Source organism: Haliotis rubra, unplaced genomic scaffold (assembly GCF_003918875.1).
Source record: "Haliotis rubra isolate DU_JTF1 unplaced genomic scaffold, ASM391887v1 Scf1664, whole genome shotgun sequence".
In the NCBI taxonomy this organism is placed as follows: Eukaryota; Metazoa; Mollusca; class Gastropoda; order Lepetellida; family Haliotidae; genus Haliotis; species Haliotis rubra.
This window is the reverse complement of record NW_025765630.1, coordinates 3,086-75,174: the sequence shown is the minus strand read 5'-3', so window position 1 is coordinate 75,174 and position 72,089 is coordinate 3,086. Positions and strand designations below refer to the sequence as shown.

The window sequence follows — 72,089 nt, the reverse complement described above, 5'->3', positions numbered from 1 at the left end:
TGCTTCTCAACAACGCTGCAGGTCACAAGTTTGCGAAATGTGACCAAATACCACGTCTCATATTCAACCGATGGATGCAGGAATAATTCGGACATTCAAGGCATACTACAATCGATGGCTTGTTAGACATTACCTCACCTGTGCTGAGGAAGGACGTGATCAGACACGTCGGATCAACATGCGGATGTCACTCGGTAAAATTATTGATGTGATGAATTCAATGAGGAAGGTTAAATGAACACAAACAACAATGAAAGACTTTTTGCTATGACAATAGGTTATTGTTGTGCTTGCTATTCATTGTTTTATAAGCTTTATATTAAATGCTTATTTGTTTTATCCAGATTCGTGTCGTTTTTGTAATAGTAAGGGAAGCAACTCTTGCTTGAACTCTTGCTGAGAAACGCAACCGTCCGGATTAACGAGGCTTCACTACTTACGTCTGTAGAACATGTCGCTCAAAGACTGACTGACTGAACCTACTTGGTCCAAATGCTGTGAATATCCCGCTCATGTTGGCCTCCGCTGGATCAAACCCGTGTTCGCCAAGCATTGGTCCTGTGTTGTAAGCGTAGTAACCGAAGTTGGGCTGAAGGGTGAAGAAACAAAACCACAAATAGGTTTAGTTTCTAAATTTGTCAACAGATTTTTTGAAAATACAAGACATTAGTCGTACAATTACATCGGTTCAGAGATGTACAAACTGGATTGTACCCGAGTCAGCGTTATAATAGCCAAAACATTCATGTATGTAATTTGACAGTTATGTCGTCAGTGGTATCTGAAGTGATGAATTAACCTTGTCAGCATGGTTAGATACCTGACAAATTTATATTTTGTTATTAGTTCGCTGAATATATAGATTAATATATCAACTGCCGACTTTTTATTGTATTTGTTACTAAATGTTCGTATTTGCGAAATGTGTGAGACACATTGTATAGACTGGGGACCAACCAGCCGTTGTTTTATCCCTGGATGCCCAACTAATACACATTGTATAGACTGTGGAGCCACAAGCCGTTGTTTTATCCCGGATGCACAACTAATACACGTTTTATAGACTGGGCCGACCAGCCGTTGTTTTTTACATGGATGCCGAGCAGAAGGCAGGAAAACAACAAGTACCATGAAACGCCTTTGGGCATGCCGCGGCCTTGGAACTGACCCTCAAACCTTCAGCTCTTTGGGTGGATGTCCACTACGCCACGGGGGCGATCTCACAATAGTAGTTCATGATTACTGCAAACTGCGATAAAATAACTTCGATATTAGCTTCTTTTTGTTGCATACTCTCCAATATGTTATAACAAATCGCCAAAGAAATATTGGCATTGTACTGAACACCACACGATATTTACCTCTTGTAGACGGCCTTGTTTAGGCCATACACAGGCATGGGAGCCGTATCTATTTAGATTGACGTCAACAGACGACGTAGGAATAACGTCACTGACCACTACTATTACTACTAATGCAACCCACTACTACTACGACTACTGTTGATGCCGCTGGTAATTCGTCTCCTACTGCTACTACTACTACTACTACTACTACTACCACTACTATTACTACTAATGCAACAAACTACTACTACGACTACTGTTGCTACTACTACTACAGTGGATGCCGCTGGTAATACTTCTGCTACTGCTACAGCTACTACTACTACTACTACTACTACTACTACTACTACTACTACTACTATTACTACTACTACCAAGACTACCACCACTACTGCAACTACCACCTGCACCACCACCACCACCACTACTACTACTATTACTACTACCACCCTCACCACTGCTGTTACGACTACCACCACCAACACCACTACTACTACTACAATAATATCCACCACCACTACTACTGCTACTACTACTACCACAACTACTACTACTTCCACCACCCCTATTACTACTACTACCACAACTACTACTAATACTACTACCACCTCCACTACTACTACTACTAGTACTACCACTACCACCACCAACACCACTACTACTCCTACTACTACTACTACTACTACTACCACCACCATCACTACTACTACTACTAGTACTAGTACTACTACCTTCACCACTACTACTACTATTACTACTACCACCAGTACTGCTACTGCTACTACTACTACTACAACTACTACCACCACCACCACCACTACCACTTCTACTACTACCACAACTACTACTACTACTACCACCACCACCACCACCAATACTGCTACTACTACAACCACTACTACTACTACTACTACTACTACTACTACTATTACTACTACTACTGTTACTACTACTACTGTTACTACTACTACTACTACCACCACTACTGCTACTACTACTACTACCACCACCACTAATACTACGACGACTGTTGCTACTACTACTACAGTTGATGCCGCTGGTAATACTTCTGCTACTGCTACAGCTACTACTACTACTTCTACTACTACTACTACTACTACTACTACTACTACTATTACTACTACTACTACTACCAAGACTACCACCACTACTGCAACTACCACCACCACCACCACCACCACCACTGCTAGTACCACCACTACTACCACCATCACCACTACTACCACCACCACTACTACTACTATTACTACTACCACCCCCACCACTGCTGCTACGACTACCACCACCAACACCACTACTACTACTACTACTAATATCCACCACCACTACTACTGCTACTACTACTACCACAACTACTACTACTACCACCACCCCTATTACTACTACTACTACTACTACTACTACTACTATTACCACCACCACCACCACCACCACTACTGCTACTACTACTACTACTACTACTACTACTACTACTACTACTACTACTACTACTACCACCACTACTACTACGACTACTGTTCCTACTACTACTACAGTTGATGCCGCTGGTAATACTTCTGCTACTGTTCCACGCTCTCGTCAAGGTCACCTCTAAAATCAGCAATGGTGGGAACGTCTGTGTGCCACCGACAGTATGTGGGTTGTCTCCCTTGTATGTTTACCTCAAAGCCAACCCAGTGGAACATCTACACTCTCTTGTCCTGGAACATAACCATGACACTTCAACAATAGTAATAACATTTAAACAATTGTTATAATAACAATAATACTCCAACAATAGCAGTAATAACATTAATACTCCAACAATAGAAATAATAGTAATACACAATACAATAGTAATGCTAACACGTGCACACTTGAACATTTACCGAACTAGAAAGTTTACAAAGACAATTTCGTTAATCTCTCAAACATGTATAAAGAAGCAACATGTCTATGTACCTGTTTAACTGCAGAGATCCACAGCGGCTTAGCCTCGTCAAACATAAATGACCTGTCTGCGGCTGTCAAGTTGTTGAACCAGGGAGAATACGTTTTTTCTGTTGTGATGTCACACATTTCGTTACCCACAAACCCGTGCGACTCTACATAAAGGCTTGCAAAAAATGAAAAATTGCAACGTTACTTTCAAGGTCACATAAAATACGGAACAGTTATCCCAACTGGAAGTAGTGTGAAGTGACTGCAGTTGACCCACCTGTAAGTAGCGTGTAGTGGTTAGGGTACGATACGGGTTGATATGCAGGTACAAGCTGTTTTGTTCGAACACCACGTCGGAAAATCTCGTTAAAAGCAGGCAGATTAAGCCCTTGGTCGAAGTAGTCCCAGATAGCTTGTAACAGTTGATGACACATAACAGATAACATGTAACAGTTGATGACATGAAACAGATAACATGTAACAATTGATGGCATATAACGGATAACCTGTAACAGTTCATGACATGTAACATATACCCTGTAACAGCTGATGACATATAACAGATAACCTGTAACAGTCCATGACACAGAACAGACAACCTGTACCAGCTCATGACATGTAATAGATAACCTGTAACAGTTGATGACACGTGACATTTCATGACTTATAACGGACAGCCTGTAACAGTTCATAACATATAGCAGATAGCATGTAACAGTTGATGACATGTAACAGATAACATGTAACAGTTCATGACATATGGCAGATAACCTGTAACAGTTCATGGCACATAACAGATAACCTGTAACAGTGCATGACATGTAACAGATAACCTGCAACAGTTCATGACATATAGCAGATAACCTGTAACAGTTCATGGCGCATAACAGATAACATGTAACAGTTCTTGACACGTGACATTTCATGACATATAACAGATAACAGTTCACAACAAATCACAAAACATCTTATATGTCCTCACATTTTTCAGACTCATCTCCAGTCATTCACATGTAACGCAAACATACTATATATTTTACACACGCATTGGCTCTTGACCTGAAACTACTTCTGTATACGGCGGTTTCACTTCTAACACAACATATCTGTACTCATATAATTATACTCACATATGTATACCCACATATGTCACGTCAGGTCAAAGACACAGCGTTCCGATTACACTAAGTCGGTTATGCGGCCAGATCCCGGCCAGTAGCAGCTATGTGTGTCAATCTGTTCTTTCTAACAAGATAAACAAAGACCCCTCTTTTCCCCTGTTGTTATAACACGGTGTATCGAGGGTGACACTCAAAATTATAGATATATGGTGCAAACAGTTGATACATTCTGATATTATTGAAATTCTCTATGTTACCAGGAGCTGCTTCTAGTCCATACTCCATCAACATCCAGTTTGGAATGAACAAGAAAGTAGGCCCCAAAAGAGGTAAGAAACTACACCGCTCATCTGTGCCCAGTGACTATACACATAAGAAATAATAAATAAATAATAAAGTTAATATTTGTGTAGCCCCTGTTCCAACGTATTGCTCAAAGGCGCTTAGGAGAAGTCTATGTTGAACAAGTGGGTTTTCATTTGTCATTTAAAGTGGCCGAGATTGAATTCAAGGAAGACATTCAATATAAACAATGAATCGTGAGATGGCCCAGTGGCCTTAAGAAATGCAACAACCTCAGCTGCCCCGGCCCGCAGGTCATGAGTACTACAGTTGCCGTTATCCTTGGTCTATAGTGGTGTACAGTTCAATGATCTACATCACTGACAGGCCGTGCAACCAGGACTGTGAAATGTTTATCAGTGGTAAGACGTCCTTACGCCACATTAAGCAATATGCCATCTATATCGGGTCTTGATGTGCCAATCCAGAGGTCAACATCTGGAACATCAATCTCATCAATTGGGAAACGATGACATGTGTCAACCACACGAGCCTGACAACCTCATCTTACTACTGAACACCAATTCCATCCCGGATCTATATGCGTACTGTTTTATGAGTAATTGTTGACGGTCATTCTTAGTAGTGGTATAACAGAATCTTCAACACGTCCACATTTGTTTTCTTCTTTTATACAGAAAAAAGCAGAAAGAAATGTGGGACCGCCAAGAGGACAAAAGCACGGTAAGAGGATAATCCTGCTGGAGGTTGTTACTTTAAAAGCAGAACTGGAAGCAAAAGTCATGGTACTCCTTCTCAGTGGCATATTGCCCAGTGGTATAGCTTTACCACGTCCTCATCCGTCTTCGTCAGAAGGGACAAAAAGCAAAGTCAGTACTCGAATGGCTTCATAACCGAAACAAAACACAGCTGCAGGTTCTAACATGTTCATTATTTAAAGTCCATTGTTTCATGTTTTAAATGCCTCGACGTTTCAGATAAACCTCGGGTCTTGTACAAAATAGTATTAAAAATATATATTGATGGGTGGTCGGCAGCTGGGGTTTAATTTGTTAGCACACTGGCGGATTCTGCATCAAATCAGACTTTCTGACTGATTACTGTTTGTTTGACAAGGTGATTCTCATATTAATACTTCACTATTGCTACTAGCTCTCGCCTGTTCTCCCTTGCAGAGCATGTTTATGAAAACACCATCGTCAAGAACTGATCTTTCCCGCCATAGGGGAAGTAACTCTAATCTGTTTATATAGTGGAAGTTGATTTTACTCATCGAGAAGGGAGTTACGGGTAATGTTGTGACTATGTATTATCTCAATGTATGTTCACTTGCAAATTGGTAAAACACACGTAACTGGTATTCTATGGGAATTATTGTCAAGTCATTTTTGTAATTTTGAACAAAGCAACAGTATTGTTTACATGTTTTATGTGACTATGGGTCATGTATAAACATGGTATTTCTATGAATATGTATATTAGAAATAACTGCTCTTCATGCATGACGTAATCAAACATTAGTGATTTTGTAACAAATGAATAAGTATTTCCAATATTTCAAAGTATCATTGGGTGACATAATGTATTATCACCAAATGCCTGGATTTGATATTGTCATCTGTTGGAGTATTATCTTGGTGAAAGGAATATGACTTATTTTACAATTTCCTTGTAATTAATTCCTTTAAAAGTTGACTGTTAATTTTCCTGTTGAATCCTTATGGAAAAGTCAGAAACATTTTATAATGGAAATGGTGTGAGAATCTGATGTACTCAGGATATTGTATCCGTTGCGCAATAGTGGTTGTAGTTTGTATGACACGTGTTTGGATCGACATAAATCTGCTCTGTTGTTTTAGGGCTGGTTGCTGAGGGTCTTACAACTTTCCGAGCGTGCCAGGATCAAGCATATAGTGCTCTGAAGAGACGTCAGCAACATGCCGATGCAAACTGAATGGGAGATCAAGTCACGTCTGTATGGCCGAGATGTCGACGACTTGTCAGATCTGCTCCAGCGCATGGGGATTCCTGTCAAGTCTGGTGCCGACTGATCAACTTTGTTGATGACACTAGAGTCGTACATCACTGACTGCAGAACAGACGAAGCCAAGGGGGAGAAGAAACTCCAACTGTTGTTAGCTGCACTGGTTGAGAATCAAACAGACATCTCATCTGAGTCGAAGTTGGCTCCAGCAGCGCAACCACCAGTAGTCAGATTAACTGACCGCAAGGAGTTCAAGATTCATGGATCCATCATGAAGAAAGGGATAGGATTTATCAGCTTGATCAGGCAGATTGAAGCTGGGGAAGAAAGTGAGTATAGGACTGCTGTAATCATTGATGACGTGATCAGAGCGATTCCAGCTTCAGAACCTCTCAAGGGATATATTGAAGGGAAGACTGACCTCAGCTTACCTGTACTTTGTAAACTCCTTCGTACATACTATGAAGAGAAGACAGCCACAGAGCTATACCAAGATCTGAGTAGTGGAGCTCAGAGTCAGCAGGAAGAGACCTTAGATTTTGTTTGGAGAATGCTTGACTTGAGTCAGAAGATAAATTTCTCCTGCAGAGAAGAAGGATCAGGGATAGTGTATGACCAGAAGTTGGTCAGGAGTATGGCACTCAGAACAATACTCACCAGGTTGAGAGATCCGATAATAGTTGAGAGCAACCCTGACATCGGACCCTGATGACGATGAGATAATTTGTCAAGTTGGCGCTGCTGTGTCTGCAGAAAAGGAAAGAATGAGGAAGAATACTCAAGTTGCAAGCATGAAGTCGGCCGAGAAAGAAATATCTACTGGGGAACTTTTGAAGACACTTCAGGCTGAAGTTGCCTCGTTAAAGCAACAGCAACAACAACAGCGCACACCAAGAGTACCTCGGACACGTTTGTGTCTGCAGTGTCAGCAGAGTGAACAGTCACGTTGTGACCACTGTTTTAGATGTGGCTCATCAAGCACTTCTCGGCTGGATGCAAGCAGAGGCGGGGACGAGGGCCTACATCAGATTCGGGAAACGGGAGCAGGTCAGCGATGTAGGGCAATCACTGACTATTGACAATCTGCCCAATGAATGTGTGCAGTGTGGACAGGGTGCGGATAATGAACATCTCTATCAGTGTTCGAAGTGTCATAGTGCATTATATTGTTCTTACAGTTGTCAAGCAGTGCACTGGGACTTACACAAACCAATATGTGCTGCTATAGAGACACTAGGACAAAGCGATTTTGGGTTAAGGAAGAACACTGATCTCACCCCAAGGCAAAAAGACAAACTAGTGCATCTAGTTGGTAAACAATGTAAAATGATGTGTGTGTTTGATGGATTGAGGACAGAGGCATTGTGGAATACAGGTGCTCAGGTTTCTATTCTACCAATGCAATGGTTAAAAGAAAACAAACCAGAATTAGACATTAGACCAGTTAGTGAGTTACTAGCTAATGGTGTGTTGGTAGTTAAAGCAGCCAGTGGTGAGAACATACCATTTGAAGGATAGGTACAGATATGATTTGAATTGCTTAAGGGATCTGCAGACAGACAGCTGTGTGTCCCATTTCTAGTCACTAGAATGTCTAGTATTGTTATTCCCATTATAGGATTTAATGTGATTGAACATTATCTCTTCAATCAGGTTGAGTCCAGTATGGTACATGTCATCCAGTCAGGACTATCAGCAGTTAATAGAAATAAGCTGGAAGCTGTTGTGAAGCTATTGCAGGAAGACCGGCCAGAGACCCTATGTGAAGTTCTCAGTGGAAGACAGGTGATGTGTGTTAAAGCAGGTCAAGTTCTGCAGGTCAGGTGTATGGTAGCCACCAATGTCAGTGAACCCACGACTGTTTTATTCGAACCAAACATGGAGGAACCATGTCCCGATGGGATTCACGTGCAAGGATCACTTCTTCGGTTGAAGAGGGGAGTCACGAACAACATTCCAGTGACATTAGTGAACTCCACAAAACATGACATCAAGGTACACAGTAGGGCCTGCCTTGGTTCACTGCAGCAAGTATCATCTGTGATCCCCTTACCAGACGATGCTGTACCAGCCCACAGAGTTACTTCACAAGACACACAGATATTGGACGATACATCACAGCCTGTACAGACCGACACCTCAGAGTATTGGCAGCCTCCAGTGGATTTAGAAAGTCCAGACCTATCTGTTGAACAACAGGGAGAGATCCAGCAGATGTTGTTTGAAGAGTCTGGTGTCTTCAGTAAAAATGATGATGATATTGGTACGATCCCCGGATTAGAAATGGACTAACTGATAATGTGCCTGTACAGAAGTCCTACGTATCAATTCCAAGACCATTTTACAAGGAGGTGAAAGATTATCTTGAGGACCTTATCAGGAAGGGTTGGGTTAAACACTTCAAATCAAATTATTCAAGTCCTCTGGTATGTGTAAGGAAGAAGGACTCCACTCTGAGAATTTGCGTAGATTACCGTGCACTGAACAGCAAAACAGTGAGTGACAGGCACCCGCTACCACGCATACAAGACGCTCTTGACAGCCTTGGAGGAAACAGATGGTTCACACAACTCAATCAAGGCAAGGCATATCACCAGGGATTTGTGAAGGAGAGTTGCAGGCCATACACTGCTTTCATCAGTCCTTTGGGATTATATGAATGGACTCGCATTCCTTTTGGCCTGACGGGAGCTCCCAGCGCATTCCAGCGATTCATGAATATCTGTTTGCATGGGCTGAGGGACACCATCTACCTTCCATATCTAGATGATGTGATTGTCTTCAGCAAGGATTTTTCACAACATGTGGAAGATGTGAGAACTGTGTTGCAACGGTTAAAGGGATCTGGCGTCAAGTTGAAACCACGGAAGTGCACCCTTTTCAAGAAAGAAGTGCGTTATCTTGGACACGTAGTATCGGAAAATGGCATTAAGATGGACCCGAGGGACAAGGAAGCAGGAGCGAACTTGAAGTAAGTTCAACCAAGCACCGTAGGAGACGTAAGGAAACTTTTAGGTTTCATCGGATACTACCGTCGATACATTCCAGATTACTCTCGAAGAGCACAGTGTCTATTTGAACTGCTATGTATGCCCAAACCAGCCACAGTAATGGAGGATAAAGCACACAGACCTAAAGCAAGATGGAAAAAGAAAAATGGACAGTTAACATCAAGCCATACAATCACATGGACTGAGAAACACACTGCAACATTGAATAGTCGGGGCAGTGGGGTAGCCTAGTGGTTAAAGCGTTGGCTCGTCACGCCGAAGGCCCGGGTTCGATTCCCCACATGGGCACAATGTGTTAAGCCCATTTCTGGTGTCCCCCGCCGTGATATTGCTGGAAAATTGCTAAAAGCGGCGTAAAACTAAACTCAGTCAGTCAGTCAGTTGAATAGTCTTATAGAAGATCTGATGACAGACAAGGTGATGTCTTACCCGGATTGTAAGAAAGACTTCATCTTACATGTTGATGCCTCTCAGCAAGGACTCGGTGCCATCCTCTATCAGAATCAAGGAAATGGAATGCTTGGGGTTGTTGCGTATGGATCAAGATCATTGTCGCCCCCCGAAAAGAATTATCATGCACACTCAGGAAAACTTGAATTTCTTGCTCTCAAGTGGGCAATAACAGAAAGATTTAGGGACTATCTCTATTATGCACCGAACTTTACAGTGTACAGCGACAACAACCCACTAACCTACATCCTGACATCAGCCGAGTTAGATGGTACAAGGCACAGATGGGTAGCAGAGCTGGCCGACTATAACTTCACAATCAAGTATAAGCCTGCAAAGAAGAATTCAGATGCTGATGGACTTAGCAGAATGCCTTTGGACTTTGACAATTTTATGTCAGAATGCACTTGCGAGATCGACCAAGAAGCGATTCAGATGTCAATTGAAGTTTCTAAGGCTAATGGAGAAGGGGATATTGTTTGGATTTCATCACTAACAGATGAGCACTCATGCCTATCATATGTAGGTTTGACACAGAGCAACTCCTCACACTTCCGTTGCTTCACTGCTGAAGATATCAGGAGAGCTCAAGAGGATGATGAACATGTTGGGTTGGTGATTCGTAGCCACAGGAAGGGAAAAGGTAGTGTGAAGATCAATGACAAGAACAAAACAGAAACGACTGATCTTCTGAGAGAAAGGAAGAAACTGTTTCTCAACAGTGATGGTGTCCTCTTGGGTTCAGACAGAGTCATCGCCTTGGTCCGGGAAACGTTTTACTGGCCTCACATGCAACTGGATGTGGAAAGATATGTTACCAAGGAGTGTACATGTTTGAAAGACCGGAAGACGACTATCCCGACGAAAGCACCGCTGAAGCCAATATCAACATCTGCACCATTCCAGTCAGTCTCTATTGACTTCCTTCATCTAGAAAGAAGCACAGGGGGTTATGAGTACATCTTAATGGTTTGTGATCACTTCACAGGTTTGTTCAGGCATATGCAACACGAAACAAATCGGCAAAGACTGCTGCAGAGAAGATTTTTAATGACTTTGTGCTCAAGTTTGGATTTCCAACTAAGCTCCATCATGATCAAGGTGCAGAATTCGAAAACCAGTTGTTTCATCATCTTCAGAAATATTGTCGCATGGCCAGATCGAGGACTACCCCCTATCACCCTGAGGGTAATGGACAAGTCGAGCGCTTTAACAGGACCCTGCTCAGCATGCTTCATACCTTACCGAGCAAAATGAAAAGTAACTGGAAGGATCACTTGAATAAGGTAGTTCACTCCTACAACTGCACAAGAAACGACGTTACAGGTTACTCACTATTCTATCTTCTGTATGGTCGATCACCATGACTACCAGTTAACTTGATGTTTGGTTTAGATGACAACCAGTCCAAGGGAAATCACTCTGTGTATGTTCAGAAGTGGAAACAGTGCATGCAGCAAGCATATGAGCAAGCGAACAAGATCACCCAGAAGAATTCAGCTAAAGGAAAAAAACAGTATGACAAGAAGGTGCGAAGTACCACCCTTCTACCTGGAGATAGAGTGCTCGTCAGAAATATGACGGAGAGGGGAGGGCCTGGGAAGCTGAGATCCTACTGGGAACAGAAGATTCACATAATCAACAAACAACTGATGGAGGACAGCCCGGTATATGAAGTGAAGCCTGAGGATGGAATCGGTAGGACTAGAGTGTTGCACAGAAATATGTTGCTCCCCTGTGATTGACTGCCAGTTGAAAAAACGGAGGTTAAAATGGAAGTGAAAAAAATCAAAGCTCCGGTGAAGAAAAAGCTTGTCGACTATCAACAGTCAGAAAATGAAAGTGATTCTTCTGTTAGCAGTGATCTTGAGGACTTTGAAGTGATTATCCCCAGTCACCCACAAGAGACTGAAAGAAGACCGAATCAAGTGTCAAGTCAGTTCATGGATTGCGGTAATGGTAACTACACTGATCAGGATGGAGAAGCTAGTAAAGCGTCACTGGCAGGTGAAGATTCCTTAAGTGGTACAGAGTCCGCTGATACGCCGCAAGAAGTGGTTGAAAGTGATGACGACTCAATGCAGGACGCTGATGATCAGGGACCCCCGACCGCAGCGTCGACGAAGAAGGTACCCAACCAGACTGACATATGACACCCTTGGGAACCCGACGAGGTGTGAACTACGACCGACAATGAATGTGTTGAGTAACCCCCATCCGGTGTTATCAGCCCCACTACAGCGCCTCTATCAGATTGTAGTATCGCCAGTGATATCGAACCCATGGACCTATCAGGTAGTGTGGAGACCTTTGCAAATGGTCAACTGCCACTTAACCAACATATTAGAGACACTGAATGATCGTATGAAGCAAGCACTGCAGGAATTAATTATTTTAGACATATGTTATTGTAGGAAAACCTGTAATAGTAAATAGCCGCCAACTTTGATTGAAGTTTGGGTGTCTCCTAGTTTCGTGGGTCACGTGACTGGTGTATTCCCGCCATAGGGGAAGTAACTCTAATCTGTTTATATAGTGGAAGTTGATTTTACTCATCGAGAAGGGAGTTACGGGTAATGTTGTGACTATGTATTATCTCAATGTATGTTCACTTGCCAATTGGTAAAACACATGTAACTGGTATTCTATAGGAATTGTTGTCAAGTCATTTTTGTAATTTTGAACAAAGCAACAGTATTGTTTACATGTTTTATGTGACTATGGGTCATGTATAAACATGGTATTTCTATGAATATGTATATTAGAAATAACTGCTCTTCATGCATGACGTAATCAAATATTAGTGATTTTGTAACAAATGAATAAGTATTTCCAATATTTCAAAGTATCATTGGGTGACATAATGTATTATCACCAAATGCCTGGATTTGATATTGTCATCTGTTGGAGTATTATCTTGGTGAAAAGAATATGAGTTATTTTACAATTTCCTTGTGATAAATTCCTTTTAAAAGTTGACAGTTAATTTTCCTGTTGAATCCTTATGGAAAAATCAGAAACATTTTACAATAGAAATGGTGTGAGAATCTGATGTACTCTGGATATTGTATCCGTTGCACAATAGTGGTTGTAGTTTGTATGACACGTGTCTGGAGCCCGCCACAATAAAATTTGGATCGACATAAATCTGCTCTGTTGTTGTAGGGCTGGTTGCTGAGGATCTTACATCTGCAATTAGTGTTTGCCATATGTGTACATTAGAGTGTAAATGTTTTACTGTTATTTTTACCCATGAGCTAATACAACCAGCCCCAGCACCGCATCTTGACTGTACTTGGATTCTCTCTCAATCGCATTGGCTTTTCATTATGTTGTTACCTTTGACCAATAATCCAAAATTATATTGATCTGCTGGATGTACTCTACATACTCAAGTGTTCATGGGGCAAGATTGTGCTAAGGTAACACTCAAATAGGATGTTATTCATGTTTATTCTCGTGAATGTCCATCAGTTACCTTTATACGTAGCAATGCGTGTCAGGTTTCGTCATCTTTTGTACAAACAAATATATAAAACAGTTTTCAATAGCATACATGTAATGATGGTCATTATCTAGTAGTCCTACAGCGCCTTTATCATTTGAGAGAAACCTTTTATCATTTCTAACATATAATACATTTGGGATTACATTTTTCAGTTACGGATAGATTATTGTACTCGTTTGAGCGCCATACCGGATTCGTCCCAAACCTCTGAGAGTCGATCTGACCCACCCAAGCCATCGCTGCTTCCACAAAAATTATCACGTATTTTGTGTACTCTTCCTTCCGAGAAGGGTAAAATGGCATGGCGCCCATGACCAGTTGTTCGTGGAAACCGCTATGGCTGAGTGTGTCAGATAAGTACGCTTGTTGGTTCAACCAACATCCAACAGGACGTCTCACAGTGATGTATTAGTTTGTCAGATGGTGTCTTAAGTGACTACCTCTCTTTACTTGTAGCTGCTCATGTCCTCATGTCAATGAATGCACTGACCTCAGCACAATACGATACGTGTTTTGAGGTCGTTTTTATGCATTTTCTACAACAGTTTCTAGTGCAATAACATACATTACATTGTTATCATTGTTCGCCATTTGTCGTTTTTTTCTTGTACTTTTTTGGATGAGATATATAACGTCTTGAGGGGCGCCTAGAAGTTAGAGCATTAAGGAGGGATAACAATAAAATATATGAACAGCCTCCTTATTACCTACATCGATACGTCGCACTCACTGCAATAAAGTTGTTCATCCATATAGTGTTGTCCCTCCTTATGATATACTTTTTTCTTTACAATATTGATAAAAGTGTCATCATTATAACAGAACCCTTAACTTCAGTATATAGTCATACCATGTTCCTATTCATTCATTTTCTACAACAGTTCCCAATGTAATGATGTGCATTATGTAGTTTCCATTGAACACTGGTTTTGTCGCTTCCAGGAAACTAGTTATCATTTTCTGTGTGATAGATTTACCGCATTATTTTATCTTTTTTTGACAAGAGTATAATCATTAATTCAAATGTTCGTAGAACCATGAGCGGGGAAGTAAAATCCTATAACAATACAAAGCAAATTGACTGGGAATGTGAATTACTTCCTGCGTGCATTAAAGCAAGACAAGTGTACAAAGATACTTCTAGGAAAACCTCAAAAATTGTTTTGATTAAAACAAAGAGATGCTGGAAATATTTGTGGGATACACTTAAAGCCTAAAGTTGGAACGTCTGAGGTAACAATATAGAAATACAAGAATGGTATTGAATATTTCAAGCATTTTTCCCTGATAAGGACATTCCTGTTGACACAAAGTGGAATACGTAATTTGATAGTGATGATGATTTAGTCACTGACATTGTAGATCTTCTAATAACGGAGATGAAGTCTGTTATTATAAAGTTGAGAAAGAATTAGCGTCGTGATATCGACTGGTCTGTTATATAATTTGTAAAATGTTTTCTTTAAAAAAAAAATTACTATACCAGTAATACCTATTTACAGTATACTACTATAGTTTGTTACACGCATTTGACTAAAATTTGACCGGGGACAATAAAATAGTTCGTTATTATCCCTTAGTTCGTTATCACCGTGTCATTTACGAAAGTAGTTTACTTTACGATTTCAGATTCTTCCCAAAACTGGTGCCTGGGAATTTGTAAATCCACTTCATTAAAAGGGATCTACAAATGATGTATACAATCACACAGGCATTAAAGTTTCTAGCATATTAAGCAAAGAGCGTATTTCAATCATCAGTGTATTTAGTGTACTGGTATGAGTCTCGAGATAAAACTGCAGAGGCAAGTTGGGTTTATCCGTTCGGCAAATGATGACATGTTTGTGTTACATAGTATTATAGACCGGCATAGAAATCGGAAGGAGGAAAGTTATTTGAAGTTCCTTTTCAGATTCTGTGGCTTTTATTTTGTTCACATTGTGTTGCCAGCAAAATGAGGAAACTGATGTGCAGTATTTATGAATGGATGCAATCATGCGTTAAGATAAATGATAACTATACTGATCCTTGTACCTTTCATACCAGTGTTGTTCCACGCTCCTTTGTATTGTTTTTTCATAAAGCCATCAAGAAAAGAAAGGGAAGGGAAGATAGTGGATACTGTTACATGTTACAAATGCATTGAATTTGTCATTTACAAAGACATTACCATTGAATGAACATGCACAGGAGGCTATATTTGTTGGCATTTCACACAAAAACGTATCTTTCACACATCAGATTTTTCAAAATATTTGATACTAAAAGTTGTCCTCTTCTATTAAATGACTTAGCAACTTGTTTCTGCATGAACTGAAAGCTGGAAGCAGTACATACATTTGCTTATAAACGATTCCCTGATGTCAAACAATGTACATACAATGTTACAATTCACGGTGAATGTTGTGGAGTCCCTATATATTGTTCATCATGCAATAAGTATAAAATATTCAATGGGCATATAAAAGATGGCATGCAATACCTTGCCTAGAAATTGTTGTTATATGTTACTAGATATTATGTTATATGAAAGCCATGGCGCGCACAAAATGAGATTACAATTACACATCTTTATCAAAGTAATGTGTAGATATGCAAAGCATCGCCACTGTGTTCCTGATCATCCAACTCTAGACGACATGTATTTCCAAAAAGAATCGTTCTGTCTTAGGCTCTCCTGGTAAGCGCAGTTACTATAAAGTATAAAATCCATATATGTGCAGAACAATACCTTTTGACGTAATTCGTTGAAAATATAAACATAATTTCATTAGAGTTCACATAGATTGTTGATGGAATTAGGAAACCAACAAACTGTGAAAAGAAAACATATACACAAAGTAGCTCAAATATAATTGAAGATGAGTATAATTTGTTTGTCTGCTGAAATGATTTCAGGAGAAAATATCAGAAAATTTAAGTTTATCCACATGTTCCAAGCATTTGTATCCGTAAGATGTTAATGTCCTTTGAAACTTTTCAATGTTTCTCATGCAGTGCTCACTAGACAGTACATTACACTGTTTCCATATATTGCTTTGTATCCTGGGCATGTGGCCCCACAGTACATATGTGAATATACAATTAAATATACATGTGTAAGATATTGTGCCACACCCACATCTTGAAAGTCGCTCTGAAACGTCATGCTAATTGATCTGTCTCGCTGACAAGTAACATTGGCAAGATGTCGGTAACACTAAGGTTCATTGGAGGTTAAAGCATCCACCTAACCACCGGTTGATATTATGATTTCTTTAGTCAAAACTGTTCCATCTGGCATTGCTAAAAGTGGGTTACCTTTCCCTCTAAATGTTTGTGCTAATATATTCTATTCCTGTCACTTATTGCTGGTTTAATAAACATATGTCTTTATAACTTCCGAATATTCCTAAACATAGCATATTTAATGCTCATGTAACCCATACTGTCATCTTCTTTTGGTACTGTCAACATATACTTAACATAAGTTTTCAAATCACAGGGACGTGCAGTTGGATGAAGAGAAAACCATGGTGCACGTGCAATGTGCACACTCAGCTCGCATAAAAGCACAGGTTGACCAACGCCCAAAGGGGACCAAGCAGTTGGAATGCTGCATGCTGGCCAAACATAGAGAGATGTTGCTAATCACTTCCACGTCCACCAGACGACCATTTCGAGGCTACAGCAACGTCATAGGGCAACAGGAAGTGTCCAAGACCATCCACGTCCGGGAGCGCCTCGTGTGACGTCACAAAGGCAAGAGATCGGTACATCGTCGTTAGTCATCTTCGGAACCACTTCAGGTCTGCACGAGACTGTAAATGCCACGATAGGAAGGAGATGACGTGCCATCAGTGTCCAGACGGTACGCCGTCGCATTGATGCACGTCACATGCGATGTCGTCGATCCTATCGTGGACAGATCCTCACCCATGCACATCGCCTAAATGGTCAACGTTGGGCAGCTGCTGGAGGCTATCTTGGTGCTAGACAGTGGCGAGATGTCATTTTCACAGATGAATCACGTTTCAACGTCGGTTTCCCTGATGGTCGGCTACGTGTCTATCGCCGTAATCATAAACGTTTTGCTCAGCGTTGTGTCATTGAGCGTGATCGCTTTGGTGGTGGTGTTGGAGTTATGGTGGGGGGGGAGGGAGGGGGGGCAATTAACGTCAACTTCTGCTCTGACTTGGTTGTTCTTCAAGGGAACCTCAACGCCCGACGTTACATTGACAACGTGTTGCAACAAATGCTTCTGCCATTGATGGGTCGACACGGACGACATCGTCTCGTGTTCCAACACGACAATACCAGGCCACATACGGCTAGGATAACACGGGACTTTTTTGCATCAGAACAATGTGGGTGTCTTGAACTGGCCCTCGCGATCACCTGATTTTAATCCGATCGCACATTTGTGGGATGAACTTGGGCGCAGTGTGAGACGTCAGTTGAATCCTCCCCAAGCTGTAGCTGAGTTGACACAAGCATTGCAGTTCCACTGGAGAGCCGTTCCACAAGCTTTGATTCGGAGATTGTGCTTGTCAATGCCTGGCAGTCTCCGGGCTTGCATGGCTGCCCAAGGAGGACACACACGGTATTGAAATGTGTCATCTGCCAGTTGTGTGTTCTCATACCACTTGTTTTGCAGATGCTCACAAAGACATTGATGCATCCGTAATCCTCTGTAAACACTGCAGTATTGTTTACAAGTCATCACAATGCCTTTTCCTGTACCGCCATATGTCATTTTTGGACATATGAGAAATATATCTGACATTTCTTCCTCATATGCGTTTTTATTGCCTCTCAGTATATTATGTTGGACTGTCCATCTCATATAAGAACTGTCAACATATACGGTGTACCATCAATCTTCTACACATGCTGTCGACATGAACATATACACATGCGGTCGACAACTTATACGATGCAGCTATCGCTCAGAGAGCCTGCTCTGAGAAATATGGGCTTCTGCCAATCTGATACAATACTTCAACAGACAATTAGCAATACAAAATGCGTATTTGCATCACGATGAAGGATATATTTAAAACAAAAGCAAAACAAGAGAAGAGACAAAATAAACAAGACAAAACGAACGATAATCACCAATACAATAACAAAATGATAATAAATAATATAGTAACCTCTGCCATTTGAAAATGTTAATGCTGTGTGAAAAATTCAAGGTAAACTCATTGCAATGAGCAAGAATACAGAGGCATCAAATAATGGTCCGATAAATTTCTACAAAGTTAATTATGTCCGACACCATCCGAGCAGAAGTAAGTTATCAGGTTGTGAAGTGCACTGTGCACGTTTACAGCGCATAATGTTGGACAAAGTTAATGTAAAACTCCTGATTAAAGCGTACACTTCGTGAAAAACAGGTTACCACTTCATGCATGGTTTACGCGATCGACCAGGACGTCCTGGGAGGGACATATCAGGATATTACAATCCATATTGAAAGCTGGCGTGCGAACAAAAATTAAATTGTATTACACCTAACACTGACAAGTGAACAGAGACACATTTGATGTTTCAAGCTTGACGATTGTCTGTGGCAGTCGTCTATTTTGTTCCCTTCATAATGATGGTAGTGAGAGTCCCGCTGTGTCCATTGTTCAGTCCACAGTGGTATTGTACTCTCTTTAGTTCATGTTCTGAAATGTATTGGAAGTATTCAATGCAGCACATATAATACTCCATTGATAATACTGTTATACACGCCTAACCACGTTCAACTGTGAAACGCCTTTACACAAATAGTAGTGTTGTCTGCGTTGAAATGAAAGCTACTACATGGTGTATATGCATCATTCTAATACCAACGATACAGTTCCAAAATCATTGTCCGGGGTTAGTGAGTGAGTTGAGTTTAGTGCCGATTTCAAGTTTATCTTGGCCACGTAATGTAGAGGAACGTCACGGCAATTGTTTCTGTGATCACACAAACAGAAAAAGTATGCTGTAATATGAATATATCTTTCACTAATATGTGAACATTGTATACACTGTTGCTTTTTTGAAAACTTTTATAAATATTCTGTCTTTGTTCTTGAAATAAGGAAACTATATTTTAACAACATGAATGATTAGGCAAAGTTCAAAGACAAAGTTCATGATCGTTTAGATATGGTTCAGTGCGGCTCACTAAGAACTACAACCCCATAATTAAAACCCAAACAAACAAAACCAAACAAAAGTGAAAGGTGATAGAAAGATTTTAAAAATATCTAGAATCAAAATATATAAAACATGTTGTCAGTGTGATACATTTTTACACAGTAAATCATATCGCAAAACATCCGTGCGGGTGAAAACATGTAGATGAGGAAGAAATATCACCTCATCATGTGTACTGTGCACGTGTTGAAAGCAAAACGTTTCACAAAGCTGTATTATGTCAAAGCTCCAGGTGTAAGCGCCCTCTCCATGAATACATATCATACAATTTGCATGTTGTCGATCCGGAAGTTAAATACTTAAATAGACACTGACTGCGAAGTCACGTCCTGTCGAACAGTGGTTCGGAGATACTCGGCAGTTCTAGGAAGGACAAGTCAGGATATTATGATCCACTTGTACAACTTGATGATCTGATGATTCTTAGTGGCATCATGGACAAGAGGCTGGAGATTCATTTGATGTTTCTAGCTGCGCTGACTGTCAGTGGTAGGTGTCTGTTCTATTCATTTCACTATTCACTTGTGTGTGTGCATAGTTTAGTCTACCTGTGATTTACCCGCTAAGATCCGGGTTAGAGTGAGTGAGTTAATGAAAATTTAACATCACTTCGGCAATATTTCAGCAATGGAGTGACGAGAAAGGTTTTGCATACACAATAAATATAAGTTGTTAAATAATCAGTCATCGAAGGATTGTAAAATAACTAGAGTATCGCAGATGGTGTCTAAACTAGCATGGAAATCTAAAACTATTTTATTAACGAAGACAATACAACATAAAAACAGGCTATAGGTCACCAACAACTGAAGGTAGATCACCATACTAGGGACCATGGGGACTTACAGTGCTTTTGCTAAATACATAGACCCTAGTTGGATTTACAACATCCCTTCAGCCGCTGGCGATTGTCGGAAAAGTTTTGCCGAAGTTTAGAATAACAAAATACTACGTTTAAAAGTCTGGGAAGTTCAAATTTAACTTTGAAAGTTTTGGGACTGACGTATCATCCAGGTTAGAATTGATCTTCAGGGACCCATGCTTGTCTAACGGTATTGGGTGGTTAGGCTCGCTGATTTGGTCGACACATGTCAGCGTGTCCCAATAGCGTAGATTGATGCTCTTGCTGTTGGTCACTGGATTGTCTGTTCCAAACTCGATTAGCTACAGACCGCCGCCATATAGCTGGAACATTGCTGAGCGCGGCGTAAAACTAAATTCACTTTCTTCCTGTGTTGTGCCAAAGTTGAAGGGAGCAATGTAAATACTGCGAGTAAACCGATGTTCGACACAAACACATAGAAATGATTTGTCTGAAATTCAAAGGTTATACTGAGGAAGATACTCGCAATCTGTGCTGTCATGTTTATTATTCTATGTGCCAGAGAGTCTTGTCGTTAGGTCATGTGTACCCGGTCAACACGATCTGCCCTACCGGTAGCACCCGACATTAAGCGGCATAGAAATTGTAGCTGTTAGTTCGTTGCTAGACAACACACACCAGTGTCCCTGTTATGCAACGCCCGCTCGTAAACAAACCACACAGTTAGGTGATAGTGACAAGAACACGAAGACCCGATAGTGCATTCAGTTTGTTCAAAAGTCTGTTGCGCAACGCAGTGGGGTCCAGTTACAATGTAGCCCAAAATATGCTGAACAGCACAAGAAACGCAACTAGGGCATTTCGTTATTTCATTGAATAGAAGATATAAACATGAACGCTTACTTTTATGAAATTGCGTTTATTTTGCTGTTCAGTATATTTCATTGTAGGTGATACAGTGTAGACCAAAGACTTTTGCTGTTCAGTATATTTCATTGTAGGTGATGCAGTGTAGCCCAAAGACTTTTGCTGTTCAGTATATTTCATTGTAGGTGATACAGTGTAGCCCAAATGCTACAGAGCTTATAAACATTTCTGAAATTCAGCGTTTACACAATGAACATGCTGCTTACATTTAAACACGACCACGTTTATACAATGAACATGCCGCTTACATTTAGACACGACCACGTTTTATACAATGAACATACTGCTTACATTTAGACACGACCACGTTTATACAATGAACATGCCGCTTACATTTAAACACGACCACGTTTATACAATGAACATGCCGCTTACATTTAGACACGACCACGTTTATACAATGAACATACTGCTTACATTTAGACACGACCACCTTGGATATCTTTTATGCCTTTTTATATGTCTTTTTTAATTGGAAATTTCTAACTATACTCTGCCCAAAAAGAAATGCATTGGTGTAATTTGACGAGTTTAATCAGCTAATTCAGTGCGAAAACGCATGTAATTCTGGATCAGTTGTTAGTCAACAGGTATAGCTTAGAAAATGTTTCACTTTCACGCACGTTAGTGGAGATCATCTAATAAATTCTCGATGGGGCAGAGGACGGGCGATTTGGAAAGCCATGGAAGCACTGTAACGTTCTCATTCTGAAGATGCTGAATGGTGACACGTGCTGGCTTAGGCCTTGTATTATCTTGCTCGAACAACTTCTTCCCGCGGTCAGTAATCGGAACCATTTGAATCCTAAAGATATTGTCTCTGTTCTCGAATAGCAGTTAAATTGTCCCGAAGGCGCATAAAGTGAGATTTCTGCGTGGAGTATACGACTCCCAGCATCATTGCACTCCCACCAACATATTGGTCAACCTTGGCGATACAATTCGGGGCAAAACGTTCATTTCGAGGTCGATGGACACGTACTCTTCCGTGATGGGACCGGAGCAGAAAGCATCAACCATCACCCATACACAGTTTTGTAGATTCCTGAATCCATGTCGAAGTAGTCGTCGCCTTAGTGGGCTACAATAGGGTCCTCTGGCTAGAAGTCCAGCTTCTCGTAAACGATTACAAATGGTTTGCGCCGACAACCAGACACTGCACTTGTAGTTGTTGTAACAGTTCGATACTGCAAAGGATGTACCCGTGTGTACCTATTCTGGGTTGCAGTGGTAATCGGAGGTCTACCACCTTGGGGCCAATCTGGCGTAGAACTGGTTTGATATCGGTCCCATAAACGACTCGCTGTACCCTGGTGAACACTGAGGTAACGCGTAACGGCAGATTGAGATTCCCCAGCCTCCAGACGTTCAATGGCAATGTTTCGATTTACATCAGTGAGCCGATAACGATCTTTTTTAACTAAAAATGCCACTGTCTAAAAGCAAAACAACCTGAAATAGTGAGTGAGTGAGTTTAGGTCTTACGCCGCACTCAGCAATATTCCAGCTATATGGCGGCGGCCGCTCACGATTCCTCACGTGCATATTGCGAACCACTTGCAAGTTGAAACTTTGGAACTTAAACGAGCGTTAATATATCCGAAGTTGCGTTGTTGCACAGTGCATTTGTACACAAACCATCATTATAATGGCGAAATTATAACAATCAAACACTAACTGTGAAAAAAATATATCTGAAAATACATATCACCTACAGTGTGCGTTTCTTTTTTGGGAGAGTATAAATTGTTCAGTCAACATTGTTTGATACTGACAACCCTTCTTAATATTCAGTGTTTGGGCAGCCAATCCGACTGGTGTCACCGCTAAACAATGGTGTTGGGAGACTTGAGGTTTACTATAACGACTCATGGGGCACGGTGTGTGACGATTGCTTTGGTGCCGATGAAGCTAAAGTGGTCTGCAGACAACTAGGACGATAGTAAGACACCATGTGTAAAATACATCTAAACTCATTTTCAGAATAACAGTGTTAAAAAACTACACACCAAAACCGACCAAGCTGATAGGGAGGTATTTCTCAGTTGGTGGAGTAATTTATCTTCAGAATTATAACCATAGAATATTGTCAGGTTACTAGTGTCAGCTTGCAGTGATGGTAGCTGTGTGATGTACCGAGGTAGTTGGGGCATGTATGAACACAGTTGGACACCTTGCAGTGATGGTAGCTGTGTGATGTACCGAGGTAGTTAGGGTATGTATGAACACAGTTGGACACCTTGCAGTTATGGTAGCTGTGTGATGTACCGAGGTAGTTGGGGTATGTATGAACACAGTTGGACACCTTGCAGTTATGGTAGCTGTGTGATGTACTGAGGTAGTAGGTGTGGATGTACGGATGTTGGGTCAAGGTATGTATGAATATAGAGGGACACAGCAATTATGGTAGCTGTGTGATGTACTGAGGTAGCACCTTGAAAATAATTTGACACCTTGCAGTTATGGTAGCTGTAATGATGTACTGAGGTAGCTGCGGTATGTATGAAAATAATTGGACACCTTGCAGTGATGGTAGCTGTGTGACGTACTGAGGTAGTGAAGGTAAATGTGAAAATAATTGGACACCTTGCAGTGATGGTAGTTGTGTGACGTACTGAGGTAGTGAAGGTAAATGTGAAAATAATTGGACACCTTGCAGTGATGGTAGCTGTGTGACGTACTGGGGTAGTCAAGGTGATGGTAATTGGACACCTTGCAGTGATGGTAGCTATGTGACGTACTGAGGTAGTGAAGGTAAATGTGAAAATAATTGGACACCTTGCGGTGATGGTAGCTGTGTGACGTACTGAGGTAGTCAAGGTAAAAGTGAAAATAGTTGGACACCTTGCAGTGATGGTGAGCTGACGGTAGTCAAGGTAAAAAAATAGTTGAAACCTTGCAGTAGGTAGTTGTGACACTGAGGTAGTAAATGTGAAAATAGTTGGTATTGCAGATAATATGCAGTGATGGTAGCTGTGTGACGTACTGAGGTAGTGAAGGTATATGAAGGTATTGCAGTGATGGTAGCTGTGTGAAGTACTGAGGTGGTCAAGGTATGTATTGGACACCTTGCAGTGATGGTAGCTGTAGCTGTACCGAGGTATGAGACAAGTGACACCTTGCAGTGGTGGTAGCTGTGTGATGTACTGAGGTAGTCGAGGTATGTATGAACATAGATGGACACATTGCACTTATGGTATTTATGTGATGTACTGAGGTAGTTGATTTGTGCATGAAAATAATTTGACACCTTACATTTATGGCAGCTGTGTGATGTACTCAGGTAGCTGGGGTAGGTATGAACATACGTGGGTAGATGAAAAAGTACGTAGACTAACTGTATTCTAGATGTCCAATGTTTGAAAAGCTTCCATTTTATTTTGCAGGAATATTTAGCAAAGACATATTCAAAATTTCACATATGTGGGTAATGTGGTTAACGAGATATTAGTCATTACAACACATTGAGGTATAATATTTCCAACAAAACTGCAGAAAACGAAAAACGATCTGTCATTTGGTACATCTTGGATAACGGTATGCCCTCAGAGTATATCATATAAATTATGTTCAGTATGGTATTGGTCAAACAGTCAAAGATTTGGATTGTTTAATCTATATTTAGTCGAGGGCAGTTTTTTTATTAGACACCCCCAGTTCAATCTTCCTAAAACATCGTGTCCAGATATTCAAGCTTGTACTGTTCAGAATATATTCTGAGCTGACACGTTTAATTTGAACCCTTGGCATCATGTATGAATAGTGAAAATATTAGAATAAGTTATGCCCTTATGATTACGTCATCTCGAAGGGGATGAGTAGTGTCTCTAAATCAAGTTCTTGCAGTCAACATAAAGGGGAGAGTCACTTTAACAAGCGATTGTAATTTCAAACTGCTTTTTTTTATGAACTGAAATATCTAAGTGTGACTCTAGGGGACTTCTTTCAATCTCAAACACTCAAAATATTTCTTGCATATTTTTTTTGATGAAGTTTTTGATGCATGTGTTGTAGATTTTGCGTTTTTTGAGGGTACCAAGATAAAAGGTCAAGCAACATGTGGATCATGAGACTGGAACATAGCAAAACCAAATTGCATGAGTTGGACAGATAATATGTAGAAAAAGATAACATAAAATTAACTGCATTGTTATCGTTTTCTTGGTGGCTCTACATACTTTTTGATCGCCTTCGTAATTGGACACCTTACAGTGATGGTAGCTGTGTGAGTACTGAGGTAGTTGATGTATGTATGAACATAGTAGACACCTTGCAGTCATGGAAGCTGTGGGGTGTACTGATGTATTTGAGGTATGTGTGAACATAGTAGACAACTTGCAGTGACGGTAGCTGTGAGATGTACTGAGGTAGTCTAGGTACGTATGAACATAGACATCTTGCAGTGATGGTAGCTGTGGGATGTACTGATGTATTTGAGGTATGTGTGAACATAGTAGACAACTTGCAGTGACGGTAGCTGTGAGATGTACTGAGGTAGTCTAGGTACGTATGAACATAGACATCTTGCAGTGATGGTAGCTGTGGGATGTACTGATGTATTTGAGGTATGTATGAACATAGCAGACACCTTGCAGTGATGGTAGCTGTGGGATGTACTGAGGTATTTGAAGTATGTATGAACATACTTGGACACATTACAATAATAGTAGCTATGTGATGTACTGAGGTATTTGAGGCATGTATGAACATAGTTGGACACATTACAATGATTGTAGCTGTGTGATGTACTGAGGTAGTCAAGGTATATGTGAAAATTAGTTGGACACAGTGTTCTTATATAACTTGGGTGATGAACTGAGATAGGTGTGGTACATTTGACAGTAGTAAGACACCATGTCATAGAAGTACTTCATCGATTAACCTTTGGTGAGGCAATAAGAAAGATACACTTTGACCCAAAGGTTCGCGGTAAATCACGAGGTTTTGCTGCCACATTTGTATTCAACAGTTAATTTGTGCGTTTTGTAAAAACGGACTCACACCAAGGGCGATTCAAAGTTTCGGCTTTGGAGGAGGGAAGATATGGTTGGATAATGTGAACTGCAACGGAACCGAATCATCTTTGGCCAGCTGTTCTCACAGGTCATGGGGCCTCCATGACTGTAGTCACACTGAAGATGTTGGCATCATATGTGATCCAAGTGAGTTAACACCAGGACATATATTTACTTGAATATAATTTAGATTTTGTTATAGTTATTGTGCAGCTAGCTCATGGTTATTGTTTGAACACGGCCACGATTTCCAAGAGGAAAGACCAAATGGACCCTAAAGAATCAAAACGACAAACACAAACTTAAACCAGAGAAAACCTGTTGTTCGCAAAAGTTATCATTTCGCAAGAAGTGAGGGTACTACAGTTTCGGTTACAAACAATGTAAATAAATATAAATATAAATATAAATTCCGTTGGACCCTCAATGAATGGGCCTCTGGATGTGTATCAGGGGGTCATTTTACGACACGAAACCAGCCCCCATAAACAACAAACAATGTATATTAGTGTGCATTCGAAAAGGTTTGATTGTTGTTGTTTAACGCCGCACTCAGCAGTACATATGGCGGCGGTCTGTAAACAATCTGGATTACACACTCGAGTGATCAACAACATGAGCACTGGTCTACGCAATTGGGATACGTTGATACGTTTACCAAGTCAGCGAGCCTGACCACCAGTTTCCATAAGTCGCCTTTTACGACAAACATGAGTTGCTGAAGACCAATTCGAACCCTTTTTTTTCACTGCTCAAATGGCGAAATGTAACTTGAAGGGAAATTATCATACTTTTCTTTGCATATTGGTCATTTTACATAATCTGAATAACCCGCAGACGAAGATATGGCCTTTGGGTGGTTCAGGGAATCTGACCACGATCTACAAATTAATCAAGGCCATATCATAACGCGTCAAGGCGTTCCAGATCTCCTGTCAGTAGATGCTCACATAGACTTGCTCGACTGGCGTTCGCGTTGCCCCCCCTCAGTATTGCCCCAATGTCAACAGAACATGCTGTCATCATGCTTTTCATCATTTTATGGATGGCATTTGAAGTATGCTCATTTAATTTAACACAGTTTATCAAAGTCGTTTTATCTTTTGACAATGTAAAAGAAAACATTTAATGTTTTTCGTTGTGCTGCTTCAACAGGTGACATAACGATGAAGCTTTCAAGCTACAAAAAGGGACTCCTTGAGGTATTTCACTCCGGAAGCTGGGGAACAGTGTGCGATGACTATTTCGGCCAAGTAGAAGCTTCAGTGGTGTGCAGGGCTCTGGGGTACCAGTAAGTAATATGGCTGTTAACCAAGCCTGTGACTGAATTAATGTTCCACGCAGTGTTATACCGATCTTACCTATCACAATGAAAAGGCGTTCGATCGTCAGGCTGAAGGCCCGGATTTGATTTCCAACATGTGATAATCCTGGAATATTGCGAAAAAAACACTCGCACTTTCTATTTTTACAGAGGAGGAAAGGTAATCAGTGCAAGCAGTCCCAATAAAATGTGGCTGGATGACGTCCAGTGCACGCTGCTGAACACAGATCTAAAGGACTGCAAGCACCTGCCATGGGGGACGGACAACTGTGGCGCATCTGAGGCTGTTGGTGTTGAGTGTTTTTCATTTCCTGAAAGTATGGTTTGGATCATTGCTCGTGACACTGATCACTGGATTGTTTGCTCTGGACAATTATGCTTTACATATCGCTGGAGTGGGGCATGAGTATATCTAGTGGGGTGCTTAAGGTAATACACAAAAATTCTATTTATGAAAATGGCGTCAGGTTATATCTTTTGAATATGATGTGCTTGCTATATTAGCGAACAGCTACCAACATTTGACACTTACACATTTATCCAAATGATGTCATCATGATGTCTTCCTCAGAGGCTACAGCAGCAAGACTTTTCTCCGCCACCAACACGCCAAGAGAAGGAGTTCTGGAGCTGTACTATGGTGGACGGTGGGGAAGAGTCTACTACTCTGGGTTCGGAGTTGAAGAGGCAACAGTTGCCTGCAGAATGTTGGGACACAACACGTAAGATATATAATGCGATTCTTCTTGTCTGAAACGTCAGGCTGTACATCTCATGTTATTATACTTTATGTAAAGAAAAACATCTCAATAAGTTATCTATTACCACGATACAAATTTGACATACATTTTATCATTTTGTCTATGAACTGGACTAATATATTAAAACAGTTTGATACACTCTACTTGATATTTAGCGTTGGAGCCAAAGTCATCTATTATTCAAACACGGGCAACGAATCACGAAGTGTTATCGTAGAAAAGGTCCATTGTCTCGGCACTGAACTCTCCCTGAACGATTGTCTTCATTACCCTTGGGTTAATGTTACCTCGTCATCAATAGTAGTCGGAATACAGTGTCCTGGTGGTAAGTAAAGTTGTCTGCCAATATTCTGATGAAAACGGTGCAATATTATGTGTTTTTGTACCTGTTCTTGCAATGTTGCATTGAATGTTCCAGCTAATCTTCAAATACGCTTGAACTCGACAACTCGTGGACGGGGGCGGGTAGAAGTACTACACAACAATGTCTGGGGAACAGTCTGTAGAGGGTCGTCGTTTTCTTCACAGGAGGCACAAGTTGTGTGCAAAATGGCAAATCTTCCCTGGTAAGTTGATTTTACTGTCGTCGCTTATTTTTTATCATTTCAATTTTGATCGTTACATGAAATTTATTCAACAAACTTGAAATATCGACTCGTCTGAGTCAAAGATGGAAAAGCATCTTGGAAATTTTGCTGAGACCCTTGAAAGTTTGAGCAACAAACAAGCAGCGCTTGAGCATGTGTCAACAGAATCAGTCATCAGAGATCTATGATCATATTTGTTTAGACACACGTGGGACCCCAGTGCAATGTGTATATATTTTCTGGGGTAGCTATGTTTTCATGTCATCATGCACCCCGCGAACGTAAATAATAAAGCTCCTTAATCAATCGCTGATATCAAATTTGTAATCATACATAAATAATTTGAAATCACAGTGGCTTCATCCCTCAGCATTCAGCATAAGCAGTTGTGAAAACGACGAACAATTAATTAGTTTGGATTTTCTGTTTTAGTGCTTCGAGACCAAGCACTACAAGTGCAGCCACGATGGTAGCTAACAACCCAACACCTGCCGCCCCATGTCCCATGCTGGTTGCCATAAGGGCAGTATCAGTCCCGTCAAACGATCCTAGAATCATGCCGTTGTTCTTCATCTCGGAGATAGCATCATTTTGTTTCAAGGAGATATAAGGTGAGGCGAGGGTTAAGTTGACTAACCATTCAGGCTCTTTAAAATCTGATAACAACATCCGCCTATACACGTTGTCTTTGAAGTGGAGTATGTCTAAGGTGTCTTCCTCACCAGGCTGATCGAATCCCTCCAAGAAGCCAAGACATTGCTATAATACTATTGCGAGATAATTTCCAACTGGTTTTCTGATAATAGTTCAGGGGTGCACTTCACCCCCATGAAGTGTATGTTGTCAGGTAGGAAGATCTTGGTTAGTGATATCGTGTCTTCCACGATCACGGTGACACCCTGCAGACTGGTTTTGGAGTCGACACCCACCCGCACGTAAACGTTGCAAACGTGATACTGTTGTTGTTTCCCCCACCGGAGTTTGACCCCCTTCACGATCTCGACATCATCCCGCAATGGTTCCCCTAGGTAGACTTGGATGACCAGTGTTGAGTTAACCGGTATACTCTCCAGGATGGTGACCACACCTTCGAATTCAGACACCAACTGCAATACCATGTTTTGCATGCCCGGTTTACTCGATAGCATATGGGCTGCCATAGTGGGCTGATGACTACGCTACGTCTCTGAGCAGGGACATAAGCCACTAGCAGGGTTCTGTTGTTCACGACTTTGTTTAGGTAGTTGTCTTTGTTATCCGTAAAACATAGGGGGAGCCGAGCTTAATATTGAGAAACCAGTCGTCTTTATCAGGTAGCAACACCCACTTGTCATCTTCTGTGAAGACGAGCGTATATGGTTTGTTTCGGGCGACGGTAGTGCTCTCAACATCGTCTAAGTCGAACAGTTTGCCTCCGAACGATGGGTATAACATCCATTTATCACCGGTGTTGACTAGGGCGTACTTAGTGTTGACTACCACTCTTGAGGTATCTACTTTATCACTTAGATTGCTAGTACCACCGATGGAGGGGACTTCAACGCGTTTGTAAATGTTGTTTTTCAGTTGCAAGGCGTACAATTTACCATCTACTCCGGGGTCGTCGAATCCACGTGTGTCCCCGAGGTCGGAGATCCCCGCATTGATGCATTTTTTCAACTTCATTCCGGGGCCTTGTGCACTGGTCATTTTATGTGCAGCGTTATGCTGAGGTATCCTATATTCACGGGATTATGATTTATATCTAACACCGATATTATCAGCTCAGGGATGTTGCCCTGAGTCAAGCTCTTATACTGCCGCGTTGAAAACGACTCGGTTCTACCGTTGTTGTATTTCTCCATTTTCACCGGTACGGCTCTCAGTATAGTGGAAGGGTGACCCCCTTGAATGTTGTTCGTTGTGCTCACCTGGTTGAGATGAATGCACAGCTCTCGGTACGGTACTAGGTCGGGTAACTTCGTGCCTGTGACGGTAGTCGTTGGTTTTATCTCGTCAGGCGGTATCCCTAGTGTCCTCGCCAATGGTCGGCCGAGCCTCAAGGGGTTGGTTCCGTTGTTGGTTAACACCACTGTGCCGTTTGAGTCGTTCATCTTGAGTTCGGCTTCCAAGGGTTTGAAGACCTCGTCGCTTAGTGAGCACACGCTGTAGTAGCCGGCGATTATCTGGTTATGGGCGCCACTGACGAACAGCTTATTGCTGCTACCGTTGATGTTAGTCCATCGCAGTAGGTAGGTGATATTGCACAGTGCGACTTCGAGTTTATTTGACGTGTTATCGATCGTGTGTGTCAGCTGAACGGCCTCACCGCTCGTTATTCCTGGAAGTGTTATGTACATGTTAGAGTATATAAACTCATTATATAATAGTTTTAAAATGTACTTCCCTGGTGTGTTTTACCCTAAACTGGACATAGATTTCCCCCACATGAAGATCGTGGTCACTGATGGGTTGTATTTTGACGCCCAGTTCATTGATGTGTTCGATAAGTATAAGTTTTCGGTGACTAACGCTAACGTAGTTCACTCTTGGTTCAACAAACCGATGCAGTTCTGGCAGAATCAACTCAACTTCGCTGTGTGGTGCGCTACAACGGGGTGTGGTGTGACATTGACCGACACTCGGCGTGGACCGCTGAGTCAGTCTGTGTTCACGTTTGACGTGTACTACCAGGTCAGGCGTATCCTCAAAGAAATCAGCACCCCGCTCCCACAGGAAAAGGCGTGGAACCCAGTAAACAACCAGTACGATAGACGGGCCTACGAACGTATTTGCAACAAATTCGAACTAAACACGAAGACGGATTGGCGTCTGCCAGGCCCAAACCACGGGTTGGGTATCCCCATAGTTCACAACATGCCCCTCGTGGAAGCCAGCGAGAAGTTCAAATAATGGGGTTACAAGTCGTATCATCACCTCACAACCAACGAGTGGGATGACCGTTACATGGCTTTCGACAACAGCAAGGATTACCGAGTCTGGAGGTTCGAGCAGGGGGCAGCTGATGACTGGAAAATGTTCATGCTGGAAACGTCGAAAGGGTTCACTCGTGCCGGGGTAATCAGGTTAAACGACTCGGTTCGAACGTACGTGTGGGCGCTGTTGGGTGTGCAGACGCAAACGCGCTCCAACATCCTCGGCAAGGGGACTGCTTACGACGCTCAGAAACAGTTCGTTGTCAACGTTGAGGATGCCATCAATGCTCCAGTTGATCTCCTGAGTGCCATCAAACGCTACCAAAACGTGTTGGAATACGCCAGGTCAAAAGTCGACTACGTGTTCGACGTGGGGCTGTACATGGCTCCGAGCGATATGCAACTTAGGGTAAAAAAAGTGGTCGGCTACAACAACGAAATAGTCATAGCCACGGCGGACCAAAAGTTGGGCCTCAACCTCGATGTAAACACCCCCCACGTCCCACCACCCACGACCGGTGAAACGGGTATATTGGCGCCATCCCCGGAGCCTAGGGTTCAACAAACACCCCCACAGCCCCAGCCTGCACATGTTCAGACGTCCAATCACCAGCACATCGATCGTAAAACGGCCCTGGTGGTTGGCGGGGTCGCGGTCGGGTTGGGACTTATTTGGCTAAAAATTCCTTAGCCGCTACGTACACCAAACCCGCCAGGGTGACAATGGCTGCCCACAGGTTTTGACTGAGCCACGTGGCAGTTTTAGCCAGTGCGCTCAGCAGCAACGAGACGATGCTACCCAGGATGCTGGGCAGGGCTTCGGCGGCCTTACCAACCAGTTTAGCCAGGGCTTCCCCGAGGGATTTCAGGTGTTTTTTTATCCAGTCTTTGACGCCACCTGTGGGTGTTGGTGCAGGCGTGGGGGTACCCCCTGTCAATGACACCACCAGGGTTGATATGATGAAGCCCAATGCAGTCACAATGCTGGCGATGGTGATGCCTTGCTCTCGGAAGAGGATTCGGATCCTGCCAGCTAGCGTGGTGTCTTGATTTAGGACTCGATCGATGGTTCCCGTACACGACTGATCTGGGATTGGAGGGCTTCCCGGTTCGAGGAAGCGGATTCCAACCGAGTCCATCTCTCGTCTTCCAAGTTTTTATTCTCTCCTCGATGCGTCATTTCATATCATCGTCCTCCGTTTCGGTGGGTTTTATTTTCTCGCGAGCGATGCGTTAGTCAACTTCGTTCAGTTTCCCCATGTTGTTAACGAGTTCTCCGCGTACATGTTTCAAGGCTTCGTCAAGGCCTCGCAGTTCCCTCAGGGGAAATTTGAGCCCTGGCAAGGGTTTGTTATGGTACGTGGCCAATATTTTTTCGGGGGAAGCTTGCACCACCGTAATCTATGAAGCCTAGTTCCTCACGGAGCAGTTGACTCCCACCAGGTCGACTGGTGAGTGTTGACAAAGCATATGGCTTCCCGTCTTTTTTTATGATATCGACCCCCGGGTGAGCCTTCAATCGCAGCGTGCCCTTCTTATCGACGGTAAACTTGGCATAGTCTCGTACCAACGGCTTGATGTTGTCTCTATTTTCAACTGCGTCGTAATAATCGTCAACGGCCGGCTGTACAAGTGCCGGCGCGATCAATGAAAGGCATCCTGGTCGTCCCAGTGGAGGATTACGAGCCATTCCGAAGGGACAGCGAGAAGTTTTTCAACCCCGAGATTGAAAAGGTGGAAGTGACCACCGAGGGCGTGCCCAACCAGCTGTTCAGTCATGGTATGAGGGCATACCAGCAGTGGGATGAGATAAAAAAAGCTACCGGCCATCAAACAACATCCATACATAACCAAAGACCTGGACCTATCCTCCATGCAGATCGGTGAAAACCTGACCACCAAGTACGCGCTGTGGTTGGACATGCAATCCACGGATGACAATAAACTGCACGGTAGCGGTCGCCGCATAGACAACGGCAGCGAGGGGATAACAATCCAGATTACCAAGAAGGCTCAACCCGCTGGCAAGTTGAAATTGTATCTGTACGTTATCATGGACGTGCAACTTAATATAGACAATGGGAGATTTGTGCAAGTCATTTATTGATTTGCCCCGCGACCCACACTGCGCCATAGTGTGCGGGCAGACTGGCTGTGGGAAGACCGTTTTCATGTTGGATATGTTGGAGGGAGACTACGGGTTATCATGTGCCCTACTCTGCAAATGAATAGAACGTGCCGGAAAGACCTTGGGTGATGACGGACACGAACGTACACAGAGTCGACCCGGGACCACGCCTGCAGGACTGGTTGAATGCTTACCATATGAAATTTAAAGGGGAGTCGACGCTGTTCATACTGGACGACTGCAGCGCTAATCGCGAGATTACAAAAAAGAGAGACGTGCTATTGTACCTGGCCTTCTCCGGCTGGCACGCAAATCACAGCGTCTGGGTGCTAACGCAGAAGTTCAACTCAGTGTTGAAAGACCTCAGGGAGCAGACGCGATGGGTGGACTTATTTCACTGCAAGGACAGGGATTCGTTCGAGGAGTGTTTGAGAGAGAACGATGTGATGAGTAAATTAGAACGGGAACGGGTGAAGAAACAGCTCGCTGAAACTAAACACCGACCAACCCGTGGCTTATAGGGTGTTTTAGCTTAGCAATGCTTAGCAAATGCTTAGCAAAGCTTAGCAAATGCTTAGTGTTTAGTTATAACTATGGTATTTGAAGTGTTTGTCGTGTGCAACTTAACCTTCATTTCTCTGTGTTTTGCCTGCATAGGGGATATTATATTGTTAAAACTAAAACTTACTTGTTGCATTATAAGATGGAGTGTGATGAACTACTCGAACAACTGTTGGTGCCACAATCACCACAGGTGAGTGACGACAAGCGAGAGAAACTGGTGGCGTTGGCTGTTGGTGGCAAATCCAAACATTACTTTGGGGAGTACACTCCAGATAAAATTCACAAAATGTCAGCCGAAGAAATCGATAAGCTGCACGCTAGATACGAGGCTAGACTAGGTGCAGAGATGACGAAGACTATAGGATCAGCTATGACCCAGATTTACACTGGTATTGCATCATACTTCCTTCCCATCCCCCCGGAGCGCCGACTTTACCTGTGGGAGGACCTCGAGAAAGACCCTTTTATTGAACAGGCCCTGAGCTCTATCAGCTGCGTGCTGTACCAGAAATACGGTATGTTGTTAGCCCCGGTGACGGTGGCGATTATCACGGCAAAGCATTGCCAATTTAAGGAGGGGAAAAATAATAATAATAGTATACAGGATGGATGCTGCAAAGGAGGAGACACCACAATTGGGGGAACCCCAGACCCCTTCAGAGGAGACCCTACAACTGGGGGAGACCCTACAACTGGGGGAGACCCCACAACTGGTGGAGGCCCCAACTACAGTCACCAGGCAGAAGAATCCTAAGAGAGTAGCTGCCGGTAAAAAACGGTGGTGTAACCAACATAAAATTATTACGATGACTCACCCGACTCGACTCTTGCTGGCTGTAGGCGTAACTGCTGCCGTGGTTATCTCATGGTTATATACACGACCAAGGGAGAAACCCCCGCAATTAGAGGTCAACCCACATATCATGCAATAAAATATATATTTTTATATCATATACATAATGTCTGAGGGGAAAACGTTCGTCAACGACGCATACCACGCGACCGTGGTCGCCAGTCTAGCCGTAGGGTACGCTCGGTTGACCAAAATGGTGCTTAAACAACCGACTATCAAGCTAGATTTCAACCTGCAGGATATGGATATGCTCATAATGAACCTTGGTATGGCGATGGCCACAAAGGACATCCTAGTAAAACAAAGGATACTACCTTAAAATATTATGAAGTAGATATATGATGGCTACGATTGCCATGATGGTCGGTGGGGCGTTAGTAAATGCCCTAGCATTTTCCAGGAGTAATTTCCTCTTCTCGAAACTACGAGAGTCACACGCGGCTGAAATACAGGCAGAGAAGAAGCGACAACACGACCTCGCTATTGAGAAATTACAGGCAGCACAATCCGAGTACGCTAAAAAACGCCTCCAGAGGATCAAATACATAAACGAACAACTCAGGCGTGAAAACCATGCCTTTCAAACATTCAACGATGTCGACGACGCAGCGAGAGAATACTACCTACTAACGGGTAAACAGCTGGAACCACTCAATAAACCCACACTCGCTCAGTACTACACACCATCCAAGGGGCAAATGGACCGTGAACCGGTCTTCATAGCGCTGGGTATAGCAGCGACGTATCCAAAGCCTGTGGGTTTGGATACGTGGTCGTCCGTTGTGATGGGGAAACGAAAGGTCCGGTAGTGTACAGGGGTCCCGACGCGGCTGAAAGGTTTCTAAAGTGTTTGCAGGAGGAAGAAAAAATTATTAGGAATGCACTTTATACAGTCGCCCCCATGCGTATGACCCAAGCCGACTGGCTAGCTCACGCCTGTAGCACTAATTGTCACGTGTGCGACTCACCACTTCACGGTGATTCGGTGAGAGATCACTGTCACGTAACCGGTAAGTATAGAGGCGCCGCTCACAGCTCGTGTAACCTCAAGCTTAGAATCAACCCTAAGACAATAAACATCCCCGTGGTCTTTCACAACGAGAGGGTATGATTCTCACTTGATCATGCAGGCCATCGCGAAAATCGACGGCAACCTTACGTGCATCCCCAACAACATGGAGAGATACATCTCCTTCAGCTTGAATGATCTGAGGTTCATCGACTCAGTTCAGTTCTTCCTGTCGTCACTCGACAGTCTGGTCAAGGCCAACGATACCTTCCCTATTACCGATCGATACACAGACGCCGAGACTAGACCCCTGCTGATGAGGAAGGGTGTGTACCCCTATGAGTACATGGGTGGTTGGGCCAAGTTCACCGATACCAGACTACCCCCCATCAGAGAATTTTAAAGCAATCTGACCGACTCGGAAATATCCCAAGACGATTACTCACACGCTATTAAAGTATGGAATAAACTGGGTTGTAAGAATCTGGGTGACTACCACGACCTGTACTTGAGGACAGATGTACTGCTGTTAGTCGACGTGTTTGAGACGTTTAGGCGGACATGTTTCAAGCAGTGTAAACTCGACCCTGCATGGTATTACACCAGCCCAGGTCTGTCGTGGGATGCCTTGCTTAAAAAGACCGGAGTTAAGTTGGAATTGCTCACAGATTACGACATGCACTTATTCATTGAGAAAGGCTTGCGAGGCAGGATTTCAATGGCAACCAAACGATACGCGAAAGCAAATAATCAATACGTGAAAGGCAAAGACCCGAGCAAACCAACCAACATACTCTACCTCGACGCCAACAACCTGTACGGCTGGGCCATGAGCCAGTATCTACCCACAGGGGGATTCGAATGGGCATCGCACGAGGTCGATGTTATGAGCATGGCGGACGATTCGAACAAAGGTTATATCCTCGAGGTTGACTTAGAATACCCCAAGGCATTGCACACATCACACAACAGTTACCCCCTGGCCCCCGAACGTATGAGGGTTAACCCAGACTGGATGTCTGAGTACCAACATAACTTGTTAGGTGGGCGGGTGGCAGACGTTGAAAAACTCGTGCCCAACTTAATGAATAAGACCAAGTACATCGTTCTCTATCGCAACCTACAGCTGTACCTGTCGTTGGGTATGAGGCTGACCAAAATACACAGGGTGCTCATGTTCAACCAGAGCCCATGGATGGAGCCCTACATCAGAATGAACACAGACCTCCGAAAGCAGGCCACCAGTGACTTTGAGAAAAATCTCTATAAGCTCATGAACAACTCGGTGTTTGGTAAGAGTATGGAGAACCTGAGGAAACACGTGACCGTGAAGCTGGTTCGGTCGAATGAGGAAGACAAGCTCAGGAGACTGATAGCCAGTCCGGCATTCAACCGTAGCAAGATATTCACCGATGACCTAGTTGCCCTACACATGAAGAAAAGCCACATCAAATTCAACCGGCTGTTTACGTGGGGATGAGCATCCTCGATTTATCCAAACACCTGATGTACGAATTTTACTACAACAAGCTTAAGAAACAGTACGACGACAGGTGTGAAGTGCTGTACACTGACACGGATTCCCTGCTGATGGAGATTAGAACCGAGGATGTGTACGAGAACATGAAAAAACACCTCGATTTGTATGACACCAGCGACTACCCCAAGGACCATGCCATACACAGCACAGTAAATAAAGAGGTCCTAGGTAAGATGAAGGACGAGTGTGCTGGCACACCCAGTACATAGGGTTGAGACCTAAGATGTACTCCATCCTGAAGGCCGACAATGGTGAGATCCGGAAGGCTAAGGGTGTTAAGAAGTACGTGGTTAAACAACACATCAAACACGCCAGATTCAAGGAAGCCCTGTTCAAGACCCGTACCTTTAGACATAAAATGAACACACTTAGAAGTGATGGCCATAGGATATACGGACTTACTATAAACAAGACGTCCCTGTCGCCGATGGACACTAAACGTTGGAGAGCTGTTGATGGGATAAACACGTACGCGTACGGGCATGAGAAAATTGAACCAAGAACATAGGTGTACATATCGGGGTGTCACGGAACCAGAGAAAGTTTGAGGCTATTTACTATAGCCCGTGTGGGTACTGGAAAGGAGCTAGCGCTGTAGATAAGCTGGCTAAAATGGCGCGAGTACCCCCGGAGGATGCCAAAACGTGGCTTGAAAAACAAGCCCTGTGGCAGATCTATTTGCCGCCACCACGCTACGTTCCTAGAAGGAAGTTTGGTATTAACAACCCAATAGCGTTCACCAGGCAGACCTACTGTTCCTACCCCACGATAAGAGGTACAAGTCTTAACCGTCGTGGATGTGGCCAGTCGCTATAAGGAAGCCGAACCCTTGACAACGAAAGACCCGAGGATTCGAACGCATATACAAACGCAGTCCGCTGACGTGGCCAACAGAGCTGCAAGTTGACCCCGGGCGGGAGTTCATGGGTGTCGTGTCACAACTGCTAGCCAAACACGATACAAAGGTCAGGTGTGACACGGCCGGAGCCCATCGCAGCCAAGGCGTAGTTGAGAGATTTAATAGGACTTTGGCTGAGCTCTTATTCGGGCATCAGTATGCTAGGGAGATGGCCAACCCGGGGAAGCGATCGACTGAATGGGTCGCGGTTGTCGGCAATCAACCATGAAGCCACCCGTCTCACCGGCAAGAAACCGGCAGACGCTATCAAACTAAAATCAATAGTGGCAGAGTCGGCTGCTCCATTGCATGGGAAAGAGAAACAGATACCAGATAGGGCCCTAGTGAGGTATCTGTACCAGCCGGGGAAACACGAGGGTGATAGCCGTAAGCGAGCCACTGACCCAATATGGTCAATCAAAACTTACAACATAGAAATAGTGGTCATGAAAGCCGACGAGCCGAACTTGTACTACTTGAGAGATGGGCCAGGGAGAGGGCTCGTTAGACAGGAATTATTTATCGTACCGTACGACACAATGTTACCTCCTGTCAACGGGTTCAGGCTAAAACTGAACGGCGTCAAAACGGTACCAAAAACCAATTGGCGAAAACGGAACCACTCATATCATTTCATTTCATTACATTACATTACATTACATTACATTACATTACATTACATTACATTACATCACAATATCATTACATCACAACATCATTACATCACAATATCATTTCATCACAATATCGTTTCATCACATTACATTGTACTTTAGTGTTAGCACTCTATTTTTTAAAATTACCGTTCTTGTGTGATATCTTGGTCGTCGGGAATGTAAGCTGAAGAAATGTTTATATCAGACAGGTCTGGGACTCTGGTCTCGTGACCCTGCTCCATTTCGGCCGGCTGGTCCTCAGAAGTCTGCTCCTGCTCCATTTCGACTGACTTGTCCTCTGGCTGGTCAGACTGCAAACTTATCTCTAAGTTGATGCCTGTCGCTTCAATGAGTTCATCAATTGTATCTGAAGGCCTTGGACATTTACTGCAAAGGAAGGGGTAGTCCTCGCCGCTTGAACAAATCTCCCTGTATCTTTGGACGCTGAGGCCAGTGCCACAGGTCCTGTGTGTCCATCCTCCGCATCCACCACAAGTGATAGGGTGTTGATTTTTGGCGGACAGTCTTCTCGCAAGTCAAGCACCTAACAGCCATTGTCAATTCAATTCAAAGTTTGTTCTCATGAGTCTACATGACATGAGTAAAACAAATACATGTGCAAAACAATGAAACAAATACATACTACATTAACGGAGCGTACGCAAGCCCCATTTCACAAAAAGAGCAAGTTTAACAAGTATTGTTTTGTATGTGATAGACATAAGTGAAATATATTTGTCCACAGTGGGATGTTTACAATAATATAGAGGGAGATATTTGTTTCGTAATTCGTTTAACTCATTGCATTCTAATATTAAGTGAAATTCATCCCCAATTTTACTTTTGCATGACGTACACAATCTATTTTCTATATCAATTTTATGCCGTCTACCAGTTTCAATAGGGAGTCTGTGGTTACAAGTTCTAAGTTTTGTAGTATAAATACGTAAATCTAGAGGAAGTTGCAACAAATAAGTTTCAATATAAAGATTATCCTTAAACATATTGTAATATAGGCCTTTCGATGATTGTGATTTACTTTCTCTCCAAGTTTGTAGAAACTGATCAACGAGTACAGTTTTAACATTATTTACCAGCCAATGGGTACTCTGAAATTCTTGTAATTGCCAAATGTAGCTAAAGCCTGTATTCTCTAAGACAGATTTTACTTCCGCTATTAGCGGATATTTAGCATTTGCCTGAGAATTGTGCAAATTGAACATTAATTTATACATTACTTTTGATAGTTTACCATGAGATAATAATAATTTACACCAATATGATAACATTCTCACTTTGATAGAAATACTAAGTGGATATCTTCCAAGTCACCATAAACCCATAAAGTCTGGGGTTGTTGTTTTTACCTTCAATATGTATGTACAAAATTTTTAATGAATACGTCCTAATTGAATAGTGTTTTCGTAGCCCCACACCTCAGCACCATACAATAAAATAGGCTTAACAAGTTGATCAAAAAGTTTAAGTTGGCAGTCGACCGGTATATCTGACAAGCGAATTTTTCTAAATATAGCAAACATTGCACCAGAAGATTGGTCAGAGAGCCGTTTAATGGCTTTACAAAAGCGATCAGTGCTTGTGAATAGTACACCAAGATAAACATAATGTTTTTCTACCTCTAAAACAGTATGCTGCAGAAAGGGAAATAATGTACTAAGTTTACTGCTTCTTTTGGACGCTGAGGCCAGTATCTTTGGACGCTGAGGCCAATGCCACAGGTCCTGTGTGTCCATCCTCCGCATCCACCACAAGTGATAGCGTGTTGATTTCGGCGGACAGTCTTCTCGCAAGCCAAGCACCTAACAGCCATTGTCGCCTGTACATTTTGACGAAAAACCACGTCTTATATAGCATGTATAATGACATTGAGTTGTGACAGAGCAGTCATGACATTGAGTTGTAACAGAGCAGTCATGAGTTGTTGTTTTAATGAAGCTTGTCAACCCATCAAAGACGCCGCTGTTTTCTTTGGAATAATATGCACGAGGCGTGTTCATTAACTAGTGTTTATAAAATGTTTTGATAAGAAACATATTCATACTTGTAGCCTGTGCATTAAGTACAAAGAATAAACTAATAACTGCATTAAAAACAACAAGTTCTTAATGTTTTGAGAAGAGACAAGTTTATTTGGTCAGCCCATAGATGTGAATGGAAGAGTCAACCGTGTCAACAGCAAGTATCCATTTTAAATCATTATCGTTCAGCACTTAGTTATTATTATTTAGAGCTAATATTTAATTGATAAACAAATTATGGTTCCGTTTTCGCCAATTTGATTCCGTTTTGGCGTGGTGCCGTTTTATCTAAAACCCCTGTCAACACGGCATAGCGATGAAAAGCACTTAGCTGAGTGGGGCACTCTCATGGTGAGAGAAAGGCAGCCGACGCAATTCCCCTTGGGAGAAGCGCAACATCATGTTTCGATTTCACCCTTGGGGAATTGTGGCTGCCGGGGACTTTTATTACTTTTTAGAACCTTTCTATCTTTCTATAGGCCATAGTGTCACAGTAGTGCCACTTGTGGGCGGGAAATCAACGGGGGCACAAAAGTAGTAGATACAATGGTAGCAAGAGCTAAGGGTCCGACCAAAGCCTTATTTGGGAAATAAGGCTTTGCAGAGGCTTTTGTTGGACTTGATCCCGGACACTCATTGTATATACTACTGGGGAATTAGTTTTGCGATGACAGACTGAGAACAATCAAGATTATCGTTCAAGTATATAATTGCACATGAATTGCAAAGCTGTCCTTAACGCCCTGACGTCACATCAGTGCTAAATACTGAAGGTAACGTTATGTTAGCCCTTGTTTGTTACATCAGTTTGTTCACATGTTACATTGACTGGCTTGGTTCCAGTGAAGGTAAATGGTGAACTCACAATGCTCCCTTTTACTGAAAGCACCGTGAAGGTCCGGGTTAGAATGTGTCTTCAGTAACCCATGCTTGTCGTAAGAGGCGACTAACGGGGTCGGGTGGTCAGGCTCACTGACTTGGTTGACATATGTCATCGGTTCCCAATTGCGCAGATCGATGCTGATGCTGTTGATCACTGGATTGTCTAGTCCAGACTCGATTATTTACAGACCACCGCCATGTAGCTGGAATAGTGTTGAGTGCGGCGTAAAACTCAACTCACTCACTCACTTTTACTGAAAGATTATGGGATTCACAATAACCTACTTTCTTTACCCAATCAGTGACCATCAAATGCAGTTTATTTTCAAATTATAGTATAATGCATTTGGCACAAATAGCAAGTTTAGTCTCCAGTAAAACTCTCCATAAGGCTGTATGATACAAGAGCGTCACACGACCCTTGCTTAGAAGTTGTTCAATCAAGGTTACCACATTCAAAGTCTCACTAAAGTGAGTGAGTTTATATTTAACGTCACATCGGCAATATCTCAGCCATATCGTGACGAAACCAACTTATACAATTAAGAATGAAAACATTTTGGAGAGTAAAACCTGTCGACGATGGACAGTAAAAATACTAGAATATCACATATATGAACATAAAACTAGCATGTCAAACTAAAAGATTTTAATTAAAGAAGACAATACAATATAAAACAGGGTCTATAGATCGCCAACAACTGAAGGTAGATCACCATACTAGGAACCATGGGGACTTACATTACTTTTGTTACCTGCATGGACCCTAGCTGGATTTACACCATCCCTTCAGCCGCTGGCGATGTAGGAAGACTTACCCGAAAGTTAAAATAACTGAAATACTACGATTAAATTGTATGGCTCTGCGTAATAGTCTCACTATAGCTGCCAATTGTTTTTATGGTAGACAGGTGGAGGGAAGTGTTTTTCTCGAATGCTTGGTAGCATCACTATTTCGATAGTGATTCGTAAACACATGCTCATAATATGTGGAATTGTGCAGTTGTACAGTCGACCCTGCATTTGCAAGAAATTTCTAATGGATGTGGTTTTCACACTTATATTTATATATCATCCGATGGATTCTTTTTACAGGGAATAAATGTCTGATGATATTGTGCATTGTATACTGTGAATGTTTGATGCTGTCGTTCTTTTTCAAACCTTGTGTCTGACATAAGATCCACCGGATATCCACCTGTCAACAAGGCAAGATGTCATCAGTGTCATGGCTGGGCATGTCGTTGAAGTTGAATGTGTCGTTGACGATGCAAACCCTGCCGTCACCTCCTACATGTGGCATCACAGCGGCAATATCAGTTACGGGCAGACGTTTCTTAAACACGTGTCATCTTCTGATTCGGGGAACCTATCGTGCTCTGCTACCAATAGACAAGGGACATCAACTGCACAAACAGGCATCGAAGTCTGTGAGTAGCCCCAATATCGCTGACATGTGTTCTGCCTAGACGTTGGCAAAACGGACTTTGTGGTTAATGTTTTACATGATGATTGGACAGCTTATCATCTATGTTAAAACAGAGTACAGTTCCTTAGAAGAAATATGAAATATATATTCGCAAAGAATATATTCGTAAGAAATACAGTTCGCTCTACCATCGTGCATAGTGCAATAAAGCACACTTTCGCCTTGAATTATTATAGTTAAACGTTAACGTTATACTAGTTCAGGGCGAACGTGTGCTTTATTACACTATACATGGTGGTAGAGAGAACTGTATTTCTTTTCTAGGATGCCAAATTAAATACTTTCTTAGACTAATTACAATTAATCTAAGGCGGAAAACAAACGACTGTGTCGGTGACCTAAATCAAGACTCCTCGTTCATGGCTAACTGACGCGCTGTTCTATTGATCTGTCTGCCCGTATGTTCAGACGAACGTTACTAGAAAAAAACAAATGATGAACAGTTTAATGACTGGTTTACGTTCGGGTTAAATGTCTTCTCTAAATTATTTTAATTATATCTGTGATTAAAGTATATCATATGGGACAATATGAACATCACATTTTTACTACCAACGTAAGTTTAGATTAGTGCATCCATATAAAGATTACAAGTCATGCGACATTCCAGGGATGCATTGTGGGAATGTAAACACACGTGAACACGTTGCCGTGTCACTGGTAAATTGTGAGTCGAACTGAGACATGTTATCCGTCGTAAAACATAAACGTAATGTTTCCACCAGTGATGTTAGCCGGGTGAATGTCGTGATGTCGGTTACATTGTGATGTAATGCCAAAGTGTTCGATTACGAGGGGGGCAGACTAGAATGGCTTATGACGTAATGCAAAGAATGTACACAGTCGTCTCATAAAGTACTGTGCGTCTTTGATCTTTCACCGAAGCATCTAAGAATGTACAATATAAACATGTGTCAAAAATCATGAATGTCCTTTGACCCGCAAGAGGTACATCTGGAACCAATCAATGACACTGTGGTTGTCGTGGTCGTGAAGACTGTGTGTACACCGTGTAGAACACGTCAACCCTTGTAAAACATCTGAGGCAAATCTTCTCATACATCTTCAAATAGAGTGCATTCGTTTCTTCATTTTGATAATCTGTTCTTTCTGTTCTGCCACAGTGCAAGCTTACTCTTTGATCGGGGACTATGCCTCTCCAGTGTCGGTCATAGCAACAGGATCTGGCCTGGTCATCCTCATCCTCATCATCATCTTCCTCCTCATCATCATTATCTACCAGAGGAGGAGAATGAAGACTGCAAAACGTAAGTGTATTTGTGGTATAACTTGATACCGTCAGTTATGAAATATGCACATAGCTGGACACACATATATGACTAACTTACATTGCCTTATATGATTACTTTACATTAGTATCTACTATACTTTGTATAACATCCGAGAACCTCTCAAATGACTGTAAATTCTGTTGTAAAATAGTATTTAGAATAGTATTGCTCTGAATATGACATTGACAACTGCGTTTTTATTCCAGCTATTGAGAATCCACAGAGGTAGGTGTATTTTACTGGGGGAACTGTTTACCCAATAGTTAGCTTGTGTAACTGGTAAACATACTTAGTTATGGTGATAATATACTAAAAACGGAACATGACGTGGAGCCAGATAGCCCTTTCTGCTGTTTATTCCCCACTAAATTAAAGTTACGGCCCAACATTTGAATATTTTGCATATGTATTTAAAATTGAATTTTAAAAGGCTATTTAAAAAAGTATAAAACTGTATTTGATATAAATCACAAAAGCTTACTTGTCAGTTAGTAGAGACCTTTGTCTATTGTACAGTTATACAACTTTGTGAACTTCTTAAGTGGCAGTTGGTGGGATGAAGAGTATCACCTTGTATGGATTGACCTCTTTTTGATTGCTATGGACACAAGGTTTCGGTGTAGATGTTTAATAACGGTATTAATACCTACATCTCGCATCCATTGCAATAAAGGAATTGCCAACCCATGTAACGTGCTCCCCTCAAAACTCACAAAAGGGCAATGCAGAGTAACGAACCATATATTTGAATTAATATATCCCAATGTCTGATAAACAAGAATGTGTTTATCTAGAGCACAGATTGTAAAATATTCCAATTTTGATTTTGCATGTGTACTAGAACTGCACAGACCACCAGGACAGATGTTGGAGGGAGCCAACAGATGTACGAGGCCGTGGAACTGCCAAGTGGGGGTATAGCACCATTTTATACAGTCCATATATACAGTGAAACCTGTCTAAACCGGCACCCCACGGGACCGAAATGAAAATGCCAGTTTAGACAGTGAATAGAGAGATTGGCGAGTGTAAGTGGCAGCCGTGTTCGAACATGATCGTTACTGTCTAATCCGGCATCTTGTCTAAACCGGCATTTCATTTCGGTCCCGTGGGGTGCCGGTTTAGACAGAATACCGGATTAGACAGTGACGATCATGTTCGAACATGGCTGCCATTTACACTCGCCAATCTCTTCTTCCTGATTATCTAGCGTGCCGAGATGAGTGTATTGGATTAATGGACCTTCACCACGCAGTCACTACTTCCTGATTATCTAGCGTGGATTATAAGAGGATTAATTAGTGTATTGGATCATGGGACCTTCGTTGGACTGCTCATACCCATGCCGGTTTAGACAGTGTTGATTACAGTTAAAATTGCTTGTTGGGACCGGAAAGCCGTGCCGGAATACGGAATAGACAGATGCCGGATTAGACAATGTTTTAATGGTCATACCATCCTTGTAAAATGGCGGGACCAAACTTGTATGCCGGTTTTGGCTGTGTGCCGGATTATACAGGTGTCGGTATTGGCAGGTTTCGGAAGATGATCGTTCTGTTAAGCCAAATTAAGTGAAGACTTTAGACAGAGCAATATGTCAGTTTTGGAAATTAATTTGTCTGGTATTTTGGCCTTTGGCAAATGACTTGTTACATGTTCCAGGTGCTGATAATACGTACTGCGCACTTGGAATGACCCCAGTTAGAGGTAATGAACGTGGTTTTGGAAATATGCAGATATCTTTCGCCGGCGTCTGCAATCGATCAGGCACAAAACTAATTCTACTAACCATGAAGATCCGAGCTAGAATTGGTTCTCAACAGCCCATGCTTGTCCTCAGAGGCGACTAACGGGATCAGATTGTCAGGCTCTCTGGCTTGGTATTGCCGATGTGACGATAAATATTAACTCACTCACTCACTCTGACTTGCTTGACACATGTCATCGTATCAAATTGCGTAGATCAATGCTCATGCTATTGATCACCGGAATGTCTGGTCCAGACTATTATTTACAGACCGCTACCATAGCGCTGGAATATTGCTGAGTGCGGGGTTAAACAACAATCAAATAAAAAACAACACCTGATTATTTTAACATAGAATGCAGAACTCAGGTAACAGTAGCTGGACCATCTAAACTTGAAGCCTGCAGTGCCTACGAATTCTACACAGTAGCCTTGAAATGAAGTCATAACCCAAGCAACAAGATAAACGACCCAATAGGCAAACAGGGATATGGAATGTTTAGAAGTAAAACTCGTTCATTATGACAAGACTTGCGCGTCACATTACGGTACAGCAATGTTTAGCTACCTCAATTACTATTCCTTGTCATAACAAATTAAAACCTCTGTTCTGAAGCTTAAATCCTTTCACAATAACGAACTACGACTTAACGAAGTTTAAGGAATTTTACGATTAAAACCTGCTTTTCAGATACCAATCTGTGTTCCTTCTATCTGTCCTTGTGGCGTTGACAAAGTATACATGAGCTTTTCTGCCAAATCAAGCAGACTGTCCTACAATTCTATGTAATTTATTCTGAAATAACACAATGTTCCAGATGACGATCCCATTTACATCTATGGCAACCTTGGATTTGAAGATGAAGCAAACACACGCCAAGAGACTGGTAAACTGTTGCTGGTTTCAAACACACGAATCAGATATTAAAGTTAATCGGGGTCCTCCTTTCACGGGGCTTTTCTGAGGATTAATCATATTTAAGTGGTAATAGGAGGCCTATATCAATTAGTCAGAATTCCAACACAAGCAGAATGATGGAAATAGGCCGTCGTGACGATAAAGATTCTGCAATTATCATAACTACTTAAAGTTAGTTTGAGTTTGCGTGTCTACACACAAGGGTATCATAGGTTTATCACACGAAAATAAGATACGATCAGACCTGTGTTAAGCTACGTGCGACCATCTGCTGAACATCATGGTGTCCGATGTTATGCTGGGGCTCTCGATAGAGAAAACCAATCAACTCCGACACCTTCCAGGAATATGTTTTCTTCTGTGCCACGACGACACACTTGATGACATGCAGCTCATATCCACATGTATTATAATATATTAATAACTATCTTCACTGTGCGGTAAATCTGTAAAGATCCATGCTTGTCGATAGAGGCGACTAACGGGGTCAGGAGGTCGTGCTGTCTGTCTTTGTTGACACATGTCATCACATCCCAATTGCTTAGATCGACGCTGGTGCCTTTGATCCCTGGCTTGTCTTTGATCCCATTTAACTGGAATATTGATGAGTACGTTAAACAACAGCAGCAACAACAACAAAACAACTCGAATGACCGTCTTCGCCTCTATCACCCGAAATGCTCAATCACACTTTGATATAGGCTAAAACTGGTTTTGCCTGAAATTGGAGACGCCCACAGCGTCAGCCAACCTAGTGTCTAGAAGATGATACACAAATAAACCTCATCTAGTGGGCAAGCATTTTAATTTGAATCTCAGTGTATGCTGAAATTTTGTATGTTCACAGGAACTGCTTCGGGCCAATCCTACGGTGACATCCAGCTTGAAACGAGCAATAACATACGAAAACAAAGAGGTACTAAGACGTTGATAAAGACACCACATAGTTGTGCGGAGTCGTACAAAATGCACATTGACTATGTAGGGTGCATATTTACTCAACACAGCTATGCTTTACCATCTGATCTGGTTGGGGGCGGCGGGATAGCCTCGAGATTAAAGCATTTGCATAGGCCTGGATTCGATTCCCACATGGGTTACAATGTGTGAAGTCTATTTTTGGTATCCCCCAATATGATATTGCTGGAATATTGCTAGAAGCGACATAAAACGAAACTAACATCCTCACTCACCCCGGTTTTCATGATATCAGTGATGAAAACTGGTGGCCCAGAGGTCTAAAGAAACGCAACACGCACAGCTGCCTCACTCCGCGGGTTGTGAGTTCTAATTTACTATAATGATGGTTCCTGGTTCATAGTAATATAGAGTTCAATAATGTACAACATTAAAACTGCCTGTGCAGCAAGGCTATCAACCGTCAAGTTCCAGATATGTCCAAGATGTCATCCTCCGCATCTCGACATCCTCTGCATCTCGACACCCTGTCAGGGATTGTGTGTTTCACAAATGATGTTCACAGATGTAGCAATACACGATGGTTTGGAATTCACTTCTCACACTCAGCTGTTGGTGAACTGACTTGAAACAATCACTGTTTATGTGCGCACACTCTTTGTCAATAACCTTCTCAGTAGAAGCTGTTCTAGACTCTTTCATGTTAATTATGGTTTAATGTCCTGTTTGTTAGTGGTGCCTAATCCTCCTTAGCACATGGTCCTGCTTATCAGTGGTACGTGATACTGTTATGAGTGATACATAGCCATGTTTATCAGTGGTTCATATACCTGTTTGTAAGTTAGTGGTACATAGTCCTATTTATTAGCGGTACATGGTCCTATTTGTCGGTGGTACATGATCATATTTATCGGCGGTACATAATATATTCTATCAGTGGTACATAGCTATGTGAGTGAGTGATACGTATCCCTGGTAATCAGTGGTTACATGCCTTATACCAGTGGTACCAATTCCCGTTCCAGATTTTTTATAATAAACTTATTTGCACTGATAAACATCCAAACATTTGTAATAAATGGCAGCTTTTATTTCCTGAAAGTGATTTCGATTGCAAAATGTATTTAAAGTATATAGAAAGGGATTACAAGATACAAGCTTATTGACTTTCAACATAGATTTCTACAAGGTATTATTTATACAAAAAAGGAATTGGTCAAAATGAAAAAAGTTGATAACAGTTAGACGCAAACCTTTTGGATAAACCTTCAAATTTGGCTCAACAATGTTTATCCTCATCCATTGATATTATCTAAAAACATGATATGGTTTGGTACTCTACATGAAAATGGAATACTTAATCACATCACCATTGCTGCGTAGAGACATATTCACATATGCAGTATTAAAATATGCTTCCAAATCCTACTTTTTATATAAAAACTCTAAAAAATATTCTTTGTGGAAAATCATTTTTCAACAACTCTCGTTTTGTAAGTTAGTGTTACATAGAGTCCTGTTTATCAGCGGTACATGGTCCTGCTTAACAGTTCTATATACGTCCTGTTTATCAGCGGTACATGGTCCTGCTTAACAGTTCTATATAAGTCTTGTGCATCAGTGGTACATGGTCCTGTTTACAGTTCTATATAAGTCCTGTTTATCAGTGGTACATGGTCCTGCTTAACAGTTCTATATAAGTCCTGTTTATCAGCGGTACATGGTCCTGTTTAACAGTTCTTTATAAGTCCTGTTTATCAGCGGTACATGGACCTGTTTAACAGTTCTATATAAATCCTGTTAATCAGTGGTACATGTATATCCGTGCTGTAAAACAACATGATGTCCTTATCTGTATTTATCCCTTTTTTTAACCCTAGCAAAAGACAAGAAAGTAAAACCAACCAAAGCACAGAAAGACGACGACGGTAAGTTGACCTCTGACTTGTAGCTATTACTTTAATAGCATCAGAACTGAGAACAAGCCAGTTATACAATTTGTTGTTTCAGTCGCACACTAAAATATTCGAATGAGATGACGGCGGTCAGATAAATTACATCACCGAGCCTGACCATAAGATTCACTTGGGATCCGCAAGTCTGTCTCACAGTTCCCTGAACCACATTAATTTCTTTACTACCTAGCCCTGCATAAAGCCCCATATTGAGCAAGTCTAGATTTCGTCAGGTTCTGAATTTCCCATCTCACTTGGGCTCTTTTTTAATTTAAATTGGTTTATTTTTTACTATCATTATATATAGTCTGAAACTAAACGTTAGTTTAGGGATTCGCATGCATCGTTCGGCATCTGTTTTAATCCGGAATCACATATTGTGGTTTGAGATAAAATGCTTGATCTTTCACAAAGCACCTGTGAGTCTTTAAGATACTACACTTTATACATTAATTATACATGCATAAAGGATGTTTTATGATTAATAAATGGGTTTTTAACATAAATAATAGTAGTTTGTCACATGTTGAAACATCGATGATAACTCATATGTATGTTACCTATATGTTTCACTGCAAACGAGTTGATAGCCCATGTTTAATAACTGAATTAGAAACCGTATGGCCAAATTGCTATGACAACCTAATCATTTAGGAGTTAAACTTAATATGTTTGAAAATTAGATAAATGTAAAACCGAATTGCTACTCTCTAAAAGGAAGCAACATATGCTTTACACACCTGGATGGTTATCTGTAAATCGTGTACAAAGGATATTTATTGGGTTTTTTTTAAAAGTTGCTTGTTGACGGTTGGACAATTGAGTTTGAATATTCTTGTAATAGAAGTTAATATGACAGTGAGGTTCCCTAATAATTGTGAAGGAAAATTGTATATAATTGTATTTTTCGAGTTTTAATAAATGTTTTATTATTAACATTTCCATCAGTCATGTTGGTGGCCAAGCTGAAGAAGTACGACAGTGTTGTGTGCGTGTGCTGTGAAGCAGTCATAACATCAGACGCATTTTTCAATCCAAAGTGATAGTTCATTCATTTATTGATGTATTGATTGTCCATTCAAATTCCAGTATTTGACGTAGTCATGGTAGAGTAAAAGATCTCTTTGTACAATGCGAAAGGGAGTTAAGTTGTACACACAATGGCGGATTCTGTATCACCATTATCACTGACTTACATCTTTTTTCCTTCGCAGAGCCAACCTATCAAAACTCCGTCGTCAGGAACTAGTCGTTTTCATAACTAAGGATACTGACATCATCACTTGACTTGGGACATCCTCACGTGACTTGGACACATATCTGCATCAGCGATGTTAGCATGTGCATGCTATAATGTTGTTTACCATAGTTGCATGCCCATCTGCTATGTTTGCCTAGTTGGCCCAATGCCTATAAAACTAGCCCCATCACTGCATCTTTGGCTGTACCTAATTGGCTTCTCTCCCTCTATATGTTCATCTCACATGAGTCGCCATCTTATTGTTATCATTGATCATGAAATCTGACATTATATTGATTTCTTGTATGTACTTTATATGGTGACTCTATGATGACTCATTACTCTATATGATGACTCATTACTCTATATGGTGACTCTATATGATGACTCATTACTCTATATGATGACTCATTTACTCATATGATGACTCATTACTGACGATCGCCAAGAAGTAGTTAAAGACAATTTAACATGCTCATATCCCAAGTAAATGTCCAACAATGACCTTATACGTAGCAATTCTTCTTTGTTTTATCATTTTCAAAACACACAACGGTGACGACAGTTGTTAGATTTTTACTTAGCAATCACTAGACTTCGCTTTTTTTCCTTAGAGGGCAAACCTTTTATCATATGTAATATGCTTTGTATGTATGATATGTACCGTTTCCTAGGCAACGCAAATGGTAGTCTAGATCACCTATTTTCAGTACCACTGCGACAATTGGCTCACTTGTCACATTTCCATCCAGATTTCTATGTACTTAACTGAGAAAGTGTAATCTTAAATACAACCAATGTAGCATTTCGAAACCTTCTAAAAAGCATATTTGTCTCCTGAAAGACAAGAACTCTTTCGTTTAGTTTTGTACGCAGTATTTTGTGAAAGTGTATCGCTCTGAAACATGATTCCACTTGATGTCTCCCTGACAAAAAAAACATTGACTTAACATCGGTCCAACACAGGTTGGTTGGTAAAACAAACGTTCAACACAAGAAGCCATGTTCGATTTTTCATAATGGTTTGTAAGGATGTTGGTAGACCTGGCAACCTCTCCTTCATTGCATATACTCATATTCTTCCACTTAAATGTCACACAGTACCCTCAGTCCACAGCAATACTTCACAACGTCATTTTAGTCACTTTCCACAGCAGTTTTCAATGTAATGAGGTACATAACAAAGTTACCATTATACTCGTGTTTTACCCCTTTGCTAACTGTTATCCATCTCCATGCTATATGTGTATGACATCATGAAAAGGTGCAACCTCTTTAGTGATCCGATTGTTTAGTGAGATTGCATCGCTCTGAAATATGATGTAACTGATCTCTCTACTGACATGTCCCCGCCCCCCGCACCGATATATTTATATATATATATATAAATATACTAAAAAATAAATTAAAAAATAACACAAAATAAATAAAAATATATGAACACGAGGTCTCATACAGGTTGAATGGATGTTAAACCATTTACCGTTATGATTTCGTACAGACATAACAGTCTGTCAGATGTCCCAGGAAGTGGCTGCACCTATATTTATCCAATATACTTATATTTCATTCCTCAAACATTATTATTGGATTAATAAAAAATAATTTCTTTTAACGTTTGTTTGTTTGTTAACGTTACAATATTTCAGCTACATGGAGGCGGTCAGTAAATAACAGAGTCTGTACCAGAGGGTCCAGAGATTTCAATCCTGAGCATCGATTATGAACAATTGGAATATTATGACCTGTATCAGTCAAGTCAGCGAGCCGGACCTACCCCATCCCGTCAGTAAAGCATGGGTTGCTGAAGACCACCTCTAACCCGCATCTGTCAATATATACGATGACCTGTATCAGTCAGGTCAGCGAGCCGGACCTACCCAATCCCGTCAGTAAAGCATGGGTTGCTGAAAACCACCTCTAACCCGCATCTGTCAATATATACGATGTCCTTTATCAGTCAGGTCAGCGAGCCGGACCTACCCAATCCCGTCAGTAAAGCATGGGTTGCTGAAGACCACCTCTAACCCGCATCTGTCAATATATACGATGTCCTGTATCAGTCAAGTCAGCGAGCCGGACCTACCCAATCCCGTCAGTAAAGCATGGGTTGCTGAAGACCACCTCTTACCCGCATCTGTCAATATATACGATGTCCCAACCATCTTTGACACATACCATCAATATACAGGATGTCCCGTTCGTTTTTTACACATGGTGTCAATATATACGATGTACCACCCATCTTCCACATATACCGTGAATACATACGATGTCCTACCCATCTGCCACAGAAACCGTCAATACATACAATGCCCTATACCATCTTCGACACATAGTGTCAATATATACTATGTACCACCCATCTTCCACATATACCGTGAAAACATACGATGTCCTACCCATCTGCCACATAAACCGTCAATACATACGATGCCCTATACCAGCTTCGACACATAGTGTCAATATATACGATGTACCACCATCTTCCAAAATGAATCCACATATTCCGTCAATATCTACTATGTGCCACATATCTTCCACATATCTTCCACATATACCGTCAGTATATACCGTCAATATATACGATGTCCTATCCCATCTTTGACACATAGTGTCAATATATACGATGTCCTACCCATCTTCCACATAAACCGTCAATAAATACGATGCCCTATCCCATCTTCGACACATAGTGTCAATATATACGATGTACCACCCATCTTCCACATAAACCGTCAATAAATACGATGCCCTATCCCATCTTTGACACGTAGTGTCAATATATACGATGTCCCACCCATCTTCCACATAAACCGTCAATACATACGATGCCCTATCCCATCTTCGACACATAGCGTCAATATATACGATGTCCCACCCATCTTCCACACCGTCAATATAAACGATGTACCACCCATCTTCCACACCGTCAATATATACGATGTCCCACCCATCTTCCACACCGTCCTGCACATTCTCCCTATTTACAGATTATCTTGTTAATGAGTTCCTCACGCGGGAGACAACAAGCAGATAGAACACAACAAGAAAATGTGTGTTTTGGGAACGAATTACAGTCCATGACAGAGACTATTTACAAACGTCAGTGATGGGACAAATGAAAAACACCTGCAACGAACTAGGACGAAATATTATTATACTGAAAAGAAATTCCTCGATATTCGTAATAAGATAATTAATTACAGGTAATTACTGTACTAGGTTAACAAAAGAAGTAGTATTTTGCTATCTTCGTTTTTTCGAACCTAACGAATTAAAAACGTGTTCGTCTTTTAAATAGTAGCGACAAAACCCTTTCCACATTTATAAGAAATCTCTGCCAAGGGCAGAGTCGATTGTACAATTGTAGCTTTATCAGCAGCAGATAATTGTTTCAGCAGTATTGCAGGTGTATGATGTTGTTTCTAAACAAAAATCGGATCTGCACCAGACAAGCCAGTGATTGTCACCATGCGATATTATGACAGAGCATGTGTTCATGAATCACTTTGAGGTAGCGATGATGCCAGATGTTCGCTAAAAGGTGAGCTTATCCTGCCCCGCCGGTGGCACCCGTCATAAACATATGCTAAGTATAGTCATTTGTTTACCTGAAATAATTCGGGAAGGTATAGTATAAGTCAAAATAAGGAATTGCATCGGACATCATTTTTGTCACTGATGCATCAAATTTGGAAACTTCCTCCACATTTCTATCATAAACCTTCTTGAAAGCTTTACTGACGCCTTGAATGTTGTAACCGTGATCACACAACTTCAAGCCAAATGCGGCATGAGCATGCCTCTTTGAAATCCTGATAAAAGATCACGCTTGATTGTATCTTAAAAGTTGTGAATTGTAAACTAATTCTTATGTGCGCTTTATCATTTCTGATTTGAAATAGCTTAACGGTAAGAATGTTGGATTATGTTCATTCAGTATGGCTTCATGGGGATTTTCTAATCGTAGATCGATGCTCATGATGTTGATCACTGGATTGTCTGACCCAGAGTAGCTTATTTACAGACCGCCGCCATATAGCTGGAATATTGCTGAGTGCAGCCTCAAATAACAAACAAACAAACCAAACTTCTATCCCATCTAAATCTACGTCAGTTCTGTATGCTGATGTCAACAGGAAAAGATCAGCTTCTTCAGGACTTGGTTATGTCAACAGGGGCGGTGGGGTAGCCTAGTGGTTAAAGCGTTGGCTCGTCACGCCGAAGACCCGGGTTCGATTCCCCACATGGGCACAATGTGTTAAGCCCATTTCTGGTGTCCCCCGCCGTGATATTGCTGGAATATTCCTAAAAGCGGCGTAAAACTAAACTCAGTCAGTCAGTCAGTGGTTATGTCAACACAAACTGTGAAAACGTAAAACCGCATGTACCATTCACCCATTAGTATAGTTTTATTTTTCCTATGGGCCTTCCGTATGCAGTTCAGAAATATTCACATGCTACACTATTAGTGTGTTAAAAGGCTGTATAAATCCTACTGAAACCTAAGGAACAACAACGAGGAACTCGGAGAAACACTGCAGGTACTCAAAAATGACTTTAAAATATACTCATGCCAATAATGGTTTGCCACCCCCTCCTCACCCCTAACCCCACACACCCTCACATATTGACCCACCCACACCCTCTCCAATTAAAAAATTGAAGGGGTGACAAATCCATTATTGGCATGAGTATTTTTCTCAAACTATGCCTTCGCGTAGCCGTCCTGCCATACCCCTGGTGGAAGCTGAAAATGATTGATATAGGTGTAGGAGGGTAGCTTCATCTCCTCCCCACTTTGAATTAGACACGACTTTCAATAAATCAAGTGCCTTCAGCCATTTAGTTTTTAGGGATTTAATATGCAGAAGAAAAGTTAATGGGAGTCGAAAATCAGACCTAAGAACTTGGCCTCCCTTGACAACTTCTTTGATGGGTATGCCGTTTAAAAACAGTTGTGGGCCTTAATGTAGTTTTATATTTACGGCAGAAATGTATGCAACTAGTTTTTATTTCGAAAATTTTAAAGCCGTTTCAAGACACCATTTATTGATGTTATTTAAACACAACTGCAATTGCCGTTCAACAGGTATGCATATTCTTACGGCGACAAGAAATATTAAAATCATCCACAAAAGTGATCCATCGATCAAATCATTTAAAACCTTGGATAAACTGTTGATATTAATAAATAAATAATGTTACAGACAAAACTGCCCTTGTGGGACACCCTGATCCTGATTATTAATGGTCAGACAGGTACAACTCACTCGGATTTGAATTTGCCTGTCGGTTAAAAAATGTGAAATATAAAGAGGTAAACGACCCCTCAAACCAAAATCATGTAAATCCTTCAAAATGCCATGCTTCCAGGTTGTATCGTATGCTTTCTCGAGATCAAAGAATATCGATACGGCATGTTGTTTATTTTACTATTGCATTTTGTACGAAGGATTCTAGTCGTACCAAATGATCATTGGTACTACGACTTCTCCTGAAACCACATTGAATATTGGTTATAAGGTTATTGGTTTCAAGATACCATCTTAATCTATTGTTTACCATTCGTTCCATAGTTTTACAGACACAACTTGTTAAAGAGATTGGTCTGTAATTAGACGGATCAGTATCATCTCGGCCAGGTTTTGGAATAGGGACTACAATGGCATTGAGCCACGAAGTTGGGAAATTCCCTGAAGTCCATATTTGATCAAAAATTTCTAAAAGGATTTCTAAACATGATTCGAGCATTAGTGTCCTACTTTAGGCCCGGTCCATTTATTCTTCTGTTGCACCTAGCAAAAAATGATTAAGAAAAACCGCGTTACCATTCTTTAGCTACTTTTAAGATCCTACTTATTCATGGAAATCTCTGTTTTAGTGCGAGGTTCCTTTAGATAAGTGTCATATGTATCGTTTAATGTGATCATTGGCTTATTCCTACATCCTAAATTATAACCTTATATCCTCGGGAATCGGTATAGTTTGTCTAGGCAATACATCTGGCCTGTTCGTCAAGAAGATTAAAAAAACCCAAATATTTGTGTTACATAATAATAATAATAATAATAATAATGCACATTTATAATGCGCCTTTTCCACGCCCTTGGGTATGCTCAAAGCGCTACAAAGATGAAGATGGGTGAAGTGATGAGAAGAATACTGAGAAAAGGTGGGTTTTCAGTTTTGCTTTAAAACTATCAAAACTGTCACCAGTGACTAAGTCGAAGAAATATGCTTATGAAAATTATTTCAGTTATCCTGGAAGGCACCAGTGTGAAGACAACTGGAAAGTACATTACTGTTGGCAGCTCAGGGCCTCAATCAGTCAACTTTTTGTTGTTCTGGGTCGGTTTTTGACAAGCTCATTTCTTGACCTCCTTTGTTTGTATTATGAGAACCACGGCTTCCTGATGCGATTTTACTTTCCAATGTTTTTCAGCCTTTTCATTTGGTAAATGCATGCAATAACAACAAGTGCAAGAACACAAATGAATACTGGTAGTCCTACTATAGCAAGTCCCAGGGTGAGGTCTGTTGGCGATGATTCAGTAGTAGAAGTGGTACTTTTGGGTGTTGTCGACCCCTCAGATGGAGATGGCGATGGCGATGGCGATGGTGAGCTTGTTTGCGTGCTGCTGTTAGAATTGTTGGTACTTGTTTCTTAAATAGAAAAATGGAAATACGAAAGCACTACTCTGTAACAAGTTCTCAACTAAACGACATCAGTTACACTCGAAAAGTAATTTGACGGCATTTTCAACAAAAGGTGATTGAGAAGTATGCTAAAACAATGCGTTGTACTTTTGCGATGAAACACAGCCAATAAAAAAAAAACTGGGATTTATTCAAAGTTTTCCTTAAGAAACAGCTTTCAAAATGGTTTAAGTTTGAGTAGTTGAATAATTGTATGTTATTTTCCAGAGTACACCATGCCATGCGATTTTGAAGATACGGTTTTGTTTCAAAAAGAAGTTTCCAAGATATGAGATATTTATGGGAATAAATACTCCCTCACTGGGAAATATCAAGGTTCGGATTACTTATATCAAAGTATGCTTTAATTACCAGCCAAAGTCAAAATACGTTGATACATTTTAAAAATACATTGAATCTGACGATGAAGTTCTTTTCCCACGACGGACACATTATAACTGTGTCCTCATTCCAACTTTAAAGACACCCAGGGACGTGTGAAGGCATTAGCTGTCGACATGGAAGATTTAACTTCTGAAAACATGCTTATTGTTATATCTCTACAAAGTAAATATTCAGGTTACCTAGAACAGATAGATCAGGATGTTAAGGTATCAGCCAAAGTTGTGTTGGAGGGACAGTAAAGTACCACCTGTCGACCCAGAGTGTTGTAGTTGTTGTAGCGGCTACAGAGGGAACATTGTATCCTTTTTTAGGTTGAGAGAATATTTGTGGAAATCGGTTTATGTAAATTACGAGAGGGGTAGAAAGGTGAGTGAAAAGCATTTTAGGTCGATTTCAAAGGGATTGAGATAAGACACCATTACAGCAATGTTCCTGGAACGTTAAAATAATATAATATCACTAGAATGGAGGCCAAATTCATCATCACGCTTTATATCGTCTTTCTGGTGGCACTTAGAGCCTTTATTGAAATCTCAGCATGCATTGTGCGAAAGCCATTGCTCTTGTCCACTGATTTGAATGTTGTCAAAGAAGATAATAATATCTGACTCGATATTTGTAACCGAGGCGTCCAATTTCGAAATTCGTTACACATTCTGAAATGTAATAATGTTGAATGTTGTCACATCAATCAACCTTTTGGCACAAAGAATGGATTTAAATTTTGAAATCGTTTTGAAATTATGCTCGATGGTTCTTTAAATGATTTTCCCTGTATAAAACATCTTACATTGATAGTACTTACGATATAGAGGACCGACCTGTGAGCTGGAAACTCCACCGCAAGTAAGAGGTTTGCTGCTGCTATCACATCTGAATATGACACTGACGTCTCCAAAGCGGTCAGATGTGACGTTGAAGGAGTGGTGCTGGACAGTGTCTGTGATGTTGTTCGTTGTCTGGTTTTGTAACAAAAGACGTCTGTGACGCTGCCAGTTGTGAGATCAAACCCAGCTTGTTGAGAACCAGTAGTACCCTCTGAGGGTCCATTGTCAGGTGAGGTTTGTACCAAGTTCTAGAGCCGTTGGTGCCTGTGTCACTGCTTATGTTGCACAATAGTGGTGGACCTGGTTGCAGCAGATGAATAATATCAATTGTAATGAAAAAAGGAAAGTTTCAAATGGATGAATGACTGAATGAATGAATGAATGAGAAATAAACATGGCATCTGAAGAAAAATATTATTCATCAGAAAGCATTACTGTACATTAATACCAAGAATATAAATAGAGAAAATAAATGATTCAAGCACTATGTTTTAAATACGAATAACTAGTGATGACCAACCAGAAATGCAAACTCCACTTTTAACAACCTTTGAACCCACGACAGCTCAGATTATAATTCTAGTGTCGTCACACATAAACCTTCACTCTGACGTCGCCAAGACTTGAAAGGTTTATACTGACGGTTTGGTTAATAACGTCGGGAAGTGATGTGACTGACGTTGTGGTTCACCTTTCAGCGTCTCAAAGACAGCACCAGTAATAAGACTCAAGCCAGTTAGTTCGGAACAATAGTAGTCGGTCACATTCACTGTGAGTAGCAGGGTCGTGTCAAGGTCAAGAGCGTCAGTGGCTCCATCGCTTGCTAATGGTACATTCGGGAGTTTCTGTTGATGGAAAATATGTTCAACGTTATCATACTCCAAACTGACATTGAATTTGGTCAGGAGCAGATTGACATATAGCCAATTTATTCGTTAACTGTCAAACATTCACATGCACATATTACATCTGCAACATATGAACCGCACCTTCAATCGTAACCCATGTTTACATTTCGAGAAAATTATTTGTCCTCGACATTTACCTATGAATATCGGCTACATGCATATTTTCGGACGTCGTTAACAATATATATATTCAACGTGCGGTTTGCATACCATGTTCTTCGTTATATGTTCAGACAAAGTTCATCTACCAGACAAAAGACGTGAACGTTAAGCTGGTGCATGTGGGTAACTTTACTATTCCATTCTTAGGGTATTCACGATACGAGCACTTACAAGAATGGCGGCATTTTATAAGTTATGCGGCTTCTCTCGAGGGTTATGCGAGTACGATGTACGCCTCTTTGTAGCATTGACACTTGCCGAGCCGGTAGGCGAGGATGACATTGCTACAAAGAGCACATCAATACCAATACCGAAGAAGCATACAACGTATTTATCTTATCGACATGTGTTAAATGTACAAGATATCGTTTTATTTGGTTAAAGATCGCTACCGACTATATGACATAAAACTGCTACAAAATTGTTAATAATGTTTTGTTGAGTGTGCAAACCACTCAATGTACAAAAATTAAACAAAGCGGTGAAAGTCGGTGAAAAAATCTGTACAAAGTGAACATATTAACAGCTGATCGAACGGTTTTCGAACTCCGGGCACGGCATTCGTCATATTATTACGTCATACGATTGTTAGCGCTTCAGCTTTCGGCGGAGAGCTTGGCGGTTACAGGGTAGTGGGTAATATTTTTCCAGTTGTCACCCTTTTAAAGCGTCTATTGACCAATGAAAGTAAAGTATTTTACATGAAGGTAAGATAAAAGGCAATATTTCCACGTTTGTCCATGAACAGTCAAGTCACTTCCACTGCAAATGTGTGCCTTAAGTCTACTCTGGGGCATCCTTTGGACTTAAGATTAAATTTGGTTTTAGACTTTAGATGTTGTCACAGATTGAGCTTCGTGATCCCCGATTGAAGCCATGCGTTTGTCTTAAGTTTAAATTTTAAGAATTAAGATGCCTTATGAACTTTAGACAGCTTCATGATCCCGAGGCTAATCCAAGATCACTTTATCTTTAACACCGCTACTTGCACTATTCCAACTGTCTATATAACGTTCAATGACTAGACAGCCATAGTATTACGTGAACATCGATCAAGTCAGTTGGGATACTAACAGGTAAGGAGAATCACAAAGTCCGACCTCCGAGCCTATTTATCCGATCATAGGTTGCATGGAACCTGTTCCTTTATCAAAAAAGGTTTATGGCTAAATCAAGTAAATGTAACGTGTTCATGGCCAGATCTATTGATCTATACTATTTCGAAGGGCATTGTGTAAGTACTCACTTGCTACCGTCAGTTTACACACGTCCACAAAAACACCCGGGTCCTTTGCGTCCACTATGCTCCAAGTCCCTGCATCTATCTTCTCAACACTTTCGATGGTGAGTGCAGAAGGTGTATCGTTGGTTGCTTTATATCCTTCCACAGGGCTGCAGCTGGGGTTGCAGATGACGACATAAAGGTCATCACTTGGTCGAACCCATACAAATCCTGTATAGTTGCTTCTGTCACCTACAATAGTGTAGCTCGTTCCAAACAGACCAACACCACCCGGACATGTGGAATCTATTTGAGCAGCACCTGGAACATGAGTTGGTGTAGAGATTGCTCGTGAATGAAACACAATATTCCGTTGTGGGTGTAAATGATGTAACAGAGCCATCTACTGTAGATGATTGTAGGAATATAATGTTTGGCTGAAACTTTGTCGTGGAAATAAAGTTACCTGCTTTAGAAAAGAGTCCTAAAAGAGTCCTAATAAATCTTACTTCCCAAATTCTGGAATTAAGCTCCTTGAATTCATTTTCGGGTGTCTGGGACACACACAATAAATTTAGGTGTAAGGAGGAATGTTCATTGCAGTCTTTTGAAACCAAGGACATTTTCCTACTATTTACTAGGTGATTCTTACATTTACCTAGAAGATACATTCCTTCCACGTTATCCCACACCTGCGTAGATGATACTTTGTTTCACATAGTTGATACTTTACTTCCACGATAATGATACTTTACATCAACGCAGAAGATACTTCACGTCTATGAAGATGATACTTTACTTCACCTAACAGGTGCTTTACTTCCACGTAGACGATACGTTACCTATAAGTAGATGATACTTCCAACTAAAATGGCAAATGATACTTATATCAAATAATTAAATTTTAAAATCTTGATAAGCCCTACACTCCTAATGCCACAAGATGTTTATAGTGTATAGTGTCGACTTAGCAATGCAAAAATATCGATTTTATTGTTATGGCGTCCGACATTGCTGGCCTGGAAATTTTAATTGCAAGGAAGCATTATCGCAATATAAAATATTGGGTTTTGATGACATGAAGCACGTGGCGAGTGGATGAAAGCATGTGTGAGTACTGAAGCAATTCTGCGTATCTAACCCTAACGTTACCTGTGGATATAGGTATCTCTGTCGTTGTAGATGTGGAATCTTTGCTTGCTGTCATTTAAGAAATATCTGAAGCGAATCAACGAAAAGCATGTACTAAAAATGATAATAAGTTAATCGTTTGCCAATCTTTGGTTCATTTTTTGTAATGCATAAGAATTTATAAACACTTCCGGCGGTGTCGCCAATATCATTTAGTTGGGACTAACTATCCTCTATGGCTACTCTTAGCTACCGTAATGACCTTATCACCTCTGGATAATGAACTGGGATCTTCAATCAGAAACACAGTAATTTGGCTTCTTGATGTATACAATGTATATAATTTTAATTTATTGACATATCTGAGCTTAGATCACATTAAGTCACAAAAGCAGACTTTGTTGCCCACATTACTTCTATACTGCTAAACATTGCGATAAAAGTTTTCATTGAGACCGAACTGACGACTGTGCCAATACCTAATTTATACCGAATATATTGTAAGCAAAACTATACAAAAACACAACTCACCAACGAAACATGCAAAAGAAGAAAAGCTTTTCAACATTGAACTAGCACAAACTCATTACCATTTAGAGACATACCTTCTTCACGAGAACTGGCGAAGAACCTGTTGGTAAATTAATTAAATACTTTTTTGCGAAAGAATTGAAAACAATGAAGAACTGCAATGTTAAAACATGTATGATATGAAGAAAATCATGCATTTACTTCTGCAAACTTAGAAAACATAAAACAAGTATACCTTCGATAGAATACCATCTAATGGAGAAGAAATCATAATCAGAACAAAATGGCAGTTGATGAAATACCAAATGCATGGCTAAATGAATTCACGTAACACATTGGTAAGTGGCTATAGAATACATCTCTCAGTAAAGCAGAATACATTGTATGCTCTTCGAATTATATCAAGGCACATCTTTTACGGATAAATGTCTAATATTGATGATACTGAATGTTCCGTCACTGTTACGCGAAGGAAAAGTCAATTGTTCATCTGAACCACAACTCTCGGGAACATGAGGGGAATTCCTCATCGTTGTTGCGTGACGTGTTTATAGTGACCGAATTGTTTTCGTTCGACTGGATACGAATGTTCATGACTGCTCGGCCAAGTTGGATCGGCATTTAATACGTTTGATTAAAGTGAAATTGACCTGTTTGGAAAATTGAATTTGGAACCATTAAAAATGAACGTGCACGGGTGGTGATTCAAATTGTTTGGTGCCCACACCGTTAACCACACGAATACGAAAGTACCTGAAAGTTATTCCTATCCCACCGTATAGTTGGACGGATGGATAACGGGCTTCAAGCAGAAATACAACAAGTGATAGCTAACTGTTAATGTCACAGTACATTTAAATTAAATATCCGCCTGTGCTGCATGAAATTACATACACCAGATACAATTGTTTACAAAATATATAACGCCCGCTATCTATCTTGTTTCCTTTAAACAATATAACATTTTGATATATCAGTTCTCATAATCAAATATATCTCGGCGAACGAGAATCAATGTGGAAGCTGGATAAGATCTCACAAAGAAAGCTGTAAACCGTTGTGATAACTGAAGTTAGCGAATATTGAATCTGGGCGTCTTCATAATGTAGCATGAAATGACAGCGTTATCACCGATAAAACCCAGCGTTTACCCAGCAAGCGAAGTAGGTGATTTTGATTTAGCATTGCTTTCAACTGAAAACGAAAATAAATATGATTAGCATATTTTCCCACGCGAAGCATTACAGCTATAAATGGCGTAAACGCTGATACGCAAAAGATCGACATCGCATATCAAATATCATGCCGTGATATGCAGTACGGCCCAAAACGTGAAAATCTTATATTGTTCCCATTATTTAATCGGTATCATAACCAAAACAAGTTTCATCGCATGGAACACCTTGACGTAATAATAATTTACCTGCCAGGGTGAGTTGATATTATAACTCTTCGTGCTCGGTGACACCCCATAAACGCACATGACGGTGTCTTTGAATTGTCGTAACACGCTCCACGCCCCAGGTGGCCAGGTAACGTAATTCGGTGATGATTTCTGATGTAACTTGCCGTCGGTATTGGACAACTGTTTTATTTTGACCATATTCAAGCAGGCATGCCATATTGCAAGCCAAATGAAAACAGTTTCTATCTCACAAATATGTTTACGGTTGCATACCAAACGCCGCGCACAAACCTGCACATTCCATCACGAGCCTGAACTTGAACCCGCTGAGATAGGGTAGTGAGATGGCTATGGTTTAATCACGTTGAAGCTAGAATACACTAACGATGCAGATCTGATTATCATATGTACAAACCACGCATTCCCAGCGACACCGCCGCCAGAAGCCAGCAGTGATATTGTTGAATACTTCTAAAATGCATCATATGATACACAGTTAGCTTTTATTGATCCTGGTGCATGCCACAGAGAATTATCCTTGTTTACCAGGGAGAAAAACCGCAAACACTTTTCTTTACCGTAATACATAACGGATGAACCCTTCGCGAAAGGCGTCTGACGTTTATCAATAATATTATATCGATTCAATGTCACTTTTAAGAAATATCTCTCCAATATCCTAACTACATAAACAAACGCCCCGATGGCACCAAACCAAAGCAACCATTGATGCTCCAGTGAATATTTTAAATATTTTAAATTACAAACAACAAATTAACACCGCGCGCATCTGTCCCCTGCTCCATTTTAACAAATGCCCGTCATACGGAGTAATACTTAATGATGCATATATCGAACTCCTAAGATACTCTCTTATATAGCTCACTCCCTGTGCCACAACACCATATTTCCTCTTCTATATTTTTAATAATTTTACTTATTGTCTTAAGAACTATATATGCACATATGTTTCGCTCTGTAATACTGAAACAGCCTCAACGGTACCGTTAACTACAAGAGCGTCTGGAATTGACATATATTTCCGGCCTTCAGCATGAGAGTGAATTATGGCAGAAACTTAGTCCTTCACGGGTATGATCAGTTATATGAACCAGCACTCAAATAAGGGTGTAGAGTGTGTTGCTTGCGATAAAGACAATATGCAATAACATGATCAAGATCCTCAAATCCGAAAGGATAAATATTGTTCGTTACCCGAGATCCCATTTCAGCGGAGCAGAGATGAAACAAATGCAAAAGGCCGTATATCAAAGTCGTCATTTAGACGCTTGAGGACCATACCGTTCAAGGTAACTTCCGAATTCAACAAGCGCTCGCTCAGATCCGCCCACCATGCAAACGATTATTAATCTTCCGACAAAAAATTAGTGAAGCGGCCTGTTCTGGACGCGTTTAAGAAACGCCACCATACACCTGGGACGCCAAAGCAACTTTTTTCTCTAATGGAAATCACGCTTTGTTTGTGGAGTGTTTTCTTCCCTGGGCTGTCATGTACATTTCCCCAGCTGTCCTTTTCCAGAATCGGAACTGAATTTATTGACATAGTTTACTTTGTTTGGTCACTGACACCAAATAGTCTCGGCCAAACGGAGTATTATCGAGGATCAAATCTAAGTATTCAGATGGGGTACGTCCGATTATACCGTATCAAAAGGGTTATAATTTAGTCCCACTAGCTGGTTTTGGGCGGTTGTGCAGTTGTCTAAATCCACACTTCATGTGGACTCCCGTGCCGGTCGCCGATACGGTAAACTGACGGCCGCCATCGAGATCGCGCTGGCATTAATTCTAATTTCTGCTGATTACGTGTCACGCGCTTTGTGGACCTAACAAAAATGCCCAATACATATTAAAGCTGCCGCAATGTTTATCAATCACCAGCGAGAGTTAGTCAGAAGTAACAGGTTATTGTCTTTTTCAAAACTCATGAGTTTCATGCGACAACCGCCAGTGAACACGTTAAAGACCAGCATGTTCAACGTTGTCTAATCCATTAAGATTTGACCAACATGAGTGAGTGAGTGGAATGAGGTGTGGTTTAACGCTGCTTTTGAATAATACAGCATGCATCTTTGTACGCGGCACAACTTAAAACCACCAACAATACCCTGCACCGAATCGTAAACTTGTCCGTCTGGCGTGACGAGCCAACACTTTAATCACTCAGCTACCCCACCGCCCTCCAACAACATGAATTGCATACGCCATGTATAAAGTAAATAAACGTAACATATGTTATATATTTGGGACTTGTTAATTTATCCGTTAAGTACAGGTTTTGCCACTTTTGTTAGTTTCAGTCCCACCGAATAGCCATCCCACCAACCTATCAGGCACCGAACCGCAACACACGCGGGCGGATCTAACCCACCACTCCAGCCATCGTAGTTTCCTGGGAAGCTATCCAGGTCTGAAATTACGGCGATCCCTTTACTTGTTCGGAGAAAGTGTAATAAAAATGAGTAAAAAGTTCTGTAACATCTTTAAAAGCACATGGCTGCATCACCGCGCTGTCCGCATCCTGCCATCAACAAACGAACCAACCGTCGAAGCAGAAGATTTCAAACGCCACGTCTCATACATTACGCTCGGCAACAGTGGACAGCTCGTGGATTATCGCCGATCGCCAGGGCTGACACCAGCTTTTTATCACGATGGGCCTTTCGCGACACTCGCCGTGGTTGCATGGCAACCGTGGTCGTATTAAAACGACACCAATGTCATTACACGCGCACAATGATTTCATACAGCATCAGTATAAGTTCATAGCACAGTGTGTCATACATCGCCGACTACGCGCGTTACGGCCCATACCGACGACGTCATGATACCACCTGATGTCCTACAGCATATGATGTCCCCGCGCCAAACGATGCTGTACGGTTAACACGATGTCATATAGCATCACCATGTCATATAGCACACCGTCATACAGCACACCATGTCATACAGCCCATGATGTCAGCATCATAAAGCACACCATGTCATACAGCACACCATGCATCACAGCGCATATCATAAAGCACACCATGTCATACAGCACATGGCGTCATATCGCCGCAAGCACACGATGCCATGCAACACAATCCATTTCATACAACACATGGTGTCAAATCATAAAGCACATGATGCCATACAGCAGACCACGCCATACGCAGCACACGATGCCGCTTATACTTACGTCACGCACCACACAACATAATACATAATAAATCTATCAGTACAGCACTACGCCCGCAACACACTGATACCAACAAGGCCGCAAATACCGCTACGTATGGCGTCATGGCAAACACACAGCCATCCACCACATTGATGTCATACAGCACATAATGTATCACGGCATATGATGTCACAAAGGACAAACCGTCAGCCACCGGCACATGATGTCGCCACAATGATACGCATACGACATCACAAACACTTCATCGTCAGCTACCATTATTAGATGCCGCCGCTTGATACCTACGTACGAAAGCACACGGCGCCGTCTTAACGCCCACAGAACATACTCATCATACTGCAAATAATGTCATACGGCACATGGCGTCATACACAATGGTTTTCATCCACCACATGGGACAGTCACAGCACATATCACGTAATACGGCATATGTGCGACGTCGCCACGCACCACCGCCACCGCGCCATGACACCACAACAGATGATGTCATACGGCACATGATATACAACATCTCTTAATACGACAGACGCGTTAACACAATGCCCGCTATGTTACTGATGTCACACTGTGCCAATATTGAGCCTGCCACGGCACATTGCGTCATACTCACAATTTAATGACATAATGACATGATATCATAGGGTTGGGGTAGATGCAGGTGTAGGGGTGGTGTCAAAGTACGCAGACGTAGGGCAGGGCCAAAGGGACGCAGCCAGGGAAAGCGAAGCCGTGCGACGGTGCGCAGGGCAGGGCCAGCGGTGATGGCGCAGGGTGATGCAGACGTAGGGTAGAGGCCAGGCAGAGGGGCAGATTCAGGTAAAGGGGTAGATGCAGGTGTAGGGTAGTTGGGGTAGATGCAAAGGTAGGGTAGGGTTTGGGGCAGCATGCAGCGCAGGAAGCGCCAGCCGACGGGGTAGGGTTGGGGCCAGGATAGGGGCAGGGGCTGAGTTTGACAGGCAAAGTTGCGGGATAGGGTGGGCGGATAGGGCTCCTGGTTGCGATAGCCAGCGCAGAGACCAGGTTGGGTTGGGGCAAGTTGTAGTGGTAATGGGCTAAAGTACGTAATGAAGCAGAAGTTATCGTGACAGCATCTGATGGTGACCTCACACAACAGTAACACCGACATAATGGAACGCGAAATATACAAAAGATGATAGTTGCGTTTATTAGATATGAAAGTACGCGCGCGCAACGCGGTAATTAAATCAATGTACTCACCCAGTTAGATTTCATCGCGTCCGCTCAAAATGCGCGGCAGAGACATATCGAAATACATGGGCAGATCGCCATACCGCCACAGGTGATCAGATCAGACAGATAGACAAAGAGATAAAGAAAAACAAAGGCAAACATGCCGTCAGGCAATACACCGACATAGTCATTAATGGATACCGGCATCGCAGACTAGCGGCGCATCACAGTGCCTTAACAATAAATGCGCGGCACTTAACCATCAGAAACATGGCGAAGCATCTGATCAAAAGTTTATTCCCAAAGCGGCATCCGTTAACTGGGAAGTCGCCCGGCCGCAGCAGAAATAGCACGTGCAATCACTGGTGCCCAGGATTGAGGAATTTATCGAAGTGGTAGACGCCAACAACCGCGTAAAGAGAAAGTGATCTATCAAATGTGTTTTGTGAGGCAAGATCTGATAACACACGGCCATCACATTAATAACACCTGTACGCAGTTCCACCCGACCAACGCCGCCATCACCTTTAACGCGAAAGGCCACTTTAGAGCTCCAGGTATACGGAAACCGCGTTATAGCGAAATCATTTGGTCGCAACCAAAACTCACTCAGCGACCAACCAGCTGAAAGCGTACCACGTGATTGTGGCTCTATATTGTACCACATATCAGTGATCGCTGAGTAGAGTTTTTACCGATCATTGATTTTTTAACTCAGCACCCAGCATAAAGAAAGGCTAGTTATGTTTGAAAATACTTCGCAAGGATTTGGGTAGAATGATTGGTGAAAACGAACGCATATGCGTTGTCTTTCAACTGCTCTGTGTTGCCTGCCACTCGTCTTCGGTAGCTACAAAGTCGTGTTGTGCCAGATCGAAACGGCCAGGAAATCTGGCGATCTCTCAAGGATGCAGGCCATGAAAATGGATCCAGCTGCCCTGACATTAAATTTTGCTGATAGGTGGCTGGTGGGTTAGATGGCTGACCTTGTGGGCTGGCGATTAGTTGCCTGGATCTGAAAGTGGTTTCCTCAGTAATCCCGCAGCAACGCGCCCAAAAGAACGAACTAGATTCTGCACCAAACGGGTACCAACAACTCCCAAATACTTACATGCCCTCATGTAAATTTACGTGTCTGCTGGAAGCGGCAGTGGAATTCTAAATGCTGTAATTTAAATGAAAATAGGAAAGCTTCCCCACTTCCACAATCTCCGCCATCCAGGCTACAGCATTATATCCACACAAAGAAACGCTTATTTCCACTTCCATAATACACAATCCACATCTCACCCACATCCATACATCGCTGGCACACTTGCAATAATGCCCACACCCATATTCACATCCATACAATGTCTAAACACCCATGTCCACATCCACCTATCCTATACACATGTGATTCAGGCCACACACATGCACGCATACACACACACACAAGCACGCACGCACACACACTCCTAATTCATATAGATATAGCCACAAACATGCCTGTGTATACAAATAAAAAAGACGCACACACACACAAACACATACATACATACATACATTGCCATTACATACATTGCCATACATACATACATACATACACATACATACATACATACATACATACATATACATAAGATATACATACTCAGATGCATAGCATGCATGCATGCATACATACATACATACACACACACATACATACACACATATACACACACACACACACACACAGATACATACATGCATACATGCATACATTCATACACACACGCACATACATATACACATACATACATACATATACATACATACATGCAAATCCGCACACACACATACATACATACACAAATACTCACACAGAAATACATACACACAAGCACATATACACATACACATACATACATACATACATACATACATACATACATACATACATACATACATACATACATACATACATACATACATACATACATACATACATACATACATACATACATACATACATACATACATACATACATACATACACACAGGTACACACACAGACACATACATACATACACAGACACACACATATCATACATACA

General features: G+C 41.5%; 2 protein-coding genes across 3 annotated transcripts; both read left to right on the top strand.

The window, feature by feature from the left end:
- The first annotated feature begins 20,137 nt into the window (after window positions 1–20,137).
- On the top strand, window positions 20,138–30,008 carry LOC124272108 (scavenger receptor cysteine-rich type 1 protein M130-like). Its single transcript, XM_046707262.1, has 10 exons — window positions 20,138–20,330; window positions 23,386–23,533; window positions 26,584–26,753; window positions 27,762–27,897; window positions 28,081–28,247; window positions 28,502–28,652; window positions 28,847–29,016; window positions 29,110–29,257; window positions 29,711–29,747; window positions 29,973–30,008. The coding sequence occupies exons 1-10, from the start codon at window positions 20,258–20,260 to the stop codon at window positions 30,006–30,008; spliced, it is 1,236 nt and encodes a 411-aa protein (XP_046563218.1). The 5' UTR covers window positions 20,138–20,257.
- A 13,905-nt stretch (window positions 30,009–43,913) lies between these two features.
- LOC124272109 lies at window positions 43,914–52,377 on the top strand. Of its 2 annotated transcripts, none has more exons than XM_046707264.1 (9): window positions 43,914–44,192; window positions 45,382–45,519; window positions 45,750–45,768; window positions 46,385–46,458; window positions 47,206–47,250; window positions 48,109–48,177; window positions 49,057–49,125; window positions 51,008–51,055; window positions 52,297–52,377. In XM_046707264.1, exons 1-9 carry the CDS (start codon window positions 43,991–43,993, stop codon window positions 52,329–52,331), a joined length of 699 nt encoding a protein of 232 aa, XP_046563220.1. In that variant the 5' UTR covers window positions 43,914–43,990; the 3' UTR covers window positions 52,332–52,377. The 2 variants fall into 2 exon arrangements, with proteins under 2 accessions (XP_046563220.1, XP_046563219.1); XM_046707263.1 differs by having other exon boundaries at window positions 45,376–45,519.
- Window positions 52,378–72,089: the final 19,712 nt, after the last annotated feature.

Bases quoted from the DNA above. Each gene is read 5' to 3' on its own strand.
- LOC124272108 (XM_046707262.1), top strand. From the start codon at position 20,258: ATGATTCTTAGTGGCATCATGGACAAGAGGCTGGAGATTCATTTGATG. The intron at 27,898-28,080 runs GTAAGTAATATG...CTATTTTTACAG, and splicing joins TGCAGGGCTCTGGGGTACCA to AGGAGGAAAGGTAATCAGTG. The intron at 28,653-28,846 runs GTAAGATATATA...CTTGATATTTAG, and splicing joins AGAATGTTGGGACACAACAC to CGTTGGAGCCAAAGTCATCT.
- LOC124272109 (XM_046707263.1), top strand. From the start codon at position 43,991: ATGGCTGGGCATGTCGTTGAAGTTGAATGTGTCGTTGACGATGCAAAC. The intron at 44,193-45,375 runs GTGAGTAGCCCC...GTTCTGCCACAG, and splicing joins ACAAACAGGCATCGAAGTCT to TGCAAGCTTACTCTTTGATC. The intron at 47,251-48,108 runs GTAATGAACGTG...ACAATGTTCCAG, and splicing joins TGGAATGACCCCAGTTAGAG to ATGACGATCCCATTTACATC.